Below are 72089 nucleotides of genomic sequence, written 5' to 3'. Positions count from 1 at the left end.
GAACCTACAGGGTCAAAATACTCTACGTTAGATATCTAGGTATGCTTGACATATCCTCGCTATCAACTCTACCCCAAACAATACCAAAATCCGACTCATAGTTATATTTATTATTATAATATACGCAACAAGTAGGGTTTATGTTCTCGAAAATCTATTTGGTGTTCGTTTCCATAAAATACGTATGCTCCTCATTTTAAAAAAATTAGGGTTATTGGTTTTGGCAAAATACTTCACCACGACATACAATCAGGTTCCGTATAAAGTATACATGTATATTTTCTTGATGTCCCGATAATTATTGGATGTATTTCCGTAATTTGTTTTCCCAGAAATCGGGCAGCACTTCCTTTATTTATCGGACTATCCCGTCGAACAACTCGATGTCAAATCAACAATACAATCATCACAACCCAATTTCACAAGTCCCAACAACCGATTTAACCCAATATTAACAATCAAAAGTCAAAAGTTCCCAAACGCCAATTCAAATACAGTTATTAATTATTACTTTTATTTTATATTTCAATTCGTATTTTTATAATTTTATTTGTAATATGGACAATACCCTGAATAACCACACCACAAATACAACCCACAAGTCATTTCAATGTTCTTACCCAGACATATCCTATACGTGTTACAACTAACAATCATAACATGCTTTCAAATCATTGAAATCAAATAAGTCAAATAGATTAAGATATAGGGGAATTTTAGAAAATTTTAGCATGAAGTATTCGTATTTAGGACTATCCACCTATTTTTCAATTCCACAATTTAACCTTATAACCAGACAAAAATAAAGTTGCCTCAACTTGCAGCAACATAAAAGTAAACAAGTAAGAAAAGTACCCGCCCAGACTTGCGGCACCTAAACAATTAAGGAAAATTACCCGCCCAGACTTGTGGCACTTAAACAATTAAGTATACTTAATAATTTATAATATTTGAACTTACAGTTATAGAGTTTAGTATCACCAATTAAACTCGAGTAAACACTTAAATAAATCACCTTGCACATATATCACATAGACTAGTAACCATACACATATTCAAATCACACTCTAATAATTAGCAACGGAACTCAATCTCAAATAGGCATATACTAACATGTATTTCCATAAAACACATCATTGCTATCACAATACTAAATTATAGTAGTATAATACTACTATATAAACTTTAAGACCACTTACCACATTCTAAAAGCAATACAAAAGTAAGTCACTGTATAATATTAAAGCAAAACACATTGTCATATAGGCACTTTCCGTGCTAGTATATATCCAGATACAAGCCAAGTATCCACACACTTGTCATCATAAATTTTTCATTAAAATACGTCATTATCAATCATGGCATCCCATAACCATTAACAAAAGTTGCACACCCAAAATATCTTACATATAGACTATTAAAATTTAAAGTTTAAACCAATCAGTCCCCAAAGAATACTAATTTACTCTATTATAATTAAGTCAAATAAAACACCATAAAATATGAAAGTTGTAGATACTTCTGAGATCTTTCCAAAATGGTAAGACTCGTTAAAAACGGATAAATAACGAATTCATAAATTGAATAAACGTGGCCTTCCTGAACAGAGTCAGGCCCTGATCACAGAAGTAATTTGACATTTTAGACCTCTAAATCACAGAATATGACTCTGAGTTGTGAACATAAAATGTAGTGTTAGAAAATATCTTTCCAGAATGGTATTGTTCAAAATTTTCTGATGAATTTTTAATTTACTATAAAATTTCAAAATCTGCCTGTTACTTTCGAAAACATTCTGCTAGGTTACAAAGAACTGCAGAAATCACCTACTTATGAACTGAATTTCGAAAAACTTAAAGCCCAAAAGTTGTAGATAATTGAATGATCTTTCTAGAGACTGTAAAATCATGATAATCCGATTAATAATGAATTTTATAGGAATTTAGCAAGAAAACAGATCCTAAGACCTTAAAAAGAATTCAAACCTAAACAAGTTTAATACCATTCGAATTCTTGTACCAAATTCTAACACGATTCTAGAAATGCTTCAAACAACAATTACTCCTTATTTTAGTTGTTCAAATTAGATTCAATCATCAACACCAAGCCTAACCCTTTTTAATTTAAACTCTAACTCCAAACCTTAAGATTCAATTTCATGGAATCATCAAACCTAGGGTTATCAATTATCTAATGCTTTTAACAACTAAATTAGCACTCCATTTAGTAATTAGAACAATTTAGACTATATACTCCTACTCAGCAATAACAAATAAGCAACATGTAACCATAAAATAGATATGAAATTGATTTCTAAGAAAGATACTATCATAACAAGCATGGTGATGCTACTATCATTCTCAAATCAAAGCTAAAACACCAACCCAATCTTCTTCACTCCATAAACACACACGCACACCGCATAACACACATATACATACACTCGCATACACACACACGATACACACGCGCACACACACATAGTAAATACACACACACACACCGTACACAGATCACTCACACACAACACCACCATACTTCCTCGCCGGACAGCAGAGGAAGGGCGGCGACGGATTTACAAAAAAAAGGGTACAGGGAACAAGGCGATATTTACCAAAGAAAGAAGAGGCCAGTAGAAGTATATTCCGACGAATAAGAATTAACAGGAATGATCAGAGAAACAGAGGGGGAAACAAAGGAATAGACGCGAGAGATTAAAGATGTGTGGGGAGAGGCAATTGAACTGGAGAGGAAAGAAAAAAAAGGGATAAACCCGATTGAAATAATTTGCCCCTTTTCTTATTACTATTTTATCTGTGGAACCCAACAAATAACACGACACTTGCAATTTAACGATCTAATTTTTATGGGTTAAATTAACCCGAGAAACTATCAAGATAGTTTTAAAATTCTCGAAATAATTAAAACTGATAAGAATGAAATTTTAGTAATTTTTAAATAAATTTTGAAACACAACTTAGACCCGCATTTAACAATCAAACGAAATAACTCGTTAGTGAATTTTACCCCAAAAATTTCCAAAATAATTTTAAAATTCTCGGAATATTCCAAAATTAAATAAATATGAATTTCATAATTTTTAAAAAATTCTGTAATTAAATATTGATTTTACAATTAAATACAATCAGAAAATCATTCCGGGATAAATAATCAATAAAATATTGGTTTCTAAATTTTATAAAATTCCAAAAAATATATGTTGTAATTATAAAATCACAAAAATAATTTTAGAGATAATCCAAATATTTATGGAAAATAAAACTGCAATAAAATCACTTTTAAAAGCGAAATAAAATCATACCATTCAATTTTTAACCACGAAATTCAATCCCATACACTAGTAATCACATATACATGATAACAAAGCGATAACCTGCTGACAGAACCCTTATACATATTTTATTTATTTAATTATTCAATAATTACACATTTAAATAATACTAAGGATATACGAGTCGTTACATTGGTGGGTCTATGCAGTTGAGTATAGATCCGCACTATATCCTGACTGATCAGCAGGTTATAGTGCATATGTTGGTTTATAGTGTCCAGTCTAATTTATTGTTGATCACTATTAACGACACTCCTTCTTGAATAGTTTATGATTACAAAATCAAACAAAGATTTGATTCAAAGAGATGAATCAATGAAATGTTCACTGTTCCTTTACATAGAAATGTGATTTATGATTAAAGGCCAATAAGGGCCCATGTTTTATTCGCTCAATTGTTTTATATAAATAAAAGTGTTTGATATCCTTTAAAGATTGTTTCCAAGAAGTTTCTTTAATCTGATACCTGGAAACCATTCATGATACTTGCTGGGCATTTTTGGCTCACTCTTGCTTTGTGAATTATTATTTCTTTCAGTATCAAATGATGACAAGAGTGAATAACTTTTAATAGACAGCAAAAGTGGAGAGATTCCAGCTGAAGGAATTTGGAGGTGTCAGAGTGAATAATACGAGGAAGTTAGTAAAGAGGTAATGAAATTGTATTTAGTTATTGTAATTTTAGAAGTTTAGATTCTTATTTCATACCATACTTTATTATTGAATTTGCAGTTTATGGGTAAATATAATTAGTAATTATAACCCCTGGAAGTACTAGATCGAATTCTTTATTTTAGCCATTTATACTTTTGATTTTCTGAAAAATATGTTGATTGTTGGATGTTATGGTTGTGGGGGTTAGATTTTATGTGTTCTAAACTTTAATTCCCCATGTAACTAGTTGATTTTGGTTTTGATTTGGGGGTTCACCGGAAAAATGTTTAAGGTCGCCGGGATTGGGGGTAAACTCGTCGGAATCGACGATTTCGTCGTCATTTTCGGTGGTTGATGCGAGATTTTTACTGCTAGGAATTTATTGAACTGTTTGGAATAAAAAAACGGTACTGAAATCATGAGTTTTGGTCGGCCGGAAAAGCTCGGCTCCACAGGCTTTAATGGCAGTCGCCGGCAGCTGCTGTAATACCCGGGAAAATTATATTAATATTATATGTTCAAAGAATAAATATCAAGTGTCTATATATGTTAAAATGTTCATTTCCATGATATTACGTGTTTTAAATGCTATTTGTGTTCCCGTGAGGACCAATTTTTTTTGATTGATTAATATATGAATAAACTGCAATTATATGACTTTATCCGTAATTGGGACGCTTATTTATTAGCGTCTTTATTAAGGTACTCGTTTTATTTCATTTTACGCGTGTTTTAGTGCATTTTATGTGTTATCTGGTTTTTCTAGTAATTTAGGGATCGTTTCCGTTTTTCAAAAATCAACGAATTGGGACTCCACTGGGGCGACAAACCCCACAAAATCCGTGTTTTCATTTTTATAAAATTATTCGTATTTCAAATACCCATTATTTTTGTATTTTCGAATTATTCGCAATTTTCGGGGAATTTTGACATTAATTTTGTATTTTATCATTTTTAAAATTATTCCCCATAATTATTATTTTGGGGCCCTAATTATTATAATTAGGGTATAAAAACACCCTTAATTTATTTTGGGGTATAATTTTTGAAAAAATATAAATAGCTGAACTGGTTTTATTTATTTATTTTTATTCTATTAAAAATAAGAAAATTCAGAAAAATCAAGAATACTTCTGGGGGTATGATTTTGTTCATCACAAAGAATTGATGATTTTGAGCTAACCAGGAAACCAAATCGGACGTTCTACATATCAAATTGATCCCCGTAATGAGCCCGTTCTGTTGATATCAAAATCACGAATCAAGGGTGAGTATTCTGTAAAATCAATTATGGGTTCATGTTCTAGAAATTCATTTTTGAGTTGTGAGGGTTTTTGATTGATTCTGAGGTTATAGATAGCTTTAATGTGATTCAAGGAGTCGATTAATGCATAAATTTGCATCGTTTTATTTCAAAATCATGTTAGTCGAGTTCTTGGTTATTCATTTTTTTGTTCTTCGATTTTATGGATAATTGATGATATGTTGGTTGATTGTGATTACATAGGCTGATTATAGACGTCCAGAGCTTTAAATTCGTATATGTTTCATCGAATTTGGTTAACGACTGGATGTTTTTGGTTTTTGCCGGAGTTAACGCCGGCTTTAATGGAATTTGATCGGAGTTAGAGTTCCATCAACGTTTTGATGTTATTGATGTGTGATCTGGGTTTCTGGGTCGTCAGGGTTGAATTTTGGTTTAAAAACCGGGGCAAATAGAGGTGTTTTGGGGGGGGGGCTTTGGAACTCACCGGAGTCCGACGAGGAGCTGCCGGAATCTGGAGTTTTTCCAGATCCGGTGGTCTTCGATCCCGACCCGGTTTGTTCATCCTTGACCCATTTTGTTTTTTTACCCAACCCGTGTTTGATCTGCTAATTCCCAAACCCCAAACTGAAAACATGTTTCTGTCTTTTCTTTTTTGTTTTTTTTTAAATTTATTTTAAAAACATTTTCTTATTTCCAAAAATCACTTATTTTATATTTAAAAATCATTTACTTATTATTTTAAATACCAAAAATTATTTTCTTAATTATTTTAAATTTCTAAAATTATTTTCTTTAATTATTTTCAAAAATACAATTTGATTTAATTATTTATAATTTATTTTAACTTATTATATATGAATTTAATTAATTGAATAAAAATCAACTGATCAATTAATTTTATTTATAAATAGTTAAATAAATGTAAATTATTTATAATTAATTCAAATAATTCTTAAAAATTAGTTTTAGACTTTTAAAAATTATATTTTAGTAATTAAATTTCAATTAATATTATTATTAATTGATTTATTTTTATTTATTTCTTATTTTATTCATAATAATTAAACCGTTCGTCCGTTTAATACAAAACGAACGCGTATAGACTTAGAAAAATATTGTGCTTCCAATAAAAATACTTTTGAGTCCTAATTTCTTTTGTATTGCAATGTCATTTGATTTGTGTATCCGTTTGAGTCGGTATTGGATCGGTAAATGCTAATATTGACATGATTTTAATTCTGAACGCCCCAAGACATATCTTTTAACGGTTTGACTTATGTATTACATGAAAAATGTGATTACGTGTTATATGAATGCCATGATTATGTGTTACGTGATATGCATGCTATCTGTTTACAGTTTTAGAATGCCATGGTAGTTATAAAACGATCAGGTAGATGTCAAGGCGTATGGTTACGTCGATTGAGTTTGGTTCTGTCAATTAAGATATCCCTTTTGTTTATAGAATCGAGTAGCAAGGAGTGCGGTCAAGTGTTAGACGGAGATAGTAGCCAACAGCTATAGGAAGAGTCATAGTAAGAGATTATCGAGTATTCCAGGCAAGTACCCTAACTTCACTTATCGTTCAAGTGACGTTTATTTCGAATCATATTATGCAAATATTTATATCTTCATTTATCATTCAAGTGATATTGACTCTGAATTTTATTCTTTCAATTTCTCTACTATTCTAAGTTCAGAATAGTTAAATGTGTTTACATTCTCTATAAATTACTCTATACAGTGAAGCTTTGAATTGAGATTAGCGAATAACTAATTGTTCTGGTTATTTCGCCATTGGTTGTTGAGATAACTCCGGACCCTGAGAAATGGGGAGTTATGTGGTTAAGGATGTCATCTGATTCGACTCCTTTGACGTAAAATTGTTTTTATGATTTGGATGGTTGCGTAAGAGGCCGTGGCGGCGGTCCAACATGAGCTATGTGTTATACAGGATATAACACCTTGCTAGGCCGATATGTGCCTTGGGTACCTTTTGTTTAGTTGGATATGCTTCGGCATACCGGTTTCGCTCCGCGGCTGATCACCGGCGACAACACACCGTCGTTCGAGGATTCCAATCCCAAAACAAAATATATTGCAAATGTTGTTTATTATCAAATATATATCAGTTTTGATATTGTTCTGGTATTGTGGCCTGGTTTTGTTCATCAGATATATTGTTGTTGTTGTTCCAAATCATAAGCTATTTACTCCTTGCTGAGCATTTCTTTCACTCATACTTGTTTTATATCCTGATTCTTTCAGCTAGGCCAGGGCAAGCTTGAGTTCCAGGTCTGACTAGAAGTTGTGTGCCTGTAGATAGTTTGATGTGTTTCCAGGTAGACAGTTTCGGACGCTTAACTAGTCTAGAGGTTTGTAATAAAATTTGAATAAGTTGTACAACTAATTAGACTTATGGTTTGCAATAATAATTGGGTTTTATTAGTGCCTGTTCCATTCTATAACCTGTGATCGATCTAGTGCAGGTAAAGTGGTCATATTTATTATATTATTCCGCTGTGATTATTTTATTATAGTTTATTGGCTAGTGACCCCCAAATCTAGACCCCGGGTTTGGAGGGCTTCACAGGTTGGTATCATAGCCACATGTTATGGTCACTGAAACAGGCTTAGGATTGTCATAGATGAGCCATAGGAAGATCACATAAGATAGGCGTGTGTAGTTTAGCTCTTACAGGATTAAATTTTGGTTATTGGGCTGGGTTATTGTTAAGTTGTTCAGGTTCCTTATTTTGTGTTTAGCTCTTGGCTTTTGTGCCATTGCTTTGTTATTTTTTTGGTTTTGAGAATGGTAAGAAGGGTTGGAAGAGAGGTTGGAAGGTTGTGTTGCAACCCTATCCACTATTTGTTGGTTTATTTGAGATTTTGAGCAAGGATTTAAAAGGTTTGGATAATTCTTCGTCGATTTTTTTTTGTGTTGTTATTCTCAAGATAATAAGCAGGATTATGTGATAATCATGCCGCTTGTGTTAATATGGTAGCAAGTTTATGATATTTTGAGAAAAGATAATGTTTGAGAATTTTGATATGCTAAGGAATTGCTACATATTTGACACAATGCTTGACATATTATTATATATGTTGCTTGTTTCTTATCAGAATAATGGCACCAAAGAGAAGGAATAATTCAAGAGAGGATCATACCGAGGGTCGTATAGATCCAACGATTGTCCAGATGTTGGGACTGATGCAGAAACAGATGTTACATCTTACGCAGCAGCAACAGCAACAGAAGCACCACCTGCGGTGACTTTTAAGCAGTTTCAAGTAGTAAAACCATCTGAAGTGCTGATCCTGTGGAAGCCAATGCATGGCTCAAGGAAATTGAAAAGGATTTTGAATTAGTTAGAGCAGGAACTGAACAGAAAACCAAGTTTGCAAGCTACTTTCTGAAGGGCGAGGCGAACTATTGGTGGGAATCCACGCGAGCATTGGAAGGGTTGAGTTTATAACTTGGGAAAGGTTTACTGAGTTGTTTCTGGAGAAGTATTTCCCGAGGTATATGAAGAATCAAATGGAGATTAAGTTTTTTGAACCTGAACCAGGGTGATCTTACTATCGCCGAGTACGAGGCTAAGTTTACTGAGTTAGCAAGGTTCGTGCCAGACCAAGTTGACACAGATGAAAAGAAAGCAAGAAGGTTTGAACAGGGATTGAGATTTTGGATTCAGAATAGGGTGGCCATGTTTAAATTAACTTCATATGTGGCAGTAGTTCAGAAAGCAATGGTAATTGAAAGTAAGAGTGATATGTCTCAGAAAGGGAAGGATGGGAAGAAAAGGAAAATAGAAACCTCAGGAGGGGGCCAACAACAAGGTAACTTTCAGGGCCATTTCAATAAAAGGCCAGAGTTTCAGGATAATAAGTGTGGGATTTAAGAAACCACAACCAAGAAATGGGAATCATTTTCAGAATATAAATCAGTAGAGGCCCAATCATCCACCAATGTCAGATTGCAAGTTCTGTGGTAGAAGGTACTTTAGGATTTGTAAGGCTAATGTGTTGTGTTATAAGTGCAATCATAAAGGACACTATGCTAATGAGTGTCGAATTCAGACTACAGCTCAGAAATCAGAAACAGTATGTTTTAAATGTGGAAAGATGGGGCATATGGCCAGGGACTGCCAGACAATTGAACCAGCAGCTAATGTGGCAAGAATTGAAGGACCACCAGCAAAGGACCAGCCAAAGGCTAGGACATTCAACATGACTATGAAGGATGCTGTTCAAAGTTCTGACGTGGTTGCAGGTACGCTTCCAGTCAACTCCGTAGATGCTAAAGTTTTATTTGATTCTGGAGCTACAAGGTCATTTATTTCTCAAAGTTTGGTCGATAAGCTGCATTGCGAAGTTAAGTTGTTAGGACAAGCATGAATGATAGAGTTAGCTAATAAGAATCAAGTTTCCGTCAACCGTGTGTGCTCGAGGTGTGATATTGAGATAGGAGGACATCATTTCTATGCCAACTTGATACCTTTTAAGTTGGGAGAATTTGATGTTATTTTAGGAATGGATTGGTTGTCTGAAAATAACGCTCAGATTGATCGTAAGAATAGGAAAGTAAGACTTCAGACCTTGGATAGTAAGAAGAAGATACTATTTCGAGGAAATAAGCAAGAGAAGAAGTTCTTAACGATAGCTCAAGTGAAGAAGTTATTGCGTCAGAATTGTGAAGCGTATTTGGCCCATGTGGTAGACACCATCAAAGAAGTTCCAGCACTAGAAGCGATTCTAGTTGTCAATGAATTTCCAGATGTCTTTCCAGACGATCTACCAGGATTACCTCCCGATAGAGAAATTGAGTTTGCAATTGATCTAGCACCCGGGACAGAACCAGTTTCTAAAGCTCCATACCGGATGGCACCAGTGGAGATGAAAGAATTGGCAACTCAACTGCAAGATCTTTTGGAGAAAGTAGTTATAAGACCCAGTGTATCCCCATGGGGCGCACCAGTACTGTTTGTCAAGAAGAAGGATGGGAGTATACGACTGTGTATTGACTATCGAGAACTAAATAAGCTGAATATTAAGAACAAGTACCCGTTGCCGGGATCGATGATTTGTTTGACCAATTGAGAGGCGCTGTATGGTTTTCTAAAATTGATTTAAGATCCAGATATCATCACTGAAGATCAAGCCTGCAGACATTTTGAAGACCGCATTCAGAACCAGATATGGGCATTATGAGTTTCTAGTGATGGCATTTGGATTAACCAACGCACCAGCAGCTTTCATGGATCTAATGAATCGAGTATTCAAGAAGTATTTGGATAAATTCGTGATCGTGTTCATAGACGACATCTTGATCTATTCCAAAACAGAAGAGGAGCATGCAGAGCATTTGAGGATAATTCTGGAGATACTGCGACAGGAGAAATTATACGCAAATTTTTCCAAGTGTGAATTTTGGTTAAAAGAAGTACGATTTCTTGGGCACGTGATTAGAAATAAAGGAGTAGAAGTGGATCCAACAAAGATTGAAGCCATAGTCAACTGGGAGAGACGAAAAACACCAACGGAAGTAAGAAGTTTCATGGGATTAGCAGGTTACTACAGAAGATTCGTGCAAGATTTTGCGAAGATAGCTACGCCATTGACAAAGCTCACCAGGAAGAATCAGAAATTTGAATGGGACGAGAAGTGCGGGGAAAGTTTCCAAGAATTAAAGAATAAATTAGTATCTTCACCAGTGCTAGTCTTACCAGATGATCAAGGAAATTTTGTGATCTATAGTGATGCGTCATACAAAGGATTGGGATATGTTTTGATGCGGCATGATAAGGTGATAGCCTACGCTTCAAGACAACTGAAACCACATGAAGAAAAGTATCCAACTCATGATCTTGAATTGGAAGCTATAGTGTTTGCATTGAAGATTTGGAGGCATTATCTTTATGGGGAAAAGTGTGAGATCTACACGGACCACAAGAGTTTGAAGTATATCTTCACCAGAAGGAATTGAACATGAGGCAGAGAAGATGGCTAGAACTAATCAAGGACTACGACTATACTATCAACTATCATCCAGGCAAAGCAAATGTGGTGGCCGACGCGCTGAGCAGAAAAGAAAGGCTAAATATGATAATTTCATCCGAGGAGTTGATCAAGGAATTTGAGAAGCTTGAAATAGAGGTCAGTGCCCCAAGTATGTCTGCAGATGTGTTGTGTGCAATGTCTTTTCAACCAGAGCTATTAGAGAAGATAAGAAGATGTCAAGAAGAAGTCATGAGCCATGAACGAGACAGTTTGACAGGAGAAGAGATAGGGAGTCAAAAGAATGATAAAGGAATATTAAGATTTTCTTCCAGAATATGGATACCCAACGTAGCCGAGCTGAAAGATGAAATTCTTCGAGATGCTCACAACTCCAGATATTCAATTCATCCCGGGAGTACGAAGATGTACAGAGACTTAAGAGAAAACTTTTAGTGGCCAAGCATGAAGAAGGAAATTGCAGAATGGGTAAGTAAGTGTTACACTTGCCAGCGAGTCAAAGCGGAACATCAAAGGCCCAATGGACTGATACAAGCATTGGACATTCCAGAATGGAAATGGGAACATATCGCGATGGATTTTTTAGTTGGATTACCGAGGACCAGGGTAAATCATGATGATATTTGGGTTATTATCGACAGATTGACAAAGTCAGCGCATTTTCTTCCTATCAACGAAAGATTCTCAATGGATAAATTGGTACGGCTATATCTTAAGGAAATTGTGACACGACATGGAGTTCCAGTATCCATAGTTTCAGACAGAGATCCTCGATTTAATTCAAGATTTTGGAGAAGTTTCAAGATTGTCTCGGAACGAAGCTGAACATGAGTACCGCGTATCATCCGCAGACATACGGTCAAAGTGAAAGGACGATTCAGACTATCGAAGATATGTTAAGGGTATGTGCTCTATATTTCGAGAGAAGTTACGACGAATATTTGTCGTTAGTTGAATTCTCCTACAATAATAGTTATAATGCCAGTATTGGAATACCGCCTTACGAAGCCTTGTACGAGAGAAGATGCAGATCTCCAATATGTTAGGAAGAAGTTGGTGAGAGAAAGATTTTGGGTCCAGAATTGATCCAGCAGACAAAGGAGAAAATAGAACTCATTCAGAAAAGATTAGTGGCAGCTCAAGACCGTCAATGCAAATATGCTGATCCTGCCAGAAAAGATATGGAATTTGAAGTTGGTGAAGCAGTACTATTGAAGATCTCACCTTGGAAGGGTTTATCAAGATTTGGGAAGAAAGGAAAGCTGAGTCCGCATTATGTTGGCCCTTTTGAGATTTTGAAGCGTGTGGAAAAGGTTGCTTACGAGTTGGCATTACCACCTCACATGCAGCATATTCACAATATGTTTCATGTGTCAATGTTGAAGCGTTATTTGCCTGATTCGAATCATGTGATAGAATACGAGCCAATTGAAATTCAGCCAGATTTATCTTTTGTAGAGCAACCAGTGCAGATTTTAGATAAGAAAGAAAGATTTCTTAGGAATAAATCTGTGTCGTTAGTAGGAGTCTTGTGGAGGAATCCCAAGGTTGAAGAGTCGACCTGAGAGTTGGAAAGCGAAATGCGATCCAAGTATCCTCACTTGTTTTCTTAGGCTGATTCTGAGGATAGAATCATGTTAAGGGGGGAAGGATGTAATACCCGGGAAAATTATATAAATATTATATGTTCAATGAATAAATATTACGTGTTTATATATGTTAAAATGTTCATTTCCATGATATTACGTGTTTTAAATGCTATTTGTGTTCCCGTGAGGACCAAAAATTTTTTTGATTGATTAATATATGTCTAAACTGCAATTATATGACTTTATCCATAATCGGGACGCATAATTATTAGCGTCTTTATTAAGGTACTCGTTTTATTTCATTTTACGCGTGTTTCAATGCATTTTATGTGTTATCGGGTTTTTTCTGGTAATTTAGGGATCATTTCTGTTTTTCAAAAATCAACGAATCGGGACCCCACTGGGGCGACAAACCCCACAAAATCCGTGTTTTCATTTTTATAAAATTATTCGTATTTCAAATACCCATTATTTTTGTATTTTCGAATTATTCGCAATTTTCGGGGAATTTTGACATTAATTTTGTATTTTATCGTTTTTAAAATTATTCCCCGTAATTATTATTTTGGGGCCCTAATTATTATAATTAGGGGATAAAAACACCCTTAATTTATTTTGAGGTATAATTTTTGCAAAAATATAAATAGTTGAACTGGTTTTATTTATTTATTTTTATTATATTAAAAATCAGAAAATTCAGAAAAACCGAGAACATTTCTGGGGGTATGATTTTGTTTATCACAAAGAATTGATGATTTTGAGCTAACCAGGAAACTAAATTGGACGTTCTACATATCAAATTGATCCCCCTAACGAGCCCATTCTGTTGATATCAAAATCACGAATCGAGTGTGAGTATTCTGTAAAATCGATTCTAGGTTCATGTTCTAGAATTTCTTTTTTGAGTTGTGAGGGTTTTTGATTGATTCTGAGGTTATAGATAGCTTTAATGTAATTCAAGGAGTCGATTAATGTATAAATTTGCATCGTTTTATTTCAAAATCATGTTAGTCGAGTTCTTGGTTATTCATTTTTTATTCTTCGATTTTATGGATAATTGATGATATGTTGGTTGATTGTGATTACATAGGCTGATTATAGACGTCCAGAGCTTTAAATTCGCATATGTTTCATCGAATTTGGTTAACGACCGGATGTTTTCGGTTTTTGCCGGAGTTACCGCCGACTTTAATGGAATTTGATCGGAGTTAGAGTTCCATCAACGTTTTGATGTTACTGATGTGTGATCTGGGTTTCTGGGTCGTCAGGGTTGGATTTTGGTTTAAAAACCGGGGCGAACGGTGGTGTTTGGGGGGGCGGGGCTTTGGAACTCACCGGAGTCCGGCGAGGAGCCACCGGAATCAGGAGTTTTTCCACAAACCGGTGGTCTTCGATCCCGACCTGGTTTGTTCATCCTTGACCCATTTTGTTTTTTTACCCAACCCGTGTTTGATCTGCTAATTCCCAAACCCCAAACTGAAAACATGTTTCTGTCTTTTCTTTTTTGTTTTTTTTAAAATTTATTTTAAAATCATTTTCTTATTTCCAAAAATCACTTATTTTATATTTAAAAATCATTTACTTATTATATTAAATACCAAAAATTATTTTCTTAATTATTTTAAATTCCTAAAATATTTTTTTTAACTATTTTCAAAAATACAATTTGATTTAATTATTTATAATTTATTTTATTTAATTATTTATGAATTTAGTTAATTGATTAAAAATCAATTAATCAATTAATTTTATTTATAAATAGTTAAATAAATGTAAATTATTTATAATAATTTAAGTAATTCTTAAAAATTATTTTTAGACTTTTAAAAATTATATTTTGGTATTTAAAAATCAATTAATATTATTATTAATTGATTTATTTCCATTTATTTCTTATTTTATTCATAATAATTAAACCGTTCGTCCGTTTAATACGAAACGAACGCGTATAGCCTCAGAAAAATATTGTGCTTCCAATAAAAATACGTTTGAGTACTAATTTCTTTTGTATTGCAATGTCATTTGATTTGTGTATCCGTTTGAGTTGGTTTTGGATCGGTAAATGCTAATATTGACCTGATTTTAATTCTGAACGCCCTAAGACATATCTTTTAACGGTTTGACTTGTGTATTACATGAAAAATGTGATTACGTGTTATACGAATGCCATGATTATGTGTTACGTGATATGCATGCTATCTGTTTACAGTTTTAGAATACCATGCTAGTTATAAAATGATCGGGTAGATGTCAAGACGTATGGTTACGTCGATTGAGTTTGGTTCTATCAATTAAGATAGCCATTTTGTTTATAGAATCGAGTAGCAAGGAGTGCGGTCAAGTGTTAGACGGAGATAGGAGCCAGTAGCTATAGGCAGAATCATAGTAAGAGATTATCGAGCATACCAGGCAAGTACCCTCACTTCACTTATCGTTCAAGTGACGTTTATTTCGAATCATATTATGCAAGTATTTATATCTTCATTTATCATTCAAGTGATATTGACTCTGAATTTTATTCTTTCAATTTCTCTACTATTCTAAGTTCAGAATAGTTAAATGTGTTTACATTCGCTATAAATTACTCTATACAGTGAAGCTTTGAATTGAGATTAGCGAATAACTAATTGTTCTGATTATTTCGCCATTGGTTGTTGAGATAACTCCGGACCATGAGAAATGGGGAGTTATATGGTTAAGTATGTCATTTGATTCGACTCTTTTGACGGAAAATTATTTTTATGGGTTGGATAATCTGTGTCAAGTGTGGTAGTATAAATCATTTGTCTGTTAATTACAAATCTGTCATGCCTACTTCCATGTCTGTGCAACCTCAATTTTCTAACATGAATGCCATGCCTCCCATGCCTGTTAATGTTATGTCTACACAGAACATGAATGCACGGTTTGCTAATATGCCATTTGCACCTAATCCTTATTATGTTGCATATAGTATGCCATAAATGCCATTTAGTATGCCTTACTGGAACAACATGTTTACACATAGCATGTCATTTCCTGTTAGTCATAATATGCATGATAATTCTGTTGCAATGAATGGTTTCAAAGGCACAACTCAAATGACTAAGGATGAATCTGAAATTCCTAAGTCAAATGAGATAAAGCCTAAGAAACAGAAAAAGAAAGCTAACAAGGCAGGACCCAAGGAAACTTGGGTACCAAAATCAACTTGATTTGATTTTGATGTGTGCAGGGAAACAGAAAGAATCTTTGGTATTTGGATAGTGGTTGTTCAAGACACATGACTGGTGATTCTACCCTGCTCACAGAGTTTAAGGAGAGAGTTGGCCCAAGTATTACTTTTGGAGATGACAGCAAGGGTTATACTGTGGGATATAGCTTGATTTCAAAGGATAATGTCATCATTGAGGAGGTTGCCTTAGTGGATGGTCTCAAATACAACTTGTTGAGTATCAGCCAGCTTTGTGATAAAGGCAACTCAGTAACCTTCAATACAGAAGCCTGTGTTGTGACTAATAAAAGAAGCAACAAAGTGGTTCTCACTGGTATGAGAAAAGGAAATGTGTACCTGGCTGATTTCAACTCATCTAATGCAGAATCTGTAACTTGTCTTCTCAGTAAAGCAAGTCAGGATGAAAGTTGGCTATGGCACAAGAAGCTATCACATTTAAACTTCAAGACCATGAATGAGCTAGTGAAGAAAGAACTGGTTAGAGGCATTCCTCAAGTGGAGTTTTCTAAGGATGGACTGTGTGATGCCTGCCAAAAAGGGAAGCAGATTAAAGCATCATTCAGGAAGAAACTTGATTCAACAATTGAAGAGCCTTTGCAACTGCTTCACATGGATTTGTTTGGACCGGTCAATGTATTGTCCATCTCAAGGAAAAGATTTTGCCTAGTAATTGTAGATGATTTCTCAAAGTTCTCTTGGACATATTTCCTAAAGTCTAAAGATGAGGCTAGTGAAATCATCATCAATCACACAAGGTAAGTCAATAATCATCCTGATTTCAAGGTTAGAAGAATCAGGAGTCACAATGGAACTGAGTTCAAGAATTCTATCATGAGAGCATTTTGTGAGGAAAATGGGATTCTGCATGAGTTTTCAGCAACAAGGACTCCACAATAGAATGGAGTAGTGGAAAGGAAGAACATATCACTTATTGAAGTTACAAGGACAATGCTTGAAGAATCTAAACTACCAACATATTTCTGGGCTGAAGCTGTAAATACTGCATGCTACACTCAGAATATTTCTTTGGTTAATCAAGCCAGATGCATGACTCCCTATCAATTTTTCAAGAACAAGAAACCAACTCTAAATTTTCTTCATGTCTTTGGCTGCAAGTGCTTTATTCTGAGAAATCAAACTGATCAACATGGGAAGTTTGGTGATAAAGCAGATGAAGGAATTTTTATTGGGTATGCTGTTGGTAAAGCATATAGAGTCTACAATCTAAGAACCAACATTATTGTGGAATCAATACATGTTGTGTTTGATGATAAAAAGAGTGAAGGACTGAAAGATGAAGATTACCATGAGAGCCTCAAATTCGATAATGTGGAGATGGTTAGTGATGACAGTGATGATGAAAGTGATCAAGAAATAATATCTAAGGATAATGCAGATAAATCTACTACCAATGAAGCACAAAACTCAACATCTGTTGAGTTGCATAGTGCTTCATCCGTCGGAAGGCAATCTGCGTTATCCGTCGGGAGACAACCAGCTTCATCCGTCGGTACTCAAAATTTACCATCCGTCGGTTATCAAAAGGAGCAGGAAGTCAAGATAGATCACCTATAGAAAGTTCCCATTTCTCAAATCAAAGATCCACAAACTCAGGGGGAGTTTCTAACAATCAAAACTCAATCACACATCAAGACAACAATGAGGTTTCTTCATCTAGAGCTAATCTACCTCAACAAAGGAAATGGACAAAAGATCACCCCTTTGAGCTTATCATTGGTGATGTGTCTTATAGAGTTTAAACAAGAAGAGCAACTCAGGAAGAATGTCTATATAACAACTTTCTTTCCAAGGAAGAACCAAAGAAGGTAGAAGAAGCTTTGTTGGATCCTGATTGGATTTTAGCTATGCAGGAGGAGCTAAACCAATTTGAAAGGAATAATGTATGGAAGCTGGTGCCCAAGCCTAAAGGAAAGAATCCAATTGATACCAAATGGGTATTCAGAAACAAGATGGATGAAAATGGCATAGTAGTCAGGAACAAAGCTAGATTGGTTGCTAAGGGCTATTGTCAGCAAGAAGGAATAGATTTTGATGAAACATTTGCTCCTGTTGCAAGACTTGAAGCCATCAGAATCTTCTTAGCCTATGCAGCCCATGCCAATTTCAAGGTCTATCAAATGGATGTCAAAAGTGCCTTTCTGAATGGAGATTTGGAGGAAGAAGTCTATGTCAGTCAACCTCCTGGCTTTGAAGATCCAAATTTTCCAGAACATGTCTATTATCTTTTGAAAGCACTTTATGGACTGAAGCAAACACCTAGAGCCTGGTATGACACTTTATCAAATTTCCTTTTGGAAAATTACTTCACAAGAGGTACTGTAGATAAAACTTTATTTTTCAGAAATGTTAATGGCTCTAGTATACTTGTTCAAATTTATATAGATGATATTATTTTTGGCTCTACAGATGAGAAACTTTGTAAAAAGTTTGCCAAATTGATGCAAAGTAAGTATGAAATGAGTATGATGGGAGAACTAACTTACTTTCTTGGCTTACAAGTTAAGCAAGTTAGTGATGAAATATTCATTAGTCAAACTAAATATATTTTTGATCTTCTAAAGAAGTTTGATCTAATGGATTGCACATCCGCAAAAACTCCCATGGCGACTGCAACTAAGATTGAGTTAAACACTACTGAAAAGTCTGTGGATATTTCAAGTTATAGAGGCATGCTTGGCTCACTTCTGTACTTAACAGCTAGTAGGCCAGATATAATGTTTGCTACATGTTTATGTGCTAGATTTCAGGCTGATCCTAGAAAATCTCACTTAATAGCTATTAAGAGAATTTTCAGATATCTCAAAGAAATACCAAATCTTGGCATTTGGTACCCTAGAGATTCTGGTTTTAATCTAACTGGTTATTCAGATGCAGATTATGCAGGTTGTAGAATTGATAGAAAAAGTACAACAGGAACCTGTCAATTTCTAGGAAACAAGCTTGTGTCTTGGTTCAGTAAAAAGCAAAATTCAGTTTCTACTTCTACAGCTGAAGCTGAATATATTGTTGTTGGCAGTTGTTGTGCACAGATATTATGGATGAAAAATCAATTGCTAGACTATGGTTTGCAAGTTGAAAGGATTCCTATTTTCTGTGATAACACAAGTGCAATTGCCATCACTGAAAATCCAGTGCAACATTCAAGGACAAAGCACATAGATATCAAGTACCATTTTATAAGGGAACATGTAACGAATGGTACTGTGGAACTACATTTTGTTCCAAGTGAGAAGCAGCTTGCAGATATCTTTACCAAGCCACTGGATGAATCCACCTTTTCAAGGTTGGTAAGTGAGTTACGTATGCTTAATTACTCTTAAATCTATCTAAGTTTATTTGCAAGTTGAAATACAGCCAGAAACTTAATTGATTTTTCAGTCTTGAATGAAATTTTGGCTAAGTCAAAATTTACATCTCGACGGATGATCTTTATCCATTGAGTTTGATCATCCGTCGATATACTATTTGCTAACAAAAATCAATTATGATCTGGATTATTTTATGTCTCGACGGATAACAGTTTATCCTCATCCGTCGAATTATCTTAATCTCAGCCGTTAATTCCATGTACATTATCCATCGAGTATACTTATAGTTTGTAAGCATAACACGACAGATAATGGGTGGAATTTTTACAGTTTATTTTTTTTAACGGCTATTTTAGGCAATTTCTATTGGTTACTTTATTTTATTTTATTATTTTTATCAGTTATTTTTGAGATAGCATAAAAGCTTATTTCATTGCAATTGCTTTTCTTTTATCATTCTCAATTCAACTGCTCTTATTTCATTCTCTCTCAAAGCACTTACTCTCTTTCTCTTCAAGCTTTTATTCTTTAACAATGGCACCTGTTGTAAAGATTATGTCTCAAACTGGGTTCATTTATGAGAAGAACAATTTCACCGCACTAGTGAACAAGGTTATTCAGCAATCTGGAGACTATCACAAGATGATGGACTTTGTGAAGAGTTGCAAGCTCAACTATGCCATGCTGGAATCACCCACAATCTTCTGTGAAGTTGTTGAAGAGATGTGGACCATTGCTACCTACAACTCTACAGATAAGACCATCACTCTAACCATTAAAGGTAAAGAATACTGTATCAATAGTGATGTGATAAAAGCATGTTTCAAAATTCCTGATAACAATGTGACTTGACCACACACTGGCACTGATATAATCAATATGCTTAATGCCATGCACTATGCACTTCCTACTTCTAAACTGAGTGATATTAGGAGAATGGGTCTTAGGAAAGAGTGGAGTTTCTTGTGTGATGTAGTTACAAAAGTTTTCTTAGAAAAGGTCAGTAATTTTGATTCAGTGAATATTTCCATGCTTAACATGCTCTACATGCTAGTTACAGATAAATTCTACAATTTCAGTGACCTTGTCTTGTTTGAGTTAGGTTTTAAACTAGGAGAGTTAAATAAAAGAGGTAAGAATGTGTATTATGCTAGATTTCTTATGTTATTAGCTAACCACCTCTGTGAAGAGATTGTGCTTGAGAACCCTAACAACAAACTAGATTGTTGGGTTCAAGAGAGAAGGCTCATTGCAGATTTGAACAGGGCCAATCATCACAAGGATGTGCCAATGTTCTATTTTCCTGTAATGCAAGCACCTCAGGTAAGTGAGGTAAGTTCACCTATCCCTACAACTATTCCAACCTCCACAATTTCTTTGAGTTCAAGTGTGGCTATGGCAACTGTGTCAATGACCAAACAGTTGCCTACCAAAGCTTCCAAACCTTCAATTATTTCAAAATCCAAATCAAAGAAAGCCCCCTTTGGTATCTCCCAAAAGATGCCAGTTGAAAATCCACTAAAGCCAAAGAGAGGAGTGTGAAGGAGGGTAAGTTAGGTGAGGGAAGGGGTGAACATAAAAGAAACCCCAAGAATAAGGTTGGAGAGTTGAGTGAATCCCGGCCTAGCCACACTGCAGCTTCCCAACAAACTGCAGTGCTTAAAAAGGATAAAAGCTCATTTCTAGTTGCATCCTCCCAAAAGGATGTAGCTATTGAACAAAGATCTCAACCAAGAGCACAGGTCAAGAGGGTTAGGGACACAAGTTCACCCCAAACTTATGCCAGAAAGAAGAAATCTAAAACCTTTGGGGATGCACAGGATACACATACTGTGCAAACTGGTGCTAAAGACATAGTCACTGAACCTTCACAAATTCAGTTTGATGTGGCTCCAATAAATATGTAGTCACAGCCAAAATCTCTAGTTATAGAAGCACCTCAAACACTAAACTCACCAACAAATTTTCTGAATGTGGATATGATAAACACATCAATTCATGATTCCCCTTCTTTAACTCTGTTGGGGAAGCCAAAATCTAGTGCAAGCGAGCATCATCTTTTAGATGATTTGTTGGCTCACTTGCCAATTCTTTCAGGAACTGTTGTGTCATCTGTGCCTAAAATATCTTCAATCAGCATAGGGTCAACAATAGTTTCTATTCCCAGCTCATTCATTTCTACTCTCTCGACGGATATTGCTCATCCGTCGAGTAGTGATTGTATCCCGACGAATAAGCCTAACATCAGTTATCCGTCGGATAGCAAAACCACTCACTCGATGGATATCACTCATCCGTCGAGTATCTCTGCACAATTTCAAACTTCAATTATTTTAAGTGCAGAAGATTTAGTGGTTGTACAGTCACTCTTAGGATTGAGAGAGAAGAGTGTTTTGAGTGAGAGTCTGGGTTGCTCCCAGGAAAAAGGAGAGGAAATGTGTGAAAATCTGCAATCCACTTCTTCAGGATTGGCAAAAGAGAGTGAGAGGAGTCCCACCTTAGTAGGTGAAGGTGAGGGTGTGAGGGTGGGGATCCAGGGTGAGACCCTGATGCAACAAAAGAGAGAAAATGAGAGAAATGCAGGTACTGGAGCAATAAGGATGGATGTCATTGCTAGTGAGTCAATCAATGTCCAGGATGCAGACAGGGAAGGACTATCTCAGTATCCTAAAGCTGTTATAGATTCCACTTCCCTTGATGCTGAGGCATTTACTCATCCTGTTCCAGCTTATCAACTTCTAGCTGAACAGGGTAATGACAATGCAGAAAGGATGCTGAATTTGGTGCATACCACACAGTCTATAATGAGAGCTAAGGATGCCATCATAGCTTTGCCTTCTACAGCTGGTGATGTGGACTATGAGACTGGTGGTTCAGCTGATTTCTTTAGAGATGGGAGTGGGGACAGTGAAGATGAAGCAATGGACATAGGGGGAGAAGTAGGCTAAAGTTCAAGGTCAGGTATGCCATCATGGGCATTCTCCAAGCACTGTGATGAGCATTACTTCAAGACAACCCTGATCCAATTAATCAATCAGACCAATACTGCTCTTCAAACCACTACCAATGCCAGCACCAAGAAGCTCCTTCAGGCACATCTAGCCTCCCTGCAACTTCAGCAAATCCAAGGCTTCCAGCATGCTAGAGATGTGAATACTATGAAGAATGATATTGAGGAGATGAAAAAGGCTATTTCAGACAGGATAGATTCTAAACTTCCAGAAGCTACAATGCTTGACATCAAGAGGCAATTAAGGAAAAATTTTAATCTGTCAACCAAGATAGATGCCTTGGACACAAGAATGTCAGCCATAGAAGCATCTTTAACTTCCATTCATCTCCATGAAGCCCAACAGACTGATGTACTTCAAAAACTGGTGGCTGCTCAAACCCCCTCCTCTGCTCAACTTGATGATAACAAAAAGAAGGAGAAAGGATCGAGTGAGGGGGAGAGGCTTCAAATCCAAATCACTAAAGTAATTGTACCTTCAATTACTATCTCAAAGTCATCAGTTACAGATAGTATAGATCTGATCAATGCAACAGCAGCCAACTTAAGAGCTGCTGATAAGGAAAAGTTGAGTTTAGTCAACTGGGAGAAGATTGATGAGGAAATACAGAAGAAGTTTGAACTTGTCAAGGAGCCAGTTAAGTCAGCCATCCATCACTCTCAAGTCAAGCAAATCAGTGTGAATGAGATGAGCATGAATTATCTGGAAAGAGGACAATCTTCCTGCATCAAATCTCCAAAGGCTGAAACAATTCTGAAACCAAGGGTAAACTACTTTAAATCATCATTGAAAAACCCTTTGGAGACCGTGTATGAGACACCCAAGCCTGATGAGAAAAAGCTTCTATCAAGGTCAATTGCTTTATACAAAGATCCAGCTGATTCAGCTTCCAGAAGGAGAATTGCCAAGATTTTCAAAAATGGGAAAGAAATTTGTGTGGTGGCTGGACATCCTCAATTTGCTCAAGCAAAGAGAGAAGAAAATGCTAGATTGAAGCAGGAAAAGAAGCAAGCTGCTCTGGATGCTAAAAAGACTAACAGAATGACACAGAAAAGGAAAATTATTGCACATAGAACACTGCTATGTAGCCAACTAAAACTTTAGTCCTGAAAGCAAATAATGCAATCATATCAAATAAAAATACCTGAAATTTAGGATCACATAGTAGGACACGGACAGACTATTACATAATAAAAATTGTTGAATTAGGACGCACAAAGTCGATTCAATAATTTTATAGAAATTTTTATAATGAATCATTCTCTATGACCTAGTGTTGCATTTATTCACTATTAAATAATTTCACATAAGTACAATAAGCTCAAACATGAAAATCTGAAAGTACAATTACCGCTAAAAAAAGAAGTTCTTATGCGACATCCATATTACAGATTTAAAAGAAAAAGATACAGCTTCTGAGACCCAAAAAGAATACTACTTGATTACAAACTAAATTTAGTAATCGGAGAGTGAACAGGTACAAATTCTCATAGGTCCCATTTTTTAGTTAATTATTTACTGTAACACACAGACACAGACACAAACACATCAAATTATACAGCTTTATATTTGAAGTATTATATTCTATATTAAAAAAATTATATCAATGTTGTCCCAGAAACAGGCTTCACCATTCTCTTTCCCCTCTCTCCTACGCTAGTCACCTTTTCTTTCTCTCCAACGGTTGCATTTATTCATTCATAGTGAGACAATTTCTAATGCTGATTCGGACGGGGTTACTCTGGAGTCTGGACATAAAAAGCTAACGGAAAGTATGGAGGCTGCTCGTGGACTTTTGAATAGCAAAGTATTTAAAATGTAGAAATATGATGGAGGATGAAAACTAAAGGGGACTAACACTTATTGATATATAGTTTAAGTATATTTAGCATATGAAAAATTGGTGTATTTACAAATATAAAATATGTATGCTGAACCTCAATTGTTTGGGCCGTAGTCTACTAGGTTTCAGTCCCCTGTATAAGTGATGTAAACCCCACATATCATCTTTGACCATCTAGGACTTGACTACTTATATATTAAATTATCGAATTGAGTCTTTGTTTATGGGTTGCATCCACCATCATTTGACACTTCAGTGGGAATCCGTAGTTATACTTCCACATTTGAATCACCCTAAGTTATCTTTTCATCATTTATTTCAAGATCCATTATTCTTAAACATTGTCTTGCATCCATTACCTTTCCAAACCCGTTCAAGGTACTTGCCCAAAGGGTTCCCCATCTCTGATTTTGAATCTACATGTCGATTCCCTCGTTTCTGACCAAAACTGTAGATAAACCAAGCTGTTGAAGGTGCAACAACTTCTCCATCTAAAACTTGGAAGACCGCCCTTATTCTTGGCCACACTGGTACCCCCCCTTTTCAGGGACAACCAGACCTCAAAAATTGTGCCACTAAGTTAAGCAACATCGGCATAGCAATGTCAGGCAATCTAGCTCTTGCTAAAGTGAAAGTCCAAATTCTTGTTGAGAATGACCAATGAAGTCGTAGTCAAAGTTCAGGTTAAGTACCCTGAAGTTCCGTCGAGATGCAATAACTGCAGCCCTTTTGGTCAATCTCACAAATGCACGAAGCAGGCCCCAGCTGCTTATGTATGGGTTACAAAACACACCCCAAGTCCTATGGTGTTAACAGGGGGGTTTACTCCAATCCCTAATACTGTGTTTGGTTGGAGAGAATGGAAGGGTATGGAGTGATTAAAATTGAAGACCAATAATGGAGTTCAGAGAGAAGATTTGAAAAAAATTGATCGACTGCAAATTTGTTAAGATAGAAATTGTGAAGAAAACGAGTATGGGAAGGAATGGAGCCTTCCTTCTCAAAATGGTGTGCTTGAACTCTAGTCTATGTTGTTATAAACGGAATAAAGGAAAGAATGAAAAATGAAAAGAGTTGCTTTTAACTATTTCAAGAAGTTCTCGATCTTCATCTTCTTACAGACTCGGGTCTGCCCGTCTAGCTAACTTCTTGCAAATTAAGCATTGCGTACAAGTCACAACAGCTGTAGGATTTAATATTTAATTTTTTGTCAATAGCAGGGCAGCTTACTAAGCTGATTTCTACGTCCCTAAAATTGTTGGTCCGGCTGCAATGGACGATTTAGGCCAACTGCATGCTGCACCATAGCATACAAGATCATACCAAAAAAATTTGCAACCAGACATAAGCGAGTTTTTCCTACCTTTTTAAGAAAATTAAATCAGATTACTAATATTGCGACTATATCAGATTCTCTAAGGAGAGAGGTTTAACCCCTCTTCTTAAACTTGCCCTGCATAATTATTCAACTATCATACCGATAAACAACTTACTTTATCTTATCTTACACAAAAGAATTAAATGTCTTCAGGTAATTACACTAAAAAAACAATGTAATTTTATCGTAAATCACTAATCCACATAGCAAGCACAAATTCACATAACTACCTTCATTTACAGCCCTGAGACTCCTCGACGACATCACAACTCTTATCTTCTCCTTTCCGGGTTCTTCCATCGCAAGACTAAAAATGCATAACAATCAAAATTACACAACTAACACTAAAATATTTAATCAAAATTTCACACCAAACTTACACAACTATAACAATCAAGTTTGAATTACATTAAACTTTATTCTTTTAAAGATTTAGACCTAATCACATCAAAACGAATCTTATTGCCTTTTTAACTATCTCTTCCTCTTTGGTTTTAACTTTCTTTCACTTTTCTCCGCACCTCTAATATACATTCACCATATAGTAAAAATTATTATTTTTGAATTTTTTTTATCAATAAAAGTTTAAGTTTATATATTTTTATTTAGAAAAATAAAATTTTAAAAATTATTATTTTAAATATACGCACTTCAAAATAAGTGCAGAAAAGTCAACCGATAATTAAAAACAAAGAGAAAAAGAGGGAGGTGCTCTAAATCAGTAATTGTGATTTAGGGCATGTTTGGCGCCAAGCTTATAAGTCGCTTATATCTTATAAATCCGTAACAGCTTATCTACGATCGTTTGTCGACCCAACTTATAAGTTGAATTTATAACTTATAAGCTGAATTTATAACTTATAAGCTGATAAATTGAATGTTAGTAACAACGTACTTTTTATCAACTTATTTTGATTTTTCATTGATTTATTAATCTAAATTTTAAAATATATATTTTTAAATATTAATCTAACTTCAAATTGAAGAATTAAGATAATTATATTTAATAATTATTTATTTTAGTTCATTTAAGAAAAAAATTCTGACTTATAAGTAAAATTATCTAAACACTTATTTAACTTACTAGTTATCTTGCCCGTGCTACGCATACGGGGTTTAGTTATATACGATCTATTTTTAAATTTTAAAGATATATATTCATGAAGTTGCGACATTGTGTGCCAACATTTTTATACCAATATCATCATGTGTAAACAATAACAACAAATCATTCGATAACGTCTCTTTCATTTTTCTGTCTTTAACAAAGAAATTGTATATTATTGTCATCAAATAGTACGAAGGGTTTTATTTTTTGTATATAGTTTAAGCACGTTTATAGTATAAAATATTAACCACATAACGGAAAGTATAATAATCTAATTACTGGACAAACTACCTGCCATTAAAAATTATTGGTCCATTAATTTAAAAATTTGCAAAAACATGAAGAACATCCAAAAATTTCAACTTCACCGTCGTGTAAAATGTTACTGTTTGCAAAAAAGTAAACAACAATGGAAATAAAAATCAAACATAATTATTGAAGTTCTGAAATGGAAAATTGAGATAATCTTCATTCAAGATTCCTCGAAACGAAGCGATTATATGAATCTTGAGTCCGGTACCAAAATATTTTACTTTTCCTGCATATTGGAAATTAATATAATTTTAATGCAGTATGATTTAATAAACAACTGTACGTATATTTTTTATGATAAATTAGATCTAATAATGGGTAATTATACAATCTACCCACCTTTTTAACTCGTTTGCTAGTCGATAGAGCTGAACCTGGAGTGCCTGCACCATCTGATAGACTGGGAACACTTATCTGCAATTTTGGTTATAGTATGAAAACATTTATAAATTCAAGAGCTAACAAATATCTTTAGGATATATAGTATTGTAGGTATATTATGAAATAAGCAGGAAATTTTTAAGATGTGAAACATGAAGCTCACATTTGTATAATTTGAAACTGAAGTCCCAGTATCAATGTCTTCAAGCACAGGAGAAGTGCTAACTGAACATTCATATGCATCCACAACATAATATACTGTGCTGTTAACTAATATGTTATCATCAGTGAACTCAACTTTAACAGTAATTTCTCTTCCTGCAATTTGTTTCAATGGTGGAGGATATGATGCAGGATCCTACAAAGTTACAATCAGTAGACAACTTGATATAATCATAAAAACAGTAACATATATTTCGGATAAAACAATTAATTGACACTAAAGGGATTAAAGTACTTTACATTGTATCCTTCAGCCATCAGATTAGTTACTGTTTTACCCAACAGTCGTTTCACGGCACGATCATATAAAACAAAATTAAAAGCTTCTGTGTCATCTTCAGCAAGAAAAACGATCTTGAACCTGCAAATATGATATATGAATTGTTGGTGATTTTTTAGGTGGTCAGTTATTTGTTCATATACATTTAACTTTACAGATTTATATTGATAAGAGTATAGACTGAATTTGTTTCTCGATAACCTCTTTTGTGGTACTGGATAATTCTTCTTGCATCTGGCACATCGATACTTTCCTTCGAATTTTATAACTTCTTCGTGACAATCATTCTTGTTGCAGCTACCATGCCACCAGTTGTCACTTTCTTCAACTGATTTAACCTTTACTTTGCACATAAAACTCATCTACACATTCCATTAACATGTTTTCATTTATTACATTCACAAAAAACTCTACTTCGTATTTATGCATGCAATATTAATCAAATACAGAATGTATTATATGTGAACTTACACATTGATCTTAAATTTGCAGCATATAGATAAATAATACCTTCAGAAAATCAGTAGAAGTTTTCTCACTTAACTCCTTTAGTGTAACCGTTTCAATGACAGACACCACCTCCTTAACATATGTCGTAGTTGGAGAAGAAGTTGTCTTGTCAGAAGGTACATAACCTTCTTCGCGAAGCCTGATACAAATATGGATAAATGATTTTGAACTCTTCAAAAAATAATTAACTAATCATCTAAGATATATAGATGAAATATAGTTGATGAAAATGAGTGTACCTCTGACTCACAGCAAAAAAAAAATCATGATCCAAATTGATGTATATCTTGGACGCGGGTAGTGTGCTAATCTGAACAGAACCTGTATATACATATGAAATAAAATCATGTTGAGTACATGTTAATAATCTCACACTTTACTACTTTAATATTGAATTTTATAGGACTTACTCTTCCAAATCTTAAGCTTTGTACCTGACGCTATAACAATTATAGGCTCCTCCTCACCATCTTTAAATCCTGCCTTAACCTCTTTAACACGTGCATCAGTAGTCACAGCAAGATTACCCCATACAGTGACCTTATGAGAATCTCTGTATATGTAAGTTCAGGATTATTAAATAATACAAAAGCCATTTCTATAAAACAGAGTTTGATCAACAATAAATCTTAGCCAATGAGAAGTCCAATATAAACCTTTCGTCAGTAATCCTGAACTTGCAAATATCCTTCAGACCGTACATAGTTTTAATTTTCCATACATGCTCAAAATCTACTAAAACACCAATCACATCTACATACCAAGACCAATTATATATATGTTGGATTAATAAGTGTATAAAATGAAATAATTTGCGAGACTAATATAAAAACTTAATTTGTTAGACTTATTGATACGTAAGTACTTGAAAAATAGTATAACCTGTTGAATAATCAGGAGAATCAGGTTTCTCATATGCGTTTGCAACAGCAAACAAATTGCTCAAATCAACAAATTCAAACTTGTGCCTGGCTATCATGAAGTCGTCTTCAACTCTTTCAACATTAGTCGATGGCGAGAAGTTGATGCGAAATTTAGAGCTCACTGGTCTGAGAGAGCCCAAAGCTTCTTTTGTGTAAAAATTCGAAAAAACAAAGACTCCACCTTCTACTATTTTGTGAGCATGATATTTCCAGTTATCAGCATAAACAAAAACATGAACATGACAGTCCTGATCATACAATAAAATAGACAACATCATGTTGTATAAATCAGTTAATATGAGTCTAATTAATTGGAAAACGTAAGAAAGTAAATTATAAATTTAGAGGCTTACAGCGTCATCCAGTAAAACTAAATTGTATCCTATCATTGTTTCAGTCCCATTATCTGCGACAGAAATAGAAGGCCACATTCTGGTAACTCTAGCATTTATCTTCCATGTGGTTCCAGAAGCGTCAATAAAAGAGAGTTGATCAAACATTATGAATAGTTATTTGTATCATAAGACAGAAACATTAAGTACAATAGTAAGATAGAAGAAAAGGACGGTGGGATGTGGTTGTTTACCTGTATGAAGTCGATTTGTATGATGTAGAAACCGAATATGGTTTGCCAAGAAAGAAGAAGCAGTTTATAGAAGAAAGTGATGGTCAAAAAGGTAGGAGTAAATATCTCTAAGCAAAAAATTAGGAGTAATAGTTTATGTTTGTTACAAATCATAAGATATGACAGATAAATTGATTTATTGTAAAGATATTTTAATGATATACATTACATACCTATATCAATCTAGAAACATAAAATTAGGAGGCAAATTAATCATATGATCTCTGTATAAAATAAAAAGATATAACGTGTTTTACAAATATAAAAAGCAAGAATATTAATATAGTGCACTATTATATTACTAAAAATACTATTTAAATATTTAACTCACTTATACGTTATTAATTCCAAGCATGCATCCTGAATGGTTGTTAAAGAAAAACTTTTACATATGGATTTATTTGAACCGGATAATTAATTGTAAGCATGTTTCCTGAATGGTAGTGAATTAGTTATGTATTTTAGAGTTATAGAAAGGCAAACTTGTTGACAATAAAATTCTTTATTTATTTTAGATTCAAAAGGCCATCTTGTAAAGATTGGTTCGATCTCTATACTTGAAAAAAAGATTGTTTTGTCTCTAAAATTATTGTTGTACACCTACCAATTTGATATTTTCGCTTTATAACTCAACAACATTATTGTCATGTTAATACAATTTTTTTATGAAGATATATTTATCATTGCTGCTATATAGGATTTTCAATAATCGCACAAATGTTGATATTTAAATGGGAGAAATATTAAAACTAGTGACAAATCAAAGTTAAGAGGACACAATAAACCATATGAAAAACATTGAAAGCTAACAATTACAATAAGTTCACGGATAGAATTTAATATTCGATCATAAAGTTTCGAAGACCGGATGTCCTAACATTGAGCGACATTTCGGAATTAAATAATAAAACAGATGAAATAGTGTCTTATTGATGAATAGAATAGTAAATTCCAGCATCCATATCTTTCTTCAAAATATTTCATCATCAAGGTGCGTGGGCAGCAAGGTAAACCATATCCTCCAACCTACACGATATTTTTAAATAATTCAGAAAAAATCATTGATAAAATATTTGAGTTGTCTTATTGTCTTGCTTAACTACATTAAGTATCGTTCAAAGTTTAATGTACCTCTGTCGCATGAGGAAAACTTGTGGATCATCAATGTTGATAAAAATCTTGGTAGACGGCAGATTACCAATTATATACGTATCTAAAATATTCCAAATCATAGTTAACTCATGAATAGAATAATGCATGTGAACTTTTCAAAATATTGAAAATAGGTATAAAATGCAAAAATGTACTTCGAAATACTGAAACTCTGGTTGATGCCAGTTTAACAATAACAGGATTCTCCAGCTGAGTTTCATACAATGCTTCATAATGTTCAGGAAATAGAGAATAAAAGGATACACAGTGCCTATTCCTGTGAATTATGTAAAGTATAAGGAGTTATAACATTGAATATACGCAAGTAAGACACACTGAATTAAATCGTACTCACAGTCCGTCACTAATATTGAAGCGCATAAGATCCCTTGAACCATGTCGGGTCTGCACAGTCCTCATGGCTTCCAGATTCTCAACAACTCCAACGACATCTGTTAATTTATACATTTAGCCATAAGTTCAATACATAATATACTAACAGTTGGTATTGCTAAATCTTATAATTTACCTGTAGAGTACACAGGCTGGTTTTCAGGTCCATAAAAATAGAAAGAATCGCGAAGCTAGTTCAATGGTGTGATATGAAACTTATGCCTCAGGATGAAGAGATCATTGTTCAGGTCCAATACAACAGTGGTGGAGGCAGTAAAATGGATCATATCCTTCAAATGTACAGGCCTAAACAAACCAGTAGCTAGGGAAACATTAATGTTTCTGATGCAATAGATGGTGCCTGGAGTAATAATACCAGCAAAGAGATTCCAAAGCTCTGGAGCAACGACCGCGTGCATATGGTTATTCTGGAAATTGAATAACAGAGATAGGTAATATATTTATATAAAACTAAATGCCACATTTAGAAAATATGATAGTTTATGCAATGTTGTAATGAATCATATTGTAACGAATCAATATAGCAGAGCTAGTAGTATTGTTCAAAATATACAGATTGTTGTAACATACCTCACAATCTAACAAAATCATATTGTAACGAATCAAAATGCCAGAGCTAGTAGTATTGTTCCAAATCCCGGTGACACAAACTCTCAGGAACCAATCGTTCTGAGTCTCATTCAAAGCAGACAAATGACTGTGCATCTCCATATCTGCAAAATATTCAACAAATAATGAGTATAAAAGGCTACATAAGAAAACACTAATGTGTATATAATGGTTGTTCTTACCGGTTGCAAAAAAACTATTGATCAGTGGTAGTGAACCAGGTATGCGTGTTGTTTATTCTCATATAAATGATGTGATCATGTCCTATATAACTACCATCTTCCCACGTATCATGGTTCATAATTGATTGTTAGGATATTGATTGATCCTGTAATCATGAATTATTCTGCTTTATCTAAACAAATTAACAGCTAAACATTCCTTAACAAATAAACTGATAAGGGGCAATCAGATATCTTTGTATATATTTCAAAATAAAGTTGTTCCCAACACATTTTATCTTCCATTTCTCTATACCTTAAACCAAGTAATTAGGTACATTTGCATTGTTTGTCTTATAATATGCAAATCGTTATAAATATTTGATTGTGCTAATCATATGGAAATTAAGAAATTACCATATATGACCTCCATATGATTAGGTGATAAGAATGTAACCTGATTTTGTTAAAGTCTAAAATATATATTTAAACATAATAAATAAGTAATAATAAACTTAAATCATGTGATCTATGTGCTCCATATCGGAGAGAGCTCTATATATATATTATATGACTTCATTAGACTTCTTGATAAAATCACCTTACACATTAAATATTAAATAAAAATATAAATATTATTAAGTGATTAATAAAATATATATTGGAAAAACCTAATAAAGCATATTCTTTAAGATTATACTTTGAACCTAATCAAACAATTTTAAAATTATTATTTTATATGTCAACAAATACTTGATTCTACAAATAACATGTTATATTTATGGTTGTATTATAATAGTTGTATTTACATCAATTGCAGAGGATATGTAGCAGCAGAGACCATGTAGTTCCAAATTATTATAGCTATATTCTTACACTTATTTAATTTCTTCAAATATTATTTAATTTATACACATTAAAAATGTTTTATGATTTATCATATTATATATTTCACATTTCTATTATAATTTGTTATATATTTTGTTATCAAAAAATTAATAAGATAACACTTATTTTATAGCTGAATATACTTTTTCCGTTTGTTGTTTTACGATTAGTATTAGACATGAACGGAGCAATGGTAGAACGTGCGAACAAATAACTTCAGCTGTGACAGAAAGCCCAGAAAGTTGTTGATGCAAATTAACGACATGATTTATATTATAAGTTTCATTATGTGTCAATATATACTTTGTTCCGTTTATAGGATATCATATTGCCAGTTATTATTATAATATAATAGTTGCATTTATATCATGTAATACGGAGAAAACACAAAAAATGGATAGGATAAGAAGCAACGGACATCATCTCGTTTATGGTGTTATTATTATGGATCTTAGTTAATTTTTTTTATTTTTTTATTTTAATTTTTTGAGACAATAGTAATATCTTATTGTCTGTTGGGATATAATAGTTACATATAAACTGCTTAAAGGTAGAAAACACGAAAAATGGAGAGGATAAATAGCAGCAGCTACCATATCTATTAAATTTTTATTAATTTAATTTCTTAAAATATTATTAAATATAATAAGATTTAGAATTGTGTTGTACATCATTTTATCAAATTTTAATTGTTTTATAAGTATAGATGTGGCTTAAATGTGACTTGTGTTATAGACATGGGTATTAATGAAATATTTGACAGTAAAGAATTTAAGATTATGTTATTTTCTACAATTTAATTAGTTCTCTCATTTTCCGTCTGATATATTTCAATTACTCCATTACTAAATATCTTACTACTCATGATATTTTACAATTAGTATTCGACATGAAAAGAGTAATGGTAGAACGTACGCTGAACATATTGGATAAGTATTATTGTGACAGAAAACCGCTCATGTCAATAGATGCTTGTTTCTGCAAATAACATATCAAATTGCCAGTTGTAATATAATAGTTGAATTTTAATCGTAATCTATGGAGAAAACACACAAAATGGCTAAGAACCAACAACAAACAACAATCAGACTAATGATTATTATGGACTCTAATAAATTAATTTTAATTTATTTAATTTTAATTTATTAATTTAAATTCTTAAGACATTAATAATTTCATATTTTCAATTTTATTATAATAGTTGCATTTACATTGTACAATCATGTAGAAAAAGTGAAGGTTGGAGAGGATACAAATAAGCAGACACCTAACTCTTTCTGAATATTTTATTTATTTTATTTTATTTCAGGTAATTTTTTAATCATAGAAAGTTTTTAAGCACTTTTTGTTCTATTAAGTTATAGTTCAACACTTGATGTTCATTTGAGTGGGATAATGATAAAAAAAATATTACGTTCTACCGCGGTTATATAACGTATCCGTACAATCTGATTGTAATGTATATTTCTTGAAATTATAATATCAGTAAAATCCATTAATGACACAGGTTTTATGTTAGTTGAGTAAATTATCTTACATATAAACATATAGGATATTCATAATATATTTTCATTATATATTAACTAATAAAGTGTTATTTAAAAATATAAAAAATAATTAAAATAATCTCACATATTAATTTAACTGTACTGTAGTCTACTTGATATTTATTCTTTTGGTTCATTTTGGTTGATAATGATAAAAATATTACGATCCTTAGAATATTAATTTAACCTATATATTTTAAAATTACCCATACAGTAAAATTCACTAATGACAAAGATTTTATGTTAGTTGAGGAAACTAATTTTTAAATTTATTTTTAAAATATCTTACATATTTATATTAGTTTTTAAACTACCTTACATATTTATATTTATATTTACTTTTAAAATATCTTACATATTTATATCCCAAAACATTGGGACACAAAACCGTTGCATGCAGATCTAGGAGAAAACGACCGGAAAAGAGGGAGAAGAGAGACAAAACCGGTTGAGCGAACAACTTTCACTTCGATTAATCAGGTTTGGGTTTCTTCAAAGTTTATCTTTCAATTAACACTCAATTTTATCACTAATTGAGTTTGATTTAACTTCATCTGCTTCGGTAGTATCAATAAGTTTGTATAGTTGCTCAATGTGTTGCATTGACCAATGAATATTGTTAATTGGTATTGACAATAGGATTGAAGTTGTGCGTATTGTATGCACGAGTGTGATTATCACTAAAAAATAGTGAATATTGTGAGTATTATGATTATTGTTTGTATACACTCTGTTATGTATATTTGTAGATTATGTACGTTCTGCATCTTTATATGTTGTGTGTATGTTTAAGTTCTTATGTATATTGTAGAATTTGTATACTAATGTTTGTACTTGTGATATGTATTAAGACTATTACAGTTAATTGTTGAAACAAACTCTCCTGCGAGAGCAGTAGACAAATGTACAAACTGGTGAACAGTTTGGGATTAAATTCATATAATGTTTAATCAATTAATAATCTAATATATTACTCGATATGTATATGACAGATACCTGTTAAAATATGGAAGCATGACGAACAAACATAAATTTACTGGAAGATTCAAACATCGTCAGTAAAGCTATTATTTCCATTCTTTAACAGTCCTTTTATATATATAAAGTTAGTTTAACCTCATTTAACCGTATGATCGGTTTCACAAATGAACTTGAATTTTTTATACTATAATTTATGTTTTACATTATAGCTCAAGTACTATAGCAAGAACTATCCTTCATTCCTTGTTTTTCTGCCTGGATTTAGAGAAGATGGAGAGCTTGATGTTGTGGTGAGATTTCTTTTAATGCTTCGTATGTTCGAAACATATTAAGTCTTTGATACATATGCCATATTAAATTGTAAAAAACTTTAATCCTATTGCAGAGGCTACCGGAAAGTTTCATTACGGTTGTTCAACCAAAGATACCAGGAACTGTTATAATACAAATAGCCAATGAACATGAGTCACATGTTTGATTCAGGAAAACAGAACAATCTCTTTGTAATATGTCAGAATTTAATAGGGATTATCGTGGTTTATTTGGATCAATAATGATTTTCTCTTATAATAGAAATGGAAAGTTCTTTGCAAGTTTTTTGAAAGATGACTTCAGTGAGGTGATTTATTTCCTGAATCGAACTATACCACGTGGCACGTTTTATGATCAAGGTGACTTTCTTATTCTCAATTCCGAAACTTAATCATATTTGTACTTGATTTATTATAGTAGTATACATTTTAACCTGTAATTTGAATCAAATTGTAATTTCAGATCTGACAACTGGGTTTGGATGGAAGATACTTGTGTTTCTCAACAGTGAGGAAATTAAATTTGGAGAACTAGTAAGTAACTTTCAGATAGTGTTTTCTGTGTTTCTTTTCCAGCAAGTGTTCATGTAACTAAATTTTAATATTTCATATGATTTTTAAAATTTAAAATATTAATTTTAGTGTAAAGCTACCATAAATTTGTTTGTTCGATTATATTGCCTAGGTTGTATAATGTGCTTTAACATTTCTGTGTTTTTCAGCCAATTCAGGTACGATTCTGGAGACAGTTTGGAAAAGTGCTTCTACCTAATTTATCATTTTTCTGAGAAATGGAGATCAGTATGACGGAACCTGTTTCCCAAATTTGCGGAAAATATATGGCATCACGGATCTTATGGCTGACTATGGTTTAACCGAGTCTGATAAAATCCTACTTACTTACTTTGGCAATGACATCTTTTTAATAATGATATTTAACAGTTCAGACGTCGAAGTTATGCTGATGGACAACAGTTCAAGTGATACAGATCATTGTGCTTTTTTTTGTCAATGTTTAATTTGCATTATGCATCAGATCTATCTATTTTCATCTATCTACGTTGTTTATTATTTTTTTAGAAATAATTAATATGACAATTGTTTACTTAAATTGATTAATCAATGTTTATTTGAATGTGACAGAAATGGAAAATGGTATCGAACCCGGGGAACCAGAGAACGATGAGCTTGATCTGGAGGTTGGCATGGAGCACATTGCAGAAGGAATACAGCAAGCAGAATTAAACATTGATCCTATCAATTTTACTGCTGTGATGAGCCAATCTAATGTGGACAACACAACTCACGGACCGGTACGTGAAACATATAAATCTTAAATTAATGCTTTCAAAAAAATCTTAAATTAATATAGTTCTCTGTTACATCATAGTGTTTGTATTATTCTAATATTCTGTAAATAACAATTATAGTTCGCTTTTGATATTGTGTTGGATTCATCAGTTAAATAAACAACTCCCTTTCTGTAGTATATCCCAAAACACGTCAGTCCATGAAATTGGTCTTTCGAAGTTGGCGACAGAAGTTGGCGAATGGAGTGTTGCGATTGTGATATCCGGCAGAACTTTTAGGATGTCAGGAGGATGGAACCAGTTTGCAAGAGATAATCATGTATCTTTGAATGAAACTCTGGTTTTCACCATTTTGGAAGAAGATGCTGTCGTGTTTCTTGTTAGCTTCCCCGTTAGTAATTAAGTAACCAGCTATCTGTTAAGCTGATTGAACTTGTTTTTGTCATGTACGGTATTTCGAAAACACGTTGTGAAGGTTTCTATTACTCTGGCATTTCGCAAATTTCCATAAACTATGTTCTAATTCTATTAAGTGTTTCAAATTATGTTGGTACGTGCGAGTATTATCCTCCGTTTATTTGTCATTTTATGAAGGTCGTAGATAATTTTATGCATTGTCAACTGAAATCATGTTACATTCGATTGCTTTGTTTAATTTTGATAAGTGTATGGAGACATCTCACAATGGATTATTTTCTTCTATTAAATGTATAATAGAATAACAAATATTGTTTAACGATTCTTAGAAAGATACAGAAATATTGATCAACACTATGTAAAAAGTGGAAATATTATGTTCAAATCTTTGTAAAAATACTTTACATATGGAAGATCAAATATGGATTTCATATTACTATAGATTAGGCTTTAAATAAGGCAATAATGAATAACTGCAAGATTAGGAAAGTAAGTGATACATATCCACCCTATAAATTAGCAAGATATTCTTTAACAGAAGTTGTTATTAGAGATAAATGTAAATTTTACAGTCACCGATTTTGATTATCTTTGCTCGGCAAATTATAGAAAACTTCTTCAAAAATTACATTAGCCGTTACAATTGTATATCTTTCACTATCACTGTCAATCAGAATATGTAAGCCTGAAGGAGAAGTAACTCTCGATACAGCAACATAAAGTTGTCCATGTGTAAACACGGATCTCGGAAAATAAAGTCCAACCTTGTGAAGCGACTGTCCCTGACTCTTATTAATCGTCATAGCATAACACAACTGGACTGAAAATTGAACTATTTTGAACTCAAATGGCCATTGAGTATCTGAAGGTTCCATTTCTATCCGTGGAATAATGTGAGTTGTTCCAACTTGAGAATCAGTAAGTATATCACATACTATACTATTGGACAAACACCTTTTGACAATCATTCTTGTCCCATTACAAAGTCCCATGATCTGATTGAGGTTTCTCATGAGCATAATCATGCATCCTTCTTTAATTTTCAAATGATGTTTTGGCAGGCAAGGCATATTAATGGAATTCAAGTATTTAATTGGAAAAGCAGAACCAAAATCATTGTTATCACCTTCACTGTCTACCAAGGAATCTTGACTAAAATAAGTTTGCTCCTTTCCTGGAACTTGATCAAGAATGTATGAATTTATATCACCCACAATGACATTCGTTGGAGTAAGAATTGATCTTTCCCTCAAATAGTCAACATTCTTTATGTTCTTTGCAAGTTCAGGATAAACTACGTCAATAACAGCCTTTGGTGGGTTCTCTCTTGCTCTAATCAGAAATTTATCCGGAATCACTACTTCCGGATCACTGATTATATCATCTGGATGAACATTGGGAAGAGTACCATTACCAACATCAAGTACCCACCTTCTAAATTCCGCGATTTCATGTTTTTCTTGTTCTGTTTTCCCAGAGGAAAGACACATATTTTTTTCTAGTAAGAATACCCGACAATGATCCCATATCTTTGAACTATTTAAAGAAGCAGTCACAACCTGTGCTCTTGAAGCTTTTGGTATCACAGGGAGGATTTGCCGAAAGTCTCCTCCAAAAACAATAGTTATACCGCCAAATGGTAGGCTGGCTCTTTCAGGATCCACTGATGTCATAATATCTCGTAAACTGCGATCAACACTTTCGGCAGCATGTCAGTGTTGTATGGGAGCTTCATCCCATATAATTAAACTGGTCTGTTTTAATAATTCACCAAGTTCAGTACCATGCTTGATTCCGACAACCGAGTACTCATCAACCTTCAACAGAATGTGAAACCTTGAATGAGCTGTTCTTTCCCCCGGGAAGCAGCGTAGCTGCGATACCGGAAGAAGCAACAGGAAGAACTACTTTTCCAACACTACGTAGTTTACAGCAAAGAGTATTCCACAGGAAAGTTTTTCCACATCCTCCACTGCCGTATACAAAAAAAATACCTCATTTGCCATTTTCAACGCTATCAATAATAGAAGCGTAGGCATGAAGCTACTCTTTATTAAGTGATATATAAAGTTTGTCATGTTCCTCATGCTCGTGTTCCTTGTTGTAAGAAAGTTCATCAGACAGTAATCTGTTATCGAGTCTATGCATAAAGCTGTCATCAGGAAAAGGCATCGAGTTGTAATCTTTAAGACTTTTTCCAACATCGTTAAAGAGTTTTTCAATTTCTGCAATGTATTTATAAATTGGAATTAATGAAAATATTAACAGGTTAAATGTATCGTATAACTTTAAAGATGAATTTTGTTGAACTATAACCAATTTAGAAGATACCTGCCAAACAAAATTCTAAATGTCGGATTGATTAAGATGTAGTTCATTATTGTTGGTTATCCATCTTCTGATCAACAGAATATCCTCAGACATGGATTCCCAATGTTTCTCCCATAGTTTTAAAGGGTCAGCAACCTGATTGTTTGATAATATATGCACAGATAACTGCCTGAGTTGACGTGGTATTGCATGAACTGCATTTTCTGACATAGCAACATCCCACTGTCTATCGTCCTTTAAAAGTCTAAGTGCGTCACACGCTTCTTGAAACGAATTATGAACAAATCCATTAACAGTCTTGATATCTTGGTATGATGTGGCACCTTTGATGTGCATGAGTAACATCCTTAAAAAAAATGTTTCACCGGAATGCGAGTGAACGTCTGGTAATCGACCAAATACCTGACCACTTTCCCATGCCTTCCATTTACATAAGTCTGCCTTCCAAGTAAAATATGTTGGAAATTCTTCATAAGTGTATTGTCTTGCCTCTGGGAAACTTTTATTTGCTTCAAACCAGCCTTCAAGTTTGGTAAATCGAATTTTGGCTCTTTCAGCAACATCTCCAAGATCATCGTGTGGCTTAAACGAAATACATTTCTCATCTTCCATGTGTACAGGTAGGCGCTCAACAGAAGGGAAACGATGGTGTATGTCAAAACCTAGCAATCTCCAAGCTGCTTCCGACGCACATATATAACGACCATCAAGGAAATTTTTCTGATCTCATCCATTGACTTTGCTTTGTTAGTGATTTCATCCGGTGTATCTTTTTTATTTTTCTTTCTAAGAAGCATTGTGGCAGTATCATGACCTTTCAAGCAGTATTTAAAAAGATATTTCAAAGATCGCGAGGAGTTACAGACCTCGAGATTTATATGACAATGAAAGCGCAACAATAAATCTCTATTGTATGGTACAACATACTGGTTGTCAAGAAGAACTCCTTTCTTCAAAACACTTGCTTCAGTCCGCTCTCTACGATACACAGGAAATCCACAATCATCGAAGAAAGTGTTTGCGTTATACCTTTAAGCAGAGAAAAAAGAATAAATTAAGCAATGCTTGTTTCCGCGTATATGATAAATTGCAGTATTCAATTAAAATTTAAAATCCTTGATTGGATTCCTATATTTTTAACACACACTTACTTTTTAGGAAAATGACGTCCACATTTTCCTTTCACCATACACGGAGAATAAGAAAAATCTTTACCATATGGTCCATGTATCATATGCGCTTTAACTACGTTGTAGCCGATAGGATCCCTATTTTTGTCTGGTATTTCGGCAGATATCAACTGATCAATCTGTTGCACATTTTGTGGTCTGCTTTGCGGGTGCAACCATATTAACATATGATAATGAGGAAGTCCACGCTTTTGGAACTCAATAACTTGCATAACTGATATTAAAAATAAAAAAAATCAAAAAACAAACGTGTTAAATGCATAAAAGACTACTGTTAAATTTAAATTTGTTTAGGAATAATGAGTGTGTGTCATGCAAACTTAAAAATTCGTGCCAAACCTCCAATGCATTTCCCGAAGTAGTTCTTTTTCTTTATAAGGTCTAGGAGTTGATCAAGTTTCATCTTAAACACTCTAGCTATCACATCGGGTTTGTTAGCTACATCCACTCCAGGAAGATATTCCATCATTTGTTTAATTTCCGGCCATTGAGTATTACATGTCATTGTCAAGAATAATGATGGATGTCCAATCATACAACAAATAGCCAAAAAATCTTTGAAATACTGGTTCATGTACCGTTGAGAACCTGTATGGGTTGCTGGTAATATGACATTCTTACCAATGTTTCCAGGATTTGTATCACCTTTAGTAAGAGAATCACGAATAGATCTGTACAAATCTGAACGAATGGTGCTTTGGTGGTTTCTAATCCAGTCCAATATGTACTGTTCTACTGCAGCAAGTGTGTCGACAACAAATTGTTGCCAAAGACGACCAACAAGATGTAGATTCATTCCTAAAACAACATAAATAGTATAACGTATGAGATAAAAAGTTTCCTGGATTTAACATGAATTAAAATGTAACGGATAATACCTTCATCAGGACGTATCATAAGCTTATAGGAATAGTATTCCCGCATTGTGACAGTAGTTCGGTGTCTGGTTTCGTCAGGATGTTGATCATTAACCGCTTCAGCAGGCACATTCTGCTTTTTGTTCTTCAACGGTATATTGAGATGGAATCCATCATCACCATACGGAAAAAGTAACAGATACTGCAGAGACATGAAGTGCTTGCATGTTTCAAAAACTCTCTTAAGAAATTTTTGCTTTGTCTCAACTACAATGTCTCTGAATGGACATGTATCATCACTGTCACCAATAATTAATGCAGCTACTTCATTGTATGGTCCAACCTGATTTTTTCTGCCGGATGCAGATTTTAAAGATACCAGAATCAAACTAAAATCATCTATATCCGGAATATTAAGGCGATCACGTGCATAACAGAATCCTTTAGAGAGCTTATTATTTTCATCCAACATCTTTAACAGTCCTTCGACGATCTCTGGATCAAGACAATCAGATCCTGGGACCGCATCCATCCGATTCTGTATTTTATTGTCAATGTCATACACATAGAGCTGAGCAAACTTTGGTGATTGTCCTTTCTTTGGTTTAAGACTTCCAATAAGATGATAATTTTGACCATTCATCTTAAAACAATACGGACCTCTTCCATTGTTAATTTTACGATCTACTTTACCTCCAAGTGAGGTAAATTGAAATAAGGAGTTGTATGTCCTTATATTTATCAAGAAATGAGCAGTCTTTTCAGATCCAGAAAGCAAATAGTAGAGGAAAGGAGGAGGAGGACGTTCTTTAGTAAGTTCAACCTGACCATTTTTGCAGCAAATTGAGAATGTAGGTGGACTATTTTTATTTGATTTGTTGTTCCTCTCTTCATTCCACATCCTTGCTTTACATTTTCCACATATTTTCGGTGATGGTCCAAGATCCATGTATCCTTTCCAAAAATCTGTAAAAATATTTAAAAAGGTTAGTATATGTTTTCATCAATTTCTTTCTATAAAGTGGATAGGTGAATTAATTGAATTGCCATATACCTAAATCCTCATCTATATATTCATCGTTACAGTCTGATAAATATTCACCTTGGCTTTCACTTGAATCAAGTTCATCATCTGTAAAAACATTCAGGATGTAAAATTATCAACATTCATCTTTCATGGATGTTTCCTAAATTATCCGAAGAATATTCAATCTGTGAATGTGACATTACCAGTTACATATTGCTCATATTCCGGCATATCTTCCAGTACTACATCACTTGCATTATTGAAAGCATCCATCAGATTTACTCTACTTGCAGAGGTTCCTTCTGTACCAAACATTCACTTCGAGAAAAATTGCCGAAAAAACAAAAATCATGCTAGAATAAATGCCTTTAAAAATAAAAAGATATTCAGACATAACTAACCTTCATTACGGGGAAACCACTCTGCAGACAATTTTTAAATTTAACAATATCAATATAAAAACAATGAAAGAACTATAGATAAAATAATTAATATATTAATATTGAAAATGACCTGGTAGTGGAATACCAAGATCCCCAGTCTCTGGAATTGTAATTGATATTGTATTTCGTCGTTCTCTTTTCTTAGCCATGGTAGAATTTTCAGTAATGCGAGCATCAATCTGCGCCTTTTTGTCTTTACTGTGTAACTTTGACGGGGATTGTAAATTCTTACCAAAATGAACTAGATCATTCTTATTTAAGTTTGGATTATTGCTTGGTATTATCCTAGATGCAGGGAGCTCAAACATACTGTGTTTCTTAGCCATTGTTGGCCTATTCAGTAATATTCGAGCTACTGGACTTTGTTACAAGACTTGACAAACATTGATTGAAAAAGTTAAATGTACTACTACTAACTATCCGAAAGTTATAAAGTTTTTGAAAAGTAATAGTTATACCTGAAGACGCTGACTGTTTATGACTATATGGATTAGCCGATGAGTTTATGTGCGTCAATCCAGATTGAGGTGTTAAATCAAATAAATTAAGCCTTCGTTGTGATGGTGTAGTAGTAACTGCAGGATTACTTGCATGACGGAGAAAACCTAACAAACGAATATTGTCAAACATGCGTGAACGGGCAAGATATAGGTTGGCAAAAAAAAATGCAAGTGAATGGAATACTATATTTACCATTTTTAATTGATGCTGAAACATTGGGGTCAACATTCTCATCAAGTGAACGTTGATTGAACAATTTAGATTTTTCAGAAGATTGCAGAGTTTTTGTCCTCAAAGTTGAAAATATGCTCAAAATGTTTTGTTAGTTTGATTTGTGAATTAATCTAGGTTAGTTGCATTAATACGTTTAAAAAATGGCAGACCTTTAGGAGCGGACGAAGGAGACAATGGTCCAGGAGAGATCCGCTTATGACCTATTGTAAACAAATTTGCTTATGACCTATTGTAATTCAGGATTAGTTGCAATACTATCTTTTAAAAAAATGCATACCTTTAGGCACTGAAGAAGGAGACAATGGGCCAGGACAGAACCGCTTATGACCTATAAATCTGAGGAAAGATCATTTGCCTAAATTAAAATTTTAAACGTCTGCATCGTCAAACTTACCTGATGACGATTCATGGCTGACATATCCTTCCTTTAGAGAATGTGTCAACTGAGTTGTTACAGAGCTGTATATTAAACTTGATAAATCATGGGGGGTTATTTTGTGACTGAGAATTCTTATTGGCATGCAAAAAAAATTCATCTAAGCCTGTAAAAAACATTGATCATAATGCTGTGTATTTTACAGTCTACAGAAACAACAACACAATACCCAAACCTTTTGATGAAAATGTTTGAGACAACTAGATTTGATTTTTTTTAATACCTAGAAAAGCAGAACATGACTTAGATCATTAAGGTGAATATGCTTAAAAGATATACATAACACATACCTAAACCAGAAGACCGTGACTGTGAATTCATATTGGCAGGGAAAAAGCGTTCATCCAAGCCTACAAAAAATTGATAAGAATGCAGGCTAGGTTTACATGCTATTGAAACAAACAAAAAATACCCAAACCTTTCGATGCAGACATTTGAGACATCTAGCCAAGAGGTTGTCTTTTATTACCTACCAAAACAAAACATGAATTAGATCATTAAGATGACTACGCTTAAAAGATACACATTACACATACCTAAACCGGAAAATAGTGACTGTGAATTCTTATTGGCATGCAAAAGCGTTCATCCAAGCCTACAAAAAATATTGATCATAATGCAGTATATTTTATATGATATCTTGAAACAAAAAAAAAATACCCAAACCTTTCGATGAAGACGTTTGAGATAACTGGCCAAGAGGTTGTCTTTTATTACCTACCAAACAAAACATGAATTAGATCATTAAGATTACTATCCTTAAAAGACATATATAAAAACATACTTAAACCAGAAGAACCATTAATACTGTGATTGTGTTTCTCAAGAACCGTAGAATCATTAGCAGAGTTTTCTTTACCAACTGAATATGTAAACATCTGTCCGGTTCTTTTTCTCCTACTACCTACATTAGTTCATGCCATTAACAATTTCAAAATACGTGATCGAAATCCTAGTAACAAAGAAGGAGATAAAACAGTATCATTAGATGCATATAAATTGTTACCTTTTTGTGAAGAAGAAGGAGACAAAGGACCATTGTTATGCCATTTGTGTGCATTCGGACTATTTTCTTCATTCATGGAAAAAAGGAGATGGCAAGAAGGAGATCAAATTCGTGTAACTGATTCCTTATTAACTGAGATGTTGATTGTATACATTTGAATTCGAATTTTAAAGTTTACAGTTGATTGAAACATTTATTTAATTTGAATTTAAAATTTACTTCATTTGAGGAGTAATGATAGGCTTCATAAAAATATTTGATCTGATATTCCAAATATAAGTATGGGTTTTATCCATGAAGTTGGACTATCCAACTTTTAACCCAAAAGTGTGTAAAAATAGTTAAGATGTGAAAGGATATCTTTGATATATTATTTATTTTGGTATTTGTAAGATTAAACATAAAATTAAGAACACGTAGATCCTCTCCATTAGGACATGAATTTAATTGATCCAAATCAAAGTCAAAAAGTCAAACTAGCAAAATCATGTCTTTTAAACAGATAAAAGAGATATTCCATTCTTGCAAAATATCAAAACTATATCCTTATGGAATATATCTCTAAGGCAATATGATCAAAGAAGAAACATCAAGATATGATATTTCTTAGATCTGTGTTGCAACAGGAATATGGCAACAAGCTCGAATAAGGAATATTGCAGAAATATTCTTTAGAGATCTCGTGCTATATCAAAAATGTTTTACTCTTCGCTCCTAAATATTTTTTACATCCTTCAAAAGATTTTTTACTCAAAGTTTATTAATATTCATGGTTGAAGTATTAATATCCATTTTTACACCCATTTTGTGTGTTCGTAAAGTAATTTTCTCCCGTTTCGTAAAATCAGTATTTCTCGGAGAAAATTATTCAAAAATACTCAAAAATATTTTACACCACTCAAATATAATTTATATATTAGGAAATATATTTTAAGTATTTATACAAGTCAAAACTTTGGTCAAAAGATCCATCTCCTTTATTTCAAGACCAACGATATTTTTATTCGGAAGAAAGGCTGACAAAACAGTTTCATTTTTAGATAAAATACTTCCACATGCTATAATGACTTGAAATTTGGTATGGATCATTTAAATGGTATTTTCTAAGTATGGTAAAAATTTTGTAGCATTCAGAGATTTTTTGTCCGGGCACAAAAACCGATGCAGTTGGTGGTCCCACAGTTGACCACGTTTGACCTAGTTACCATTGACTAAAGTTGATCAAAACTTGCAGTACATCATTTAATAATATTTAGGGTTATCATATTTTTTATGATATTTATTTAAGAGTTTTTGGGGTGGTCAAAATTAATGGTGCTTAATCCTTAATTAAAGTAATTAAAGAATGATTAAAAGAAAAGGAAAATATATAATTAATATATATATATATATATATCAGTTGAGATTTGAATGAATAATATCTTGTGCTTCCTTCCCACTTGCAAAGAAACACAACCTACTTGCCATGTCATCAATCCATGTGATACACTCCATCCACCATTCATTCCTTCTCAAATCTCCACCATTCAATCCACCCAACTCATCCTATAAATAAACCCCCAACCCAACCCATTTTCTTAAAGCTAAAGATCCACAAAGTTTCTGGGATTTTTTTAAAAAGTGCTTCTCTTCATCTCTTTCAAATTCTATACACACACTTCTTCTCAAAACCCTTCTCTCTCTTCTATATACTTACATATATACAAGGTTTTTGAAACCCAAGCTTAGCTTCACCCAACCAAGCTTTATCCCACCAAGTGAGCTCATCCACTACCACTTCCCGGCCTCCCGAAGGGCTGTCCAAGTTCGACCAAAGTGCCAAAATCCGGCCGAACCTCCGGCGCTTTTTTCCGGCGAACTTTTCCAACCGTTTTTCAAAAGTGGTTAGTTTTAGCTTCTTATTTGAGTTCTTTGTATTTAAGCCTTGTACTTAACTTCTCTACTTCATCTTAAGCTCTAATACAAGCTCTCTTATAAAGGAAGTTCTCGGGGAGAACTTAGATTCGAACTCAGAATTCGAATAAGTACTTGATCTTCATAAAAATCATTTCAACAAGAAGATCTAAAAAGAAAAGTATTTTATCTCCAAGGGGAGATAATATTTGACACAAGTACGAGTTAGCCAATTATTTCTTGCACTTTAATTGGATCTTGGCTAACACTCATTCGTGCTCATAAAATAATTACGAAGTTTAAGTGTATCCCTTCTAGCATCTTTAGTGCTCTCCGGGGGATTATTACTTGTCTCATATAAACACTTCGTAATTTGTCAAATCTTAAAACGGATCGCACGAGTTAGACAATTACTTAACGCTCTTTAATTGGATCTTGTCTAACTAATAACGTACATATAAAATATTACAAAGTAAAAGTGTAATCCCTTCTAACATCTTTAGTGTTCCGGGGGATTATAGCTTGTTTCATATAAACAACTTCGTAATCATCCGTTATTTAAAGACGAATCATATCCACGAGTTAGCCAATTATTTTCACGCTCTTTAATTGGATCTTGGCTAACACATATCATGTATATAAACAATTACGAGACATATCGTATAAGCCCCTTCTAACATCTTTCAGTGTTCTGTGGGGTTATTATTCGATATATATAAACTACTCGTAATTATTCATCTAAACTTCAAAAGCACGATCTTACGCCAATTACTTGCACTTCTATTATTTGGATCTTGGCTAAGAATCATAAAACTTATACAAGTGCTTGAAGTTAAAAGTATACTTTGACCACATAAGTGTCAAAACAGAAGTATACTAAAATCCTTAAGCCTACGAGCGTAAATGATAAGTTACAATTCCGAGATTGTAACTAAAGTATTCTTCGATTTATAAATACGTAATCGAAAGAAGAAGAATACTAAAGAAGTCGTAAGCCATAAGTGCTTAACATAAACAGGGACTTCTCATATTACTCCACAACTTTATTAAATCTATAAAGGAGTAATTATAAATATACTTGACCAACTTGTATTATTATTAAGTCAAGTATTGTTATTTAGTTTTAATATTCTTATTTGAATATTATACTAATTGTGGGCTAGTACAGTAACATACTACTTCAAAACATCTTTTATATACTTGGTTTGTTTCGTGGATTGTCCTGTTAGTTTTGTAGTGAGGTGAAGTGACGTGAGGTGATTCTCGTTCTAAGACCCAAGTCCTAGACGTACTAACAGGGAGTTAGTAGTCTTCGCACCGTGAAGAAGAGAAAAGACCGAAGACCGGATCACTAAGATCCAAGACCGATAAAAGCTAAGGAAGCCAAGTCCACACAAAGGCTCTACAACAACTTTGAAGAAATAGGGGGGAGTTATTATCTAAGATAAGTTGTGTAGGTATTACATTTATTTTGAGGTGGTGACCCTTGTGTTACGTACCAAGACAAATACTTGTAAAGGGTGTAAAGGCTTCTCCGCCTACTAAAGGAGTGAGTTCATTATAAGGGAAAATCCTGAGTCTGGGAGAGGAGCTCGGGGACTGGAGTAGGGGTGAGTGAATCTATTAGAGGTTGCGCCATCGCGAACCAGGATAAAATCACCGTGTGGTATTTTCTTTCCTTGCACTTTATCTTCCGCATATATAAACTGCATAACCACTCGGTAAAGTTTTAAAAAAGGATAAAATATTTTTAAAATGCCACAACAATTTTTAAATTGGTAATTAAGCTATTCAACCCCCCTTCTAGCTTAATATAGCCCTCTTACATGACCTTACAATTGGTATCAGAGCAGTGCTTTTTAACGTGTTTGTTAAGTGATTTGCAGATTTACAGGCACAACAAAAAGTGATCAGGAATGGCGTATATTAATCCCGTTGGATGTGGTGAAGGTCTATCTAGCTCACGACCTCCTCTATTTGATGGCACCAACTTTGTAACATGGAAAACGAGGTTTCGCATTTATTCCAGATCTCAAGGAGTCAAAGTTTGGATGGCTATCGAAGACGGTGTTCATATTCCTACCCAAACTATCAATGACATCATCATCGAAAAGAAGGTTAGTGAATACAACTTAGAGGAAGAAGCCACAATGAATATAGCCGTAAAGGCGGAAATGGTTCTCAAAAGTGCACTTGCAGAAAAAGAATATAAAAGAGTAAATAATTGCAAGTCGGCACAAGAAATGTGGAACAAATTAGTGGTAACCTATGAAGGAACCACTGATATAAAAGATTCTCGGATGGATACATTGATCCAAGAATACGAGAACTTTAAACTCCAAGAAGGAGAAAATATCATTGATATGGAAACAAGATTTACTCGTATTATCGATGAATTATCTCAACTTGGAAAAAATTATACTCAAAATGAAAAAAATAGAAGAGTGCTCAAATCTCTACCTCCTAGTTGGAAGGTTAAAGTCACTACTATAAAAGAGATGCACAACTTAAATGAGTATAAGATTGATAACCTATTCGGAAATCTTCGTGCTTATGAAGAAGATAATGTTCCAGAAATGGTTGCCCCAAAGTTGGAGGATAAAAAGAAAAATATGGCTCTAAAAGCCATATTAAATGATGAAGATGAAAACGACGAGGAGTTAAACGAGGAACTCCAAAATCTCGATGAGAGTGAAATTACTCTACTCACGAGACAACTTCGTCGTGTGCTTCAAAGCAAAGCTCAAAGATACGGAAAAGGCTTCCTAAAATCAAATAATCAACAAAGAGTTTTTAACTCTAACGGAAGGCCAAATTACTCTCAAAATTATTTTTCCAACTATAAGAGTAATTATCTGTCAACGAGTTACAATAAAGGCAAAGGCAATCAAAATATAAATATCTATAGTAATGCCAATGCTTCTACAAACCATCATGTTTACACTCCTCCAAAACCTAAAGATCCATCTCCGGAGGAAACACAAGATGTGTGTTTCGAGTGTAAACAACCCGGTCATTATAAAAGAGAAGGTCCTAAACTTTCAAAGGGACGAAGTCTCGTGGCCGAAAATGGTTGGGGTCTAAGTGAAGATGAAGAAGCTCCGGAAGCTAGTGAAGAAGTGGTGAATCTATGCTTGATGGCTCTCGGAGAAGAAACTAAATCTAGGGAAATCTCCTCTACAAATGAAGAGGTAACATCTAACTACGTCTCAATTAAATCATTATTGGATGAATCTAATTTATCACTTATTGACATGAATAAGCATGATTTAATTGGACTTGTGGTAGAATATAAAAGTAAATACAAAGATGTTGATCAAAGGTTTCACTTAGTATGGTCCGAGAAAATGAAAATAGAAGAAATACATCATACTCAAAATAAAGAGTATACTCGGATGATGGACTCAAGAGTCCAAGATGAAAAAGAGATTACATCTCTAAAAGATCAAAACCATCTCATCAAGGTTGAAGTAAATAAACTTCAAGAAAATATAATCAACCTTGAAACAGAGAATATATCATTTATTCACAAAAACGAAGAGATGGAACGTGAAAAGATACAACTGAATGATAATATTTGTAAACTTCACGTTGATCTATTGAACTTAAAGATTCTAAATGAATCAAATGTTCAAGATATAGAAATATCTTATAAAAATAATCTTGATAAAGAAAATGAGCTATTAGAAACCAATGAGCTTAAAGGTGAAGCTCTAAGGCTAAAAGAAGAAAATTATAAACTCATAGCTCAAATTAAGGATCAAGAAAGAATCCTTAACAACAAGATTGATGCCTTAAAGAAAGAAAATGAAAATCTTGAAGAAGTCATTCAAAGATTTACAAAAGGCAATATGATGTTGGATCAAATGATGCATACAAAAACCTCATATAATCATGAAGGTTTGGGATATAATAAGAATTCTTCTCCTAAAGGAAATACTCGGAGATTTGTATCACCAATAAAGACTTCACCCGAATCACCATCTTTTAAATGTTCTTATTGCAATAAAATGGGAAATACCATTCAATATTGCAAATTCAAGAATGGTTTATGGATTCGCAAGGAATCATACAAGAAAGATGATAAACGTATGCCTCATAAAAATATGGAATATAAGAATCCAAGGCAACAATGGTCTCATCAACCAACTATGGTTCAAAATAGAAACACACAATATCATGCAAATGGTAATGCATTTAGAAGACAAGAACCTCTTAGTAGAAATGTTTATGCTACTTACCATGCTAATAATAGATATAACGTTTATCATGCTCCATCAAGATTTCATGGTAGCTCTAGGTATTATCAACCTCAAACTAGGCCTTATGCATCTAGAAATATTTATATGCCTAATGATGATTATACCATGCCTAGATTCTTTCATAAATCAAATGTTATATATGATGTACTAACCCCAGGACCCTCAAGATAAAGGGGTACCTATAAATTTAACTAATCATGTATGTAGGTTTGTCTTACCGCGAAACAAGACATATGGTACCTTGATAGTGGATGTTCAAGACATATGACTGGTAATAAGTCACTCTTGAACAACATTAAAAAGGTTACCGCGGGGAGCGTAACATTTGGTGATAGTAGTAAAGGAAACATTGTCGGCATCGGAGATATTAGAAATGGGAAAGTTGAAATTTCCGACATTCAATTGGTCACCGGGTTAAGGTACAATCTTCTCTCTATCAGTCAATTATGCGACAATGATTACAAGGTAACTTTCTACACTACTCATTGTTCTATATTAGATAAATTTGGAAAGTTGGTTCTCACTTGCCCTAGAAATAAAATGTTTATACATGTGACATGAGCAAGCAAGTGAACGTGTGCCTAATCACTATAAATGATGATCCATGGCTATGGCAGCGAAGATTAGGACATGCCAACATGAAGTTGATTAAGAATATATCAACTAAATACCATGTCCAAGGTATACCAAAATTAAACTATCATAAAGATCATACTTGTGAAGCTTGCGAAGTTGGTAAACAAATTTGAGCTCCTCATAAAGCAAAGTTTATGGTATCTACCTCGAGACCTCTCGAGCTACTACATATGGATCTTATTGGTCCGGTTCCAATACAAAGTCTTGGAGGTTGCTCATATACGTTGGTAGTTGTGGATGATTATTCACGATTCACATGGACTGAATTTTTCAAAGCCAAAAGTGATGCTTTTGAATCATTCTCATCCTTATGTAAAAGGATTCAAAATCAACAAAATAAAACCATAGTCTATATAAGGACTGATCATGGTAAATAATTTGAGAATTCAAATTTCACCAACTTTTGTGATGAACATATCATCACACATAATTTTTCCACTCCATACACTCATCAATCCAACTGAGTAGTTGAATGGAAAAATAGAACACTCCAAGAAATGGCTAGCACAATGTTAAATGAATGTCGTCAACCTAAATATTTTTGGGCCGAGGCTATGTCAACCGCTTGCCATATTTTTAATCGGGTTTTGCTACGACCTATAAAACAAAAGACTCCTTATGAGTTATATTTTGGAAAAACTCTGAAACTAAGCTACTTTCGAGTATTCGGAAGCAAGTGCTTCATATTAAATTCAAAATAGTACCTTAAAAAGTTTGATCCTAAATCAAACAAAGGTATATTTCTTGGATACTCGAACAATAATAAAGCTTACCGAGTTTTTAACCTCAAATCGCTTGTGGTGGAAGAATCTATGAATGTCGCTTTTGATGAAAATAAACCACCGGCGAAATATAAATATCTTGTTGACCAAGAAAATGTTGAACAAGATGATATTGAAAAGGTTATTCGACCATTCGAAAATATGGATCTCGAGACTCCTGTACATAAAAATCCATTAGAATTGGATGAAAAGGAAGATGAACTTCCTCAAGCAATTCCCACTATAAAAAGTCATCCATTAGATAATGTGCTTGGAGACTTAAGGAAGGGAGTTCAAACGCGGTCACAAGTTCAAAACGTTGTGAATCATCTTAGTTTTCTATCTCACATAGAACCTAAGACCGCGAAAGATGTTTTATTAGACGAGGATTGGATTTCTGCTATGCAAGATGAATTGCTCCAATTTACTCGTAGTAAAGTGTGGGAACTTGTCCCTAAGCCTCATGAAACTTCCATAATTGGTACAAAATGGGTATTTCAAAATAAATTAGACGAGAATGGAATGGTAATTCGAAATAAAGCAAGATTAGTTGTACAAGGATATACCCAAATGGAAGGAATAGACTTTGATGAAACATATGCACCGGTAGCAAGAATTGAATCAATTCGAATGCTATTGGCTTATGTTTGTCATAAAAACTTTAAAGTCTATCAAATGGATGTGAAATCTGCATTCTTAAACAGGATTTTGGAAGAGGAAGTATATGTGAAACCTCCCGGGTTTGAAGATGCAACACATCCCGATCATGTCTATAAATTATATAAAGCTCTATATGGCTTAAAACATGCCCCAAGAGCATGGTACGAAAGATTGAGCAAGTTCCTACTAGACAATAAATTTAAGATGGGAATGGCCGATAAAACCTTATTTACGAGGCAAGAAAAAGATGATATATTGCTCGTACAAATATACGTAGATGACATCATTTTTGGATTAACAAATGATGCACTATGTAAAGAATTCTCTAAAAATATGAGTAAAGAATTCGAGATGAGTATGATGGGATAATTAAACTTCTTTTTGGGATTGCAAATAAGGCGATCTGATGAAGGCATCCATATCTCTCAATCCAAGTATTGTAAAGAGATGTTGAAAAAATTCGAAATGGATAATGCCAAACCCATCTCTACTCCTATGTCTACATCCGATAAATTAACGGAAGATCCAAAAGGAATTCTCGTAGACACAAAGAAATATCGAGGAATGATCGGTAGCTTGCTCTATATAACTGCAAGTCGTCCCGATATTCAATATAGTGTTTGTAAGTGTGCTAGGTTTCAAGTAGCACCTAAAGAATCTCATTTATCCGTGGTAAAAAGGATATTGAGATATCTTAAAGGAACCACTGATGTTGGTCTTTGGTATCCAAAAGGAATACCATTTGACTTAGTATGTTTTTCTGATTCGGATTATGCTGGGCATTTAGTCGACAGAAAAAGTACTAGTGGTACTTGTCAGTTTCTCGGTGGATGTTTAGTTTCTTGGTTTTCAAAGAAACAAAATTCCGTATCCATCTTAACAACCGAGGCTGAGTATATAGCAGCTGCAAAATGTTGTGCTCAAATACTGTGGATGAAGCAAACACTAGCTGACTATAATATAAAATTTGATGTGATCTCAATCTTATATGATAATACGAGTGCTATTGATCTTAGCAAGAATCCCATATTACATTCTAGATCTAAACATATAGATGTGAGACATCATTTTTTACGTGATCATGTCAATAAAGGCGATATAAAAATGACTCATATTGATACTGAGATCAATCTCGCTGACATATTCACAAAACCATTAAATTCTGAAAGATTCACTAAACTCCGCTTGGATTTAGGAATGTTGGAATTTGTGAAATAATGGTTTATATAAAAAACAGTTGAGAATTATAAAGAAGTCTCAATGATAAGGATATTCTCCCGATCAAGTTATTAAGTTTATCTGAAACTCAGATTCGTCAATAAAGAAATTTATTGATCGGGTTAAGATAACTTAAATAGCCCAGATTAACCGGGAAAATAAATTTAATCGAGTGAATATTTATTATTTCATGAGATTTATAAATATTTAAAAAGTCCTTCTTATATAAACTAATTATTATTTTTCAGTTATTTATATATACTTATATATATCTTTTGTGTTCTTAAATATATATATATAGTCTCATTTTTAAGATATATCTATAAATATATGTTATTTAAGTATATATATACTTCTGTGATATTTATATATATATATTTAAATATTTTAAAAATAATTATATAAATATAAAATAATCCGGCTATTTTTTAAAATAGTTTTATAAAAGAATTACTTTTCATTGGTCCCTTATTAACCAGCCCAAATCAATTAAATATATCAGGCCTATGTATTTAATTTATAAAAATATCTATTTCGGCCCAATCAAAAACCCAGCCCATGTTTATTTTTAAGCCCAAACTACAAAACCCTACAAATCCTAGCCATTGATTCATAGATCAAGTCAATCTCAACCATTAATTTACTAAAATATATAAACCTATTTTTATGTCTACAGTGTCATTTGACACGGTTCAGTTGAAACCCTAATCTCTAAACACTCTCTCATCTCTCTTCTTCTTTCCGCCTTTTTCGAAGAACCCTAGATCAATTTCTTCATTTTTCTCTTTGATTCTCGATGAAATTCATCAAATATTATACTTATATTTCATTGTTCATAGTTAGGAACATACAATTAATGTATAATCGTGATTGGGTTGGTAAAATCAAATCGATTTTGGTGATAAAAATCGACGATTTGCATATAAATCGAACGAGAATCATCAAATCGGACATTATACTGATTGATTAATATATATATATATATATATCTACAGTTTTGATTGATCAATTCTATGAAGCCCTAACGTTTTTTTTAGTTTCACAACAGGAGAAGACCAAATCGATTCAAAATTGATTCGGAGAAGAAGATACAAAGATGCATGCGGCTTGAATCAACAGATTGGATGTTGACTCAGTCCGTGACTGAGTCAACCAGGTAAGACCTATGAGTCAGGCCAGACTCTAGGCTCAGGTGAGAATTTTGTATTTCTTTCAGTCCCATTTGATTATTATTATGGTTAAAGGATTTAACTGAAGTTGAATCGAACATTATTTGATTAAATCACACCTTAATTATGATATGAGTATTCTGTGATATGGTTTTGATGAAGCTATGAATTAATACTACTCTGTGTTTGATCGAATTAATGGTATAAAGCTTGGATTATTGATATAGAGTTTGTGTTGGATTTATGATTATTTATTGGATTTGTGATTATCTGGTGGATTTGTGACTGTTGGATTTGTGATTGACTTTTAGATTGGTGATTACTTGTTGATTATGAAGTTCAGTCAAGAAATTTTGTTAATTAATCTGAACTGTATCTTAATGGTTGCTTAAAGTGGTAAATTCGTATATAATAATCTGTTAAAGAACATGCTTGGTTAAAGTCTGTGAAAATGTTTGTTTAACAATTTCTGTGAAATTGTTTAAAAAAGGTCTATTTACTTGCTCAATTATGGATTTTTGGTATAAGCTTCACTAATAACAGATTGGTTGTTGATACATTAATTAATTTAAGTCCAAGAAAGTCAGTGTCTTAGTTGATTTGACTTTAAGTTCCCTGATAACTCTGTGTACTTCATGAATTCTTATTTACCTAATGATGGAGTTACCTAGGTATAAATCTTGTTGAACTGAGTCTTTAACACTGCCTTTTGTATTTATAATCTAATTACCTGATTAATCCTTGCAGAACTATAAGTATATGTGATTATGATCTGTGTGTTATTAAAGCATATTACTTAAGTTATTAAGGTTACTATAAGTATATGTAATTAGTTATTTAACATTAGTCTGTTCAAACCACACCAAATTAATCTAAGATTACTGAGATATCAAGGTTGTATAAGTGTGTGTCCAAATGTATTTGCAAGTTGTCCTGTTTGCTGTCTTAAGCTGAATACATTGAATCTGGATAAGAAATGTCTTGTTGACTGCAATCCCTACTTGTCTATTTGAACTGTGTACTATATATTCTGTGCATTTTTTATTTACTTGTACAGTTACAAGAAATCAGATAAGGTATTATCAAGAACTGGTTTGTGTAATCTCAGATTAACCAAAATAAATAATACACTCACACACCAGCCCTCACAGTAAGACCTGACAGGGGAGCCTTGAGCATCCCTGTATCTGGATCACTGCTGTGATTAATAGCCACTTAGAAAATTAAGATGACATTTTATTTTAACTCACTGCATTTAAAGTGTTATATCTGATATAAATGATCTGAGTGTTGTATTGCCTTGAATGCCATTTGAATTAAATGAAAACTGATTGTGTATGCCCTGTTCTGTATTTAAATGTGTATGACATTCTCTTGGTTGCATCTCATTAATAACATAGTTTCTTGAGAAATAAATGTTACATTCTTTATTAAACATTCAAATTTTTCAGAACATTAAATTCAGTTCCAAAAAGTAACAATCTGTCTGCATTAATCTTTTCTCAAATATGAACATCCTTAAATGCTTTGCTTATCACTTGTTGGAGTCTATGTGGTAGAGTAAGCTGCTTTTCACCTTTATGTCACACATTCTCCCAAATCTGTGTACTTTTTGTACTTCTAACAGTACTAAAACAGTATTTCCTAGTACCAGTTGCATATGCCATCTCTCAAAATTCATACCCTAGTTGCATTATATACATACCTAGGATTTGGAATTATGTAAACCATGCCTCTGCACATCAAACTCTTTGCCAATTGCATTTAATGAAAATCACTGTTCATGAACAGTGAAAGTTATTTTCCAGAAAATTATTTTTCTAACTTAAATTATATTATGTGCTATGTGCATGCATATATACTTGTTTAACTTGCTGCATTCACACACAAAAACACAGTTCATTTTGCATTACTCCACTTCACTTGCAACATGAACCCAAATGCTAACCCTTTTTACCATAAACCCAGACCACTGATTGAGAACCCATATCTTCTTGAAGATATGGAGAAAAATCAGTTTCACCATCACAAATCATCAGCCTTCAAAACTGTTCAATCTTCATATCCTAAACACTATCATAAAAGACATTTTCCACCTAAACAACTCAGAAAGGGACACAAAAATCACACCATTCCTTTCTACCAAAGCAGAAAATTTCAGAACCCTCATTCCCCTAAACCTAGACCAACTAAGCCTTTCCAACCACAAGTCTATACCAGGAAAGCCAATCTCAGACAGGAACCAAACCCTATCCCAAACATGAACAAACCAAAACCTCCACCACTAAAACTATCTAACCCATCAAACTCCAAAAAGTTTCTTGAACTCATAAAAAATGTCCGACCTGGCACTTGTATAGATGTTAAAGGTGAAGTGGAGTTCGTCATTAGAAGGGCTAAATGGGCTGGTTTAATGTACAATCTAGGAAAACAGTATTTCACTCATCTCATGGGGGAATTTTATTGCAACATGAACATAATTAAAGGGGTAGAGGGCATCTTGCATTTCACTACTACAGTGAATAGGAAAGTTATCTGTGTAGATAACAAGAGCATAAATAGAGCACCGCATTTACCTCTTCATCTATGTGAGTTACCATGTGAGGACATATTTTCTCTATTTGTGTTTAATAAGTCTGAATTTGAACTTATAGTAGGAATGTTTTGTAAGTCTGATGTGCCTGATGGTCTCTGTGATGTCAACTGTGGTATTCACTTTAAACATTTCACTAGCACTTTCCAGCACCTTGCTCTTATTATTAGGTCTAATGTTATGCCTAAGCCTAATCCGAGCAAATATTTTGACTTCTTTGATATGAAAATCATGCATCTGCTTGCTAATAACAAAATCAATTTTAGTATCTCCTATGTCATTCTCTTGAACATGATAAATGCTCATCTTGTTGATTATATGCCATATGGTATGTTAATTACTTCTCTCTTAAAAATCTGCAACATTCCAATGCCTGATGCACTGTGAACCTCAAGAGGTCACCCTTGTTGTCATTCCTCAGTTCATCAGAGAGGAAGATGTCTTTCTCTCTAAATTTGAGTCTGTCAAGGCCATGTTTAATGAACTAAAAATGGAACTTAAGAGAGTAAAAATTAAAAATGATGAGGTTAAGGAAAAGGTAGGAGAACTAGAAGGCATCACTGCATCTTGTAAACATAGGATTGCATATTTAGAAAACCTAGATGCATCTACACTAGGAACAAATTGCATGTCTGACCAAGAAATTGTCAATTCCTTTCAAGTTCCTTTGAGTGAGAACACTGCAATGATTCATTAGTTAGAAGAAGTAAGTGTGGAAGCTAGAGGTCAATTGATTGATAATCTGCCTGATTTAATCCATGTCTGTGATGCTAATGGTAATGTTATTGGATGATCCGTGTTGATGTTCTTGCTAATGAATGATTAAGTGCCTTGCTGTGTTGCTGCTTCTGCATCCTTTTTGATGATCTATTACTGATCTGTTGTATTTCTTTTGGTGTAATTTGAATTAAACCTTTAGATTTCTGATTTGATGTTTGTAACCTTAACTCTGTTGTAATTTGGTTGAACCTACTGGAGTGTATGCACTTCTAATGCTGTGTAATCTGTAAGACAGGTGCAGAACTTTGTTCTATTTAATCAGTGAACCACACTGATTGATATGAACACTTTTGTTCAATATAATATAATCTGCATTCTGTTACATCTGGTGTTGCATACTCTATCATACTTATACTATACTTTTTGCTCTTAAATTCACTAACAAATCTCTGCAGGAACACAGTCAATTCTGACTTTAAAATTCTCTGAGTCTTAGTATTAGAATATGAATTTGTGTTTATGGTTGGTGATGCATTCTGGCTTAGTTTCATGTTCTATGATGTTCCCTAATTTGCTAAAACTAAATTGACTGGTCATTGATTTAAGTATAGTTCTATCAGACGACTAAGTCACACCATCATACTTATCAAAACTGTTTTTAAACTGCAATCTTTGGTAATCAATAATAGTGAAAAAGGACTCATCATAAATAGATATAATCAAACACTGGATTTTGTACAAACAATATGCTATCTTTTCGGTCAAACCATGTATGTATAAGAATCTCTTCCTAATGCTAAACTACATGTACTATATCTCAAAAGTATTGTTTTAACTGCTTTCTTTCCATACATACAAAAACAGACCAAACTTACCATGCATATCATTTTATTAATTTCTACATGCTCAAATACATGTATTTGACTAGAAATATTAATCAAAATGCCATGTTTTCTAACGTTAATGCTTTTTAGATAAAATTTTACATATTCTTTTTGGCATGTACCAAACAAAAGAGAAAGAGAAATTGGACCCCTTAATGTTCAAATTTTTTCAAATTTTTTGAATATTGATATCTTTTTGATATACAAGGATCTATATCTGTGCTTCTATTATTGTATGATACATCTAACAAAGTATTTTACAGGATCTCAAGAAAGAGATTTAATCTCTAAGTATATAAATGCTTTATGTGCAAAATATTTTTCAAAAATTCATGCATACACCAAGGGGAAGCACACACTATTAATTTTATGTTTGTTTGGAAAATACCAAAAAGGGGAAGATTGAAAGGATATCTTCGATATATTATTTATTTTGGTATTTTTACGATTAAACATAAAATTAAGAACACGTAGTTCCTCTCCATTAGGACATGAATTTAATTGATCCAAATCAAAGTCAAAAAGTCAAACTAGCAAAATCATGTCTTTTAAACAGATAAAAGAGATATTCCATTCTTGCAAAATATCAAAACTATATCCTTATGGAATATATCTCTAAGGAAATATGATCAAAGAAGAAACATCAAGATATGATATTTCTTAGATCTGCGTTGCAACAAGAATATGGCAACAAGCTTGAATAAGGAATATTGTAGAAATACTTTTTAGAGATCTCGTGTTATATCAAAAATATTTTACTCTTCGCTCCTAAATATTCTTTACATCCCTCAAAAGAGTTTTTACTCAAAGTTTATTAATATTCATGGTTGAAGTATTAATATCCATTTTTACACCCATTCTGTGTGTTCGTAGAGTAATTTTCTCCCGTTTCGTAAAATTAGTATTTCTCGGAGAAAATTATTCAAAAATACTCAATATTTCCCACCACTCAAATATATTTTATATATTAGGAAATATATTTTAAGTATTTATACAAGTCAAAACTTTGGTCAAAAGATCCATCTCCTTTATTCCAAGACCAACGATATGAAGGAATTTACGGATGAGCGGAAGCGTGAAATAACATTTATTCCGTAAAAACCAAATACGTCACATATAGAAAAACGTATAAAAGGGAAAAACTGAGGAATCGAAACCATACCTCGGGAATCGAAGCTTCATAAAATTGGAGTGCTAGCAGTTGTTCCTCAGTGTGTGAAGCACTCTATCGGTATCCACCAAGAATGATCCGCTTCGATGAACCTTTTTATAAAACTAAACTTTTATAAAAATGGAGTTTTTTGGGAGAGAGAGAGAAGAAGAAGATGGAGGCTAGGGTTTTCACAAAACCAAAATTTTGTGTGTGTGTGTGTGTGTATTAAGAATGAGCCATCCATCTCATTCTATTTATAGGGCTCTCCTAGGGTTTTATAATATATCTTTATATATATTAACCCCCACATTTTATCTTCATAAAATGCTTTAATAATAATTAAAACTATTTTAATCATTATTTCTTTTCTTAACTATTTAGAAAATAATTTTCTCTCTCATTATTTCATCAAAGAAAATATTCTTTTATGGTGTGACACTGTAGGTTCAATATTATGTCGGTAGTAGAAATAAATAATAATAAACTTTTATTAATTATTTATATGAATATTAAAATTCACTAAATATAATTAACTGATTAATTATATTTATTCTACATCGTGAGTGATGCTTCTCAACATATCGCGACTATCCGGATAATATGAATTCACTGCTTAGAATATCAAGAACCTGTCAGTGACTAGTTACCGTACAATGAATTCCTTCTACCCTTATAATATCCTGATTAAATACAAGGCATGGATCTTGTGTCAAGCCTATCAAATTTAATCATATGATTTCTTATTCATAATGCAAAGTTCGTATTAATGCAAATTAGAAACTCCTTTCTAATTTCATTCACTCTGGCCAGAGATTCCAGAACTCGCATACTAAGAATAACATAGGATATTCTCTTCCTATACTGGAAGGGGTAGATCCTCTATTGACGTTAACTATCTCTATACACAAATCCCTATGCCCAGAATAGACCTAATGGATGTCCTTGAGACTAAGGACTAAACCAAAGCACAGTTCATTATATATAAGATACCTTTAACGATCTCAAGTTTAAGGACACTTGTACAACTATCACTCAGTGAATAACTATTGACACATGAGTAATCTCCATTAGTTGTTCAACTTATCAAGTCATGTTCAGTGAACTTGTTAGGTCCCAATTTGTTTGTAGAAGGGGGTTGAATGCAAACAATACTGTTTAATCGAATAAAATGCGGAATAAAATTGTGAAACAAAATTCAAGTTAAATAAAAATTTTATTAAACTTGAAAGGTGTTACAACTACGGTATCGGTTACAAGGGATTAATCTCAAATCAATTATTACAAATCTAGAATAAATTCGACATGAACTTTTTCTCTTGTGTGTTCTATTTTCTGTTTGATTGGATTCTGTAAGTGTTGATCAACAAAAGTCTTCTGCTGCTTTTATCAAACACCGAACTGAAAAATGTACTGGCATGACAATCTCTTTGGCCAGCAAGACTTTCGGTATGACAATATTTACAACTAGCAAGACAATCAAAATGAACTAGCAAGACTTTCGGTATGACTATTGATTGTCATACCGATTGTCATATTAGTTCAAATAAATTGTCTTGCTGAATTAATAACAGATTTTAATCTAAACAGAAATTCTAATAAGACAATTAAATGTATTGGCATGACTTTCGGTATGACTATCAATTGTCATACCGATTGTCATACTAGTTCAAATGAATTGTCTTGTTTTGAATTTAAGCAGATTTTAAACCAATTAAAATCTTGTAAATCCTCAATATTAATTCTAAATTAATTAATCAATTTAATTCAATTAATCAATAAATTAATCTTTGCAGATATAATTTATTTTCTTAATTAAATTATATGACTTAATTAATAGAGAATTAATACTAACCCTGAGCAGCATCCATTCTTCTGACAATCTTCTGAAAATCACTGAGACTTATGAATCAATTCCACCACTTCAATGCTGACACTCGATGTACTGTCTGGTTCATGAGTGACTAACTTCCGTGACGTTTCTTCATGTCTTGACTTTGATACTCTGATTAAATCCTTGTAATTAATGATACCCTGACGAGATCTCTGTCACTTGATTAAATCCACGATCTTGATTTATATCACTGAGGCATGATCAAATTCTTGAACTTCTTCCAGTGAATCTTCAAGTCTGCAGATGAACAATGTTTCTTTATCCTTTGACAGATGTTACTTTGTGAGATCTCTCTGATGATAGATCCACTATTTACTTATTACATTCTTATTTGAGTTGAGTTAAATCCTCGAATAAACGAATAGGCTATGACATATGCCTTTCAATCTCCCCCTATTTGCTTGTTAGACAATAACAATAAATACCTAGAGGATAACTCAACTAACAAATAAGAAAAAGATATAAACAGTAATGCAAAGTAAATAGCAGAAAAGTTCTGGATTATATTTAACATTTTCCAGATTCCAAATGAAATTTACAAGTGAATACAAGATAGATGTTCCTCTAGCCTGAACATATAACTACATTAGACTATCTTGATTCATAAAGCTCTAATCATATTACATTGAGTTTTGAGCTAATTGACTTCAGTTGTCTTCTCTTCTGACTTCACCTTCTTCTAAATCTTGAAGCAATTCCTTGTCAAAGACACGATCCTTTTCTGAAGTGAAGCTTGCTGGTCTGACTGGTTGAACTCCAATTGACTTCAGCTTATTCTTGATCTGATTATACGTTTTAATATTCTTTTCACAATAAGCTTGAATCAAATCAGCAGCTTGAGTCTTCAACATGGATGAGTATCCAGCAGTTCTTAAATGATGTTCCATCCAGACCAGATGCTTAGCTGAGTAGTCTTTAAGAGATTGTACATCTAGCTGACAGATTTGAAGACAATCAGACTTAAAGAATCTCACTTGATGAGGATTGTTGACCACTTGAGGACTAGTCCTGCTGGCAAACTCTTTAAGCCTTTCTCGAAGAACTTCATTCAACTTTGAGCTTCTTTTTATCTTGTTGAGAAGAACCCAAATCTCTGACAAAGAATGATTCTCAAACATATGAAGTGACACCTTAAAAGATCCTTCACTCTGACAATATACAAAAATGCTCATCTCATTTAGGGATCTATCAAAAGCAGCTGTGATCCTTGAGACTTCAGTCTTGATAGCATTCATGTACATATCATCGTTTAGGATTTGAGATTTCCAGCTTGTCAAGAAGATGTAGGAACTGTCTATCATTGTTAGTGCTCAGCTGAGGCATATCAAGTACTCTCCTAGCTTCATCCCATTTCTCACCAATCTTCAGTCTGACATCTCTTCTCCTTTCTTGAGCCTTAATGTCATGAAGACGTTGCTTTTGTAGAGTTTCTGTTCTTTGTATGTCTTTCCTCTTGTCAATGATCTGGGAGACCTTTTTGAGTTCAGCTTCTTTTCTTTTCATCTCTGACTGCTGCTGCTGAAACTCTTTCTCAAAGATAGGATCCACTGTAGCTTCCTCTTCCCAATCTCCAAAATCACTTTCCTCTTCAGCTTCAAATAAACCATCTTTATCTTCCAAGACTGGTTCAGTGGGAATGTCAAAAATATCAAAGTCATCCTGTTCTCCACTGTAGTAGACATCATCAGCCTTTCCTTTGTCTCCAGCAGAGGTATCTTTTTCCTTCCCTTTGGCACTACTCCCTTTCTTCTCCCCCTTAGTTGAGGGATCCTCTTCTGACCTTCCTTTGGAACCTCCATCACCTCCAGAGCCTGATCCTCCACCAGACGGTCCTTCAAAATAAGTTCTTTGTTCTTCATTAGGGCAATGAGAATTCTTGATCATGAAATATAGGTGCTTCATCCCTTCATTGAGATGTTCCATGCCCGTCTCTATCTTTAGAAATCTTGAGGAGTCCAGTGAATGATTCATCTCAACGAGGTCTTCAAGAGAAGTCATTCTTGTATGTAGAGAGCAGAAGTTGGATATGTCATCAGCTGATAAAGTTGGAGTGTCCTGAATGGAATTGAGCTTTGGTATTACAGTGGTCTTGAGATCTGAGATGTCATTCCTTATGATTGCCAGCTGATTGTTGACAGAGGTGGAAGAAGAAGACCGTTCAACCACTTGTGCTTTGAATGCTTGAGCTTCAGCTTGGCTTTTAGCAAGTTCTTCTTTTAGAGCAGCAATTTGAGCTAACAGGTTTTGAGTATCTGTGTCTGTGTGTGCTCTCACCTGAATTTCACTCGTGTTTGGTTCACTCACCTCACGTGCTTGTGTTTCTCTCAATATATTTGCTCGTGAGGAGTCTTCCTGTTGCTATTCTTCTGTACCTACAGTTAAAATCACCCTAGCCTCTTCAAGAGAGGTCAGTGGTGGTGCAATGGGAATTCGCGAGTCCCGATCCTCAGTCAATACCATCAAATCTTTTGAAATAGATGTCTGAATTTCTTCAGGGATAGATTGACCGAGTTGCCCTCCACTTTCTCCAGATAAATCTGCGAGTGGAGAATCCCATAAGGGAGCCAGAGGTGTTGGATCTGGGAGGGGAGAAAATGACTCTATTAAAGATGGCGGAGAGTCAGATTTTCCCTCTGAAGCATGTGACTGCTCTTCTGCCGTAACTATGGCAGGCACTGTAACCGACTCTACGTGCACTCCTCGTTCTGTGTCCTGAGTATGATCTGGGGAAGTGTATGGTTCTATTGTGAGTAATGGAATTGTGCTTGACTCAGTACAAGATGCCATGGCCCTATAGCGAATTTCAATAGATGCATCCTGTTAAGAGAATGCCTCTAGTAACTGTTCATTGGCCATTTCAAAGTCCATGTCCTGTTGGGAGGACAAGGATGGGCTTTCAGATGCCTCAGTATATGTTCTTCTTTTCTTAGGAGGAGGCAGAGCTGAGGGTTCACTCATATTTAACAATGCACTACTTCCTAGTAATCTTCTGGGTAACATTTTAGACAGTGGGGGAGAGGTTGAGATAGAATGTGACTTTGTGTTTGGCTCTATGACCTGGGATTGAAGCTGTGGTTCTACAACTTCATGGTCAGCCCTATCAACCACTGGGGGTCTTTCAACAGAAGTAGGAAGGGAGTGAGAGTGAGGAATTACTACCTGTAATGGAAGAGCATTTGATGTTGGAGGAGCCTGGGTGGCTTGAACCACTGGAGGTTGAGATTGCTGTTCATGACCGGGAAGATTGAAAATAGGTAAAGGAATATAAGTGGCCATGAAAGCAGATACAAGTACTGGAACTTGCATGAATTTGAAGGTTGTGTCTTGGCGAGTGTAAATCTTTTTGTTAACTGGAGGGGATTCGGTTACTGCAGAGTTAGCAAAAAGGGCTTTGTGTTCAGGTGTGAGAAGATGATCTGCTATAAGCATTAGAAAACGAGCATAGTAACATGATACCCTACGATTTGCAGAATGATCACGTAAAGCAGAAGTTAGACGTCTCAAGAGAATGGGAAAAAGTAGTTTGCCAAAATTGATCCTTTGATTGAAAACAACCGCAAGACCAATATACTGCAGAGTTAAAGTGATGTTATGAAAATTGGATTTTGTGCAGTTGGCAAACACTTTGGAAAGTGTATCGAAGAAAATATCCCATTCAGACACCAAATTGGATTTAGAAAGTTTGGTTAAATTGATCACCCCCTGATAGTGAATAGCATGGAAAAAATTTGTGATATCATTTTCCGAGGGTAAATTACAGAAATTGTCTAGTGGAAAATTTAATGCACGATTGACGACTGTTTCATCAACTACATACTGTGTGTTTGCGACGGTGAATGAAAAAGATTTTGAATCATCGGCCACAGTAGAGGTTGTGCAAATCAGTCTAAGTAGATCGACGTTTAAAATCACATTTGATTTAATAGCAGAGCTAACAATCGAATGGTCATTTAAAAATCTAATCCATGGCTTAAATTTTTCCACATCACATTTTTCTGGATTAAAATAACCAACCTGATTATGCGCGACAATTTGGAAATTGAGAGCCATTTAAAATAATAATAAGACACACACTTTCAGAATTTTAAGAATAATATTAAGAAAATTTGAATTAATTAAATTAATTTAATAATTCGAATTAAATTAATTATAATCAAAAAATTTAGACAGAAATGTATCTCGTTAAAATTCTTAACTCACAAACGCAGTTTTGAAAAGCCAAAAGACACAAAACAGAAATTGAAATTAAAATTAAAAATAACCAAAATAAATAAATAAAATAAAAAAACAGAAACTGATTTTGATTTGTTTTTGTTTTTTAACAAAAATCCAACAGCACCTCTGTATATATATACTTGTATGTATATATCACAAAGTGATGAATTTGTATGCTGAGTAAAAACTCGAGCAATTAAGATCAACAATGGCAGTTGGGGTTTGATTAAGATCGAGTAGAGAGAGAGGAGAGAAAACTGTTCGAATTTTTGAAAGAAAAGAAAACTGTTGTGATTTGAAGGAAAACTGAACTGTACGCCTTTATATTACAGCTGGTATGACAATCCTGGATTGTCATACTGATTGTCATACCAGGCAAAAGAAAGGAAAGAAAAAAAAACAGAAATAAAAGAAATAACAAAATAAACACTGAGTATATATAACTGGTATGACAATCTGATAGTCATACCGATTGTCATACCAGTATAAAATAAAAGAATATATATATATATATATATATATATATATATATTATTTATAACTGGCAAGACAATTGATAGTCATACCGATTGTCTTGCCAGTATAAACTATACTGAAAAACACTAATATGACAATTATATATCGAAATGACTTTCAGCAAGACAATTTCAATTGTCTTGCCGATTGTCATTCTGGAAATAAACCGATTTCATGAAAATAAGTATATATATATATAAGTACTGAAATGACTTTCAGCAAGACAATTTCAATTGTCTTGCCGATTGTCATTTTAGTAGAAATACAATCAAATATGTACAGACTTATATAAATATATATATATATATCTATGTACTGAAATTATATAACAAATTAGTAAAACTGAAATACAGACTTATAATATTTACAGAAACAAAGACAATATATCAGAATTTATTATTTTTATTCTAAAAATAGATTTCTATTGAATTTTAGCAAATAAAATTCATAGAAAAATATTTTTAGAGAAAATAAAATATTCTGAGATATTTTAAATTAACAAGTAGGGAAAATAAAAACAGATAAGATAATATAAATTACATAGAAATAAGCAAGAAATATGATAAAATGATAAAATAAATTTGTAAATTCACTCAAGAACAGATCCCAGATATTAACTAAATTAATCACTAAAACTATTCAACATGCCCAATTTACCAACTAATCTGGTAAATGTGGATTCGTCAAGTGGTTTAGTGAAAATATCTGCTATTTGTTCTTCTGTTGGAACAAAAAATAGTTCAACAATACCATTCATGACGTGCTCTCTAATAAAATGATACCTGATGTCAATGTGCTTTGTCCTCGAGTGCTGCACAGGGTTGTTGGTGATGGCTATTGCACTTGTATTGTCACATAAAATAGGAATTTTGTTCAATACAGAACCATAGTCTCGTAGTTGGTTCCTAATCCACAAGATCTGAGCACAGCAGCTTCCAGCAGCAATATATTCAGCCTCGGCCATTGAGTTGGAAACTGTTTGTTGTTTCTTGCTGTACCATGAGACTAGTCTGCTACCTAGGAATTGACAACTCCCTGAGGTGCTTTTCCTATCAACAACACTTCCTGCATAATCTGAATCTGTATATCCGACAAGGTTAAAACCAGATTCTTTAGGGTACCAAATACCTAGATTTGGTGTTCCCTTAAGATATCTTAAGATTCGTTTAACAACAATGAGATGAATATCTCTAGGATCCGCTTGGAACCTTGCACATAAGCATGTAGCATACATAATATCTGGTCTACTTGCAGTAAGATAGAGTAACGAGCCAATCATACCTCTGTAGCTTGTGACATCTACCTTAATGGAGTTTTCACATGGTCCAAGCTTGACAGCTGTAGTTGATGGAGTCCTTGCTGATGCAGAGTCCTCTAGATTGTACTTTTTGAGGAGTTCCTTGAGATACTTGGATTGACAAATAAATGTTCCATCTAACCTTTGATTTACTTGTAATCCAAGGAAGAACTTCAGCTCTCCCATCATGCTCATTTCAAACTTGCTGTGCATTAACTTAGCAAATCTCTTACAGAGATTATCATTAGTAGACCCAAATATTATATCATCCACATAGACTTGGACTAATATAGTATCATTCTTATGTTTTTTAGAAAAGAGAGTTTTGTCTATGACACCTCTAACAAAGCTATTTTCAATAAGAAATTCAGAGAGAGTGTCATACCATTTTCTTGGAGACTGTTTGAGACCATAGATTGCCTTGAAAAGAAAGTAGACAAAATGCAAATGATCTGGATCTTCAAAACCAGGAGGTTGCTCTACATATACCTCTTCATCCAGCTTTCCATTCAGAAAGGCGCTCTTGACATCCATTTGATAAACTTTAAAGTTTGAGAATACTGCGAATGCCAGAAATATCCTGATGGCCTCAAGTCTAGCCACTGGAGCATAGGTTTCATCATAATCAATGCCTTCAGCTTGAGAATACCCTTTTGCTACCAGTCTTGCCTTGTTTCTCGTAACCACACCATCTTCATCTAGTTTATTCCTGAATACCCACCTAGTACCAACAGCTTTCTTGTGTGTAGGTCTAGGTACTAGTTTCCAGACTTGTTGACTTTCAAACTGATTGAGCTCATCTTGCATAGCAATCACCCAATCTGGATCAGTTAGTGCTTCTTCAATCTTCTTAGGTTCCATCTCAGAAAGAAATCCTGAGAACAGACACTCATTTTGAGTAGCACGTCTAGTTCTGACTCCAACATCTGGATCACCAATAATCAACTCAAAAGGGTGAGCTTTATTCCAGACAGTCTGTCTTAGAAGATTTGATCTTGATGATTCGCCTTGAAATTCATTGTGATGTTGTGTCCTACTAGATGATCCTTCAGTATCTCCCCCTGAGTTGTTGCCATGTTGACTTGAAGATTCTCCGTCAGTAGCAGTGGTATCTTCATTGTTGCCAAAGTTTCCATCACTATTACCTTGAGTATCATCATGATTAACAGGTTCTTCACCAGCAACAACCTCAGGTTCTTGACCATGTTCTGATTCTGAATCTGACGTATCATCAAACTTCAGTTTCTCAGAAGGATCTTCAGTTTGGATACTAGGGAGTTTAGTGTCATCAAATGTAATATTGACACTTTCAGTTACTTTGTGTTGATCAATGATATACACTCTATATGATCTTCTTCCATATCCAACAAAAATACCCTTATATGCCTTTGCCTCGAACTTACCACGACGATCATCTCCATCCTTGAGCACGAAGCATCTGGCACCAAATACATGAAAGTATTTGATAGAAGGTTTCTGTTCATTCAAAATCTCATAAGGAGTTTTCATGAAGTCTTTGTTGATTAGAGTTCGATTCTGAGTATAACATGCAGTATTGACAGCTTCAGCCCAAAAGTACATTGGAAGACCTGATTCACTTAACATCGTTCTTGCAGCTTCAATCAATGTACGATTCTTCCTTTCTACCACTCCATTTTGCTGAGGGGTTCTAGGAGCTGAAAATTGTCTGGTAATCCCTTTGTCTGTACAGAATCCATTGAGAAGTGCATTCTTGAATTCTGTCCCATTATCTGACCTTATTGCTCTAACAGGGACGTTAGAATCTAACTCAATCATCTTGATATGATCAATCACAACTTGTGGTGTTTCATCCTTAGAGTGAAGAAATAAAACCCACGTATACTTGGAATAGTCATCAACTATCACAAGACAGTAACACTTCTTTGACATTGAAAGGATATTAACTGGACCAAATAAATCCATGTGCAATAATTGCAGAACACCAGTTATGGAAGATGTGTCAGTGCCTTTGTGACTTGCTTTCTTTGACTTTCCTTTCTGGCAAGCCTCACATAGTCCTTCTGGAGAGAATTCCAGCTGAGGCAGACCTCTTACCAATTCTCTTTTGACAAGAGAATTCATTGTTTTAAAATTGAGATGAGAAAGTCTCTTGTGCCATAGCCAACTCTCATCTGACGATGCCTTTGCATAGAAACAATTGACTTCAAGATTGCTTCCAGAGTTCATGTCAGCTACGAACAAATTTCCTTTCCGGATTCCCATTAAGGAGGGTTTTTCACTTTTCTTGTGCAGAATCTGACACTTCAGCTTGTCGAATAAAACATTGTAGCCGTTGTCACAGAACTGACTAATGCTAAGCAAATTGTGTTCAAGTCCTTGCACAACATATACATTTTCAATGATAACAT

General features: G+C 33.8%; 3 protein-coding genes across 3 annotated transcripts; all 3 read right to left on the bottom strand.

Moving 5' to 3' along the window:
- Positions 1-27292: 27292 nt before the first annotated feature.
- Positions 27293-29891, bottom strand: LOC141665534 (replication factor A protein 1-like). Its single transcript, XM_074471519.1, has 11 exons — positions 29745-29891; positions 29351-29639; positions 29125-29221; positions 28903-29021; positions 28708-28789; positions 28469-28607; positions 28160-28320; positions 27919-28039; positions 27620-27814; positions 27415-27489; positions 27293-27301 (listed from the first exon to the last, which is right to left on the bottom strand). The coding sequence occupies exons 1-11, from the start codon at positions 29889-29891 to the stop codon at positions 27293-27295; spliced, it is 1434 nt and encodes a 477-aa protein (XP_074327620.1).
- An 8487-nt stretch (positions 29892-38378) lies between these two features.
- On the bottom strand, positions 38379-39479 carry LOC141665533 (uncharacterized). The gene has a single exon (XM_074471518.1). It carries the CDS (start codon positions 39477-39479, stop codon positions 38379-38381), a length of 1101 nt encoding a protein of 366 aa, XP_074327619.1.
- Positions 39480-39618: 139 nt separating this feature from the next.
- On the bottom strand, positions 39619-45907 carry LOC141665532 (uncharacterized). The gene is made up of 16 exons (XM_074471517.1): positions 45832-45907; positions 45610-45729; positions 45492-45542; positions 45116-45175; positions 44113-44259; positions 43725-44009; positions 43613-43633; positions 43415-43513; positions 43239-43316; positions 42206-43150; positions 41667-42125; positions 41289-41541; positions 41004-41166; positions 40273-40857; positions 39854-40137; positions 39619-39778 (listed from the first exon to the last, which is right to left on the bottom strand). Exons 1-16 carry the CDS (start codon positions 45905-45907, stop codon positions 39619-39621), a joined length of 3786 nt encoding a protein of 1261 aa, XP_074327618.1.
- Positions 45908-72089: the final 26182 nt, after the last annotated feature.

Source organism: Apium graveolens, chromosome 6 (assembly GCF_009905375.1).
Source record: "Apium graveolens cultivar Ventura chromosome 6, ASM990537v1, whole genome shotgun sequence".
NCBI lineage: Eukaryota > Viridiplantae > Streptophyta > Magnoliopsida > Apiales > Apiaceae > Apium > Apium graveolens.
The sequence above is the reverse complement of the archived record's forward strand: the minus strand, read 5'-3'. Positions and strand labels throughout refer to the sequence as shown.

Excerpts from the sequence above, each read along its gene's own strand:
- LOC141665533 (XM_074471518.1), bottom strand. The coding sequence starts at position 39,479 with ATGACATCAGTGGATCCTGAAAGAGCCAGCCTACCATTTGGCGGTATA.
- LOC141665534 (XM_074471519.1), bottom strand. The coding sequence starts at position 29,891 with ATGTTTGATCAACTCTCTTTTATTGACGCTTCTGGAACCACATGGAAG. Across the intron at positions 29,640-29,744 it reads TAGTTTTACTGGATGACGCT|GACTGTCATGTTCATGTTTT; the intron begins GTAAGCCTCTAA and ends TTGTATGATCAG. Across the intron at positions 27,490-27,619 it reads CAGTTTCAAATTATACAAAT|ATAAGTGTTCCCAGTCTATC; the intron begins GTGAGCTTCATG and ends CCAAAATTGCAG.
- LOC141665532 (XM_074471517.1), bottom strand. The coding sequence starts at position 45,907 with ATGAATGAAGAAAATAGTCCGAATGCACACAAATGGCATAACAATGGT. Across the intron at positions 44,010-44,112 it reads TAAACAGTCAGCGTCTTCAG|TAGCTCGAATATTACTGAAT; the intron begins GTATAACTATTA and ends AACAAAGTCCAG. Across the intron at positions 43,514-43,612 it reads GTGGTTTCCCCGTAATGAAG|AAGGAACCTCTGCAAGTAGA; the intron begins GTTAGTTATGTC and ends TGTTTGGTACAG.